This window comes from Aplidium turbinatum, chromosome 7 (assembly GCF_918807975.1).
Source record: "Aplidium turbinatum chromosome 7, kaAplTurb1.1, whole genome shotgun sequence".
NCBI lineage: Eukaryota > Metazoa > Chordata > Ascidiacea > Aplousobranchia > Polyclinidae > Aplidium > Aplidium turbinatum.
Genome location: NC_137478.1, coordinates 6,626,968 through 6,698,870, shown reverse-complemented (window position 1 = coordinate 6,698,870; position 71,903 = coordinate 6,626,968). Strand labels below are relative to the sequence as shown.

General features: G+C 37.6%; 5 protein-coding genes across 5 annotated transcripts; 3 read left to right on the top strand and 2 right to left on the bottom strand.

Annotated features, from left to right (window-relative positions):
* Window positions 1-2,682: 2,682 nt before the first annotated feature.
* Window positions 2,683-9,108, bottom strand: LOC145774317 (MORN repeat-containing protein 5-like). Its single transcript, XM_082585532.1, has 5 exons — window positions 8,981-9,108; window positions 5,583-5,720; window positions 5,204-5,347; window positions 4,899-5,008; window positions 2,683-3,973 (listed from the first exon to the last, which is right to left on the bottom strand). The coding sequence occupies exons 1-5, from the start codon at window positions 9,025-9,027 to the stop codon at window positions 3,888-3,890; spliced, it is 525 nt and encodes a 174-aa protein (XP_082441658.1). The 5' UTR covers window positions 9,028-9,108; the 3' UTR covers window positions 2,683-3,887.
* An 8,631-nt stretch (window positions 9,109-17,739) lies between these two features.
* LOC145774510 (uncharacterized) lies at window positions 17,740-35,437 on the top strand. Its single transcript, XM_082585767.1, has 6 exons — window positions 17,740-18,205; window positions 29,710-29,852; window positions 30,637-31,049; window positions 31,989-32,166; window positions 32,963-33,039; window positions 34,064-35,437. Exons 1-6 carry the CDS (start codon window positions 17,751-17,753, stop codon window positions 34,187-34,189), a joined length of 1,392 nt encoding a protein of 463 aa, XP_082441893.1. The 5' UTR covers window positions 17,740-17,750; the 3' UTR covers window positions 34,190-35,437.
* Window positions 35,438-38,324: 2,887 nt separating this feature from the next.
* LOC145773701 (uncharacterized) lies at window positions 38,325-43,661 on the bottom strand. Its single transcript, XM_082584836.1, has 3 exons — window positions 43,658-43,661; window positions 38,736-38,921; window positions 38,325-38,510 (listed from the first exon to the last, which is right to left on the bottom strand). Exons 1-3 carry the CDS (start codon window positions 43,659-43,661, stop codon window positions 38,398-38,400), a joined length of 303 nt encoding a protein of 100 aa, XP_082440962.1. The 3' UTR covers window positions 38,325-38,397.
* A 3,861-nt stretch (window positions 43,662-47,522) lies between these two features.
* Window positions 47,523-55,795, top strand: LOC145773700 (uncharacterized). Its single transcript, XM_082584834.1, has 7 exons — window positions 47,523-47,530; window positions 48,869-49,261; window positions 50,269-50,411; window positions 51,200-51,603; window positions 53,682-53,859; window positions 54,464-54,540; window positions 55,287-55,795. Exons 1-7 carry the CDS (start codon window positions 47,523-47,525, stop codon window positions 55,416-55,418), a joined length of 1,335 nt encoding a protein of 444 aa, XP_082440960.1. The 3' UTR covers window positions 55,419-55,795.
* A 3,561-nt stretch (window positions 55,796-59,356) lies between these two features.
* Window positions 59,357-70,820, top strand: LOC145774516 (uncharacterized). Its single transcript, XM_082585772.1, has 6 exons — window positions 59,357-59,830; window positions 61,399-61,541; window positions 62,499-62,914; window positions 65,901-66,078; window positions 69,751-69,827; window positions 70,431-70,820. The coding sequence occupies exons 1-6, from the start codon at window positions 59,373-59,375 to the stop codon at window positions 70,554-70,556; spliced, it is 1,398 nt and encodes a 465-aa protein (XP_082441898.1). The 5' UTR covers window positions 59,357-59,372; the 3' UTR covers window positions 70,557-70,820.
* Window positions 70,821-71,903: the final 1,083 nt, after the last annotated feature.

Here is a 71,903-nt window from a genome sequence, read left to right as displayed (position 1 = left end):
CGAAACTTATATCGACTATTTTTAAATTTTAAATCAATGTAAAAGTTGTGTTTGCAGCTCCAGTTTGAAGTATACACGTTTTGAGTGGTAGTCTTTACACCTCTAGAGTCTGTGCTATACGCCACACTCAGAATAGCTGCGCGACCAGCAACGTTTTTGGCCGTTTGTTGAAATCTTTTGTACCACTCATTTGTATCGTGTAAAGGTTGCTGGATTTGTCGGCAACGTTTATATACTTTCAGAACCTTAAAATGAGTCTTTGTTTTTAACCATATTTCTTACTTTTTTAACAAAGAAGGAAAGGTGAAAAATTGTGAATATGCCGACGAACAAAAAAAAAAGTGAAATATTTCAAGAAAAAGTACATTTAAAGTAGAAATTTCTGTTCTGTGATGAATAGGAATTTATTTGAAATTATATGAAACACTCTCTTTGGTCAGTGAGCCATTTTTAGGGGATGAGTGACTAGCATTTTGCTGCAAATGATTTTGCCCCATATCGTTGGGGTAAAACCAAATGGAGTTATGTCCAAAATCATCAAACTGAGATAACCGCAAAAAAAATGGTTTAAATGTTTTTGATATCTCAAATGGATCAAACCAACCAGTGCCACAATACTCACAACCATGTAAGTGCCACAATACTTGCAACCTTGTTTTGCAAACCTGGAGTGCTGGAAAGAACGACGCTCAAAAACCGAGACACTGCAATAAAACTAAAAGTGGACATAACCCAGTTTGGTTTTACCTCAACGATATGGGTTAGTCACTTTGTAAAATATCATTAAAACTTCACTTCATTTCCATGAAAAATGCATTAAAGCTCTCAGTCTTTCTGAATGAGTCAAGAAATACTTGAGCTAAAAGTATAACTGGTCGCAATTGACATGCTTTTTAAAATATGCCTATTTTTTATTCACTACTATCTATTGATTTGTTTCTACTATTGTAGTCACTTCATAATAAAAGTGTATGTACCTCATTCTTATGTGATAACTTTGCAGAATAAAAAGCATACCACTAGAAACAATTAGTTGCCAACCGCAGAGATAACACTTATCGTCTCAACTAATATCTAGACTACTTTTATACATTACTGTATGTGTAATTTGTATCCCAGACAGCAAAATCCGTTATTTTTACAGACGTTGAATCAATGTGAAAAAGCGGATTTTTCTGTCTGGAATACGACATGTTAACTGTTTGAAATAGATAATGTTGTTGGAAATTATTTCCCGAGTTTCAAAGACGTACTACACACAAGGCATTGCGCATGTGCGTGTCCTCAACTTTTCTATCATAAATTCAACTCAACTGTCATCTATCTTTGTCTGCTTTTTGTGTTTGACCTAATATGTTGTCTAGCTCACAGACAGCAAAATTCGTCATTTTTACATGGATTCAACGTTTGCACATGTAGTAGAAAAAACTGATTTGCTGACTGGGTTATTACTGGTGATGCTAGAAGTCTTTGATTGTTTCATAGTTTTAAAGTGAATGAGATCAAATGTAATTATCACCAGTTTCTCAATAGTGGCAAATCCTTATTAAAATTCAACCTGAAAACCTCATAAATGCGAATGTGGTTTGGTTGTTTGTAAATACGTGTCTTGTTTGTGCATTTTATCTACACATTGTGTGTGTAACTGTGCATAAGGCATTTCTACGTTGCTTTTCATTGTACAAAGTTTTTTTGCCGTGACCATTAATTGCAACATGTCAGTTCTTCAAGGAACAAACATGAAATTTGTAATCAAAAATACCTTCAACTTGTCATAAAAAAGTGACGACAATTAACGTTCATTAAATGTTGTTAGTGGTTGAATTGAGAAAAAATAAACGTTTGTTGTTGAACCTGTTTTTGAAGTTTTAGTTGTGGTTTTGTCAAAAGCATTCAAGAAGACCTGTGGTAGCGTGATTGAAGCAGAGTTTAGACCAGTGCTTTATGAACTTCGGCACACCAAAAAATTTCGGAATCCACCGCGGCACATTGATTTCCTACTACATGTTATTTTAATACCAGTAAAAAGTTTACTTTTACTGCAATGTGGGAGGTGTGGCTGCTTTTGTGTACAAATAGTCTTGATTCGGGGCTTGAAATCAGTTGTCTGATGATTAAGCGATTTACGCATTTAATTGTCGGTCTGTTGTTGAATAAAAGCAAATATATTCAGCAACATTCAAATCTCCAGACTTTCACGGCACGCCAGTGTGCAGTGGCACACATTTTAGGAAACTCTGGTTTAGCCGATTTACACATTGATACTAGTCAGCTAACTCTTTAAGCAGATAATTTACCTGAATTAGCTTTTCAGTATCAAGAAAAGTTCCCATCGATTCGTGGTTCTGGGATATTTAAACGCTCGTAAACTGTTATGGATTAATTACTTGCAACTATTGTTGCATTGAGTCTTTTTGCAAGTTTAATGCTGACAGTTTTGCATAGCCTACTTGTAGAGGCTTTGAACCACTGACGCAGGTCCAGCTACCGAGGTTGACAAAGCGAAGTTTCCGATTGTTATTGTCTGAATTACTCCATTCACAAGATGTCGCTGAAAAAACCTGTCCTTGAAATGCGCTGCTCAAGCGCACAACTTGATTCCCTGCCTTGATATTACCGTTTCTTTGTTTACAAAATTTTAACGGACTGCGCTATCATGATTTGAACATTAAAATTTACAACGTACATTGTATAGAAACATGTGTCACAGTGGGTTATTTGCACACTTACAAGTGCCAAACACAATGTTCACCATCTCACAGCAAGTGAAACACTGGGTATACAATATACATGGGTCCGGCATTCTGTCCAAACAGGACAAAGACTTCATTACAATGGAACTGAATGTTGCTCTCACTCAGCATTGAAGAAAGGGGTCAAGTGAATGTACTCGGCTGTGCTGGCAGTGTCTGCTTTTTAAAGCGCTGAAAGAAGGCATGTGTGCGATGAATAGAATCTTTTCTCTTTCCATTTTTCTTTCAAGAAGCCAGGTCTTCATCCCGAAACACCAAGGTCGACCAGTTGATACAATGCAACATAATAACGAGTAGAACGCAGTTTGATCATCGATTGTAATTAATTAATCGTTCAACAAATAGAATATGGATTCTTTGTATTGTAAGAAGCGTGATGTGTTATGCAAGTGAATGCTGGGCGATAACAAGACAGAAGTGAGGATGGTTCGTATGATGTGTGGCAAGACGCTTCTCGACAAAAATAGAAACGATGTTTTTAGAGAGTGGACTGCTGTTCAGGATATTGTAGAGTACCGGTTAACTACTTGCGTGAACATCGTCTGAGATGGGTTGAACATTTTGATCGAATGGATGAGAACAACTTGAGAAAACGACTTTGGAATAAGGTACCACAAGAAAAAAGAAGACCAAAGAAAACATGGGAAGACACTGTGAAGGATGATCGAACAAAAACAAATTTGAAAATTGAAGATGCCAAGGATAGAGAGAAATGGAGGAGTCACTGCAGACAAATGGTCGACTCATGTTTCGGAATGAAGACCAGGCTTCTTTAAAACAAAATGGAGTTCGACATTGTTCGGTTAAATCGTTTTACTCACTAATGTGGAAAAGGATTCCTCATAGAAAGGTGAGACTGCATGCTCGGGTGTAGATAAGTTAATCGTGTTTATAGTTAAATTTCCCCCAGTTTTTTCTTAAGTTTGATGAATTGCAAGTTGTGTGAGTTTGAGTTGACTTCAGAGTTTCAACACTGCTACTGCAAAACTAAAAAAATGCGTTTTACTCAAAACAAAGAAATTTCTTTTGGTGTTCCATTTATAAAATACGAATCAAACGAAGCGACGATGTGAAAAATAAGGGGGGGCAGGCGAACAGCTGAGTCAGTGCATGTGGCAGACACTTGTCGACGTCTCAGGCTTTTAGTTGAGGTATGTATCCAACATTCTCATCCCAACCTTTTCGACAAGTTTTCATAATCCACATATGTTCATCATCATCTGTGAAACATAAAAAGGAAATTTTAACTTATCTATTGCTTACATAGCCTATTTGGCATGTCAGCCTTCTTTTTAACATGTTGTATTGCTGAGAATTAAACTTTTTTTCTTTTCCCAAGTGTTAAGTTAAGGCCTTCTCATAGTAAATGTTTTTGATTACATGAACTCAGGTTTTATAGCAATAACACAGATTGAGGCTGAGCAGGCCTAGTAGTTTGTAGCTTAATATAATAGACATCTGAATATTAGCCAAAATGGGCTTTTTAAAAAAGTGAGTTGGTGTTTATCTTTTCACAAATTCTTAAATCTTGAAGCAATTAAGGGGGACAATTTTTTTTGTAATCCTGAATTTGACATTTCTGTATGCTACATTTTGATTTTGAATCTTAAAATTGTCAGTGATGTACGCGCATACAAAAAATATTGACGCCGTCAGCGTAAACGCAAACGTTCGAAAAAACATACGCCGTATGCGTCAACGCAACTTGTAAAAAAAGTTGACGGCGTCAACGTCAGCGCATACACTAGCGTAAACTAATTTTGTTTGCAAGGTGCCAAACATTCACACGATACAAACCACTCGAAACAAACAAGTTTTATTTTGAATTTCCACGAAGAAACACAAGCATCTGAAAGTGTTCATCTGACATTTTGCTGTGTTTTGGTTCCAACATGTCTTTGCCCATTGAAAACATTCTTTCAACTGCAGCGCTGGAAGGTATTGGCGTGTTGTAGAGAAAAAAAGACATTAAAAAGTATGCGTTGACGCTATGCGCTAAAAAACCGCAAAAACTTTACGGCGTAGCCTCAAGCGCAAGCTATCCAAAAAAATGTGGCAGCAAGCGTTAGCGCAAACAAAAAGTCTACGCCGCAAGTATGCGGCGTAGAATTTGCGGCGTATACGTATATCTCTGAAAATTTTTACCTGCATTCCTTAAAAACTTCATATTGAAATCAGTTACAATTCTGGTCTTTGGATTATAAAATCCATCTCCGCAGTCATAATGTCCCGCTGGAATTTTTCGTGGAGGTATGCTGCAAAAATTTATAAAATGCTTCAATATTTTCCATGGTTGCTGTAAGAATTCAGTTCTGGCTCCAAATATATTTCAAGCAAAATTAATAGACTATTACAATAAAACAATAAACAATTCAACACGTTGCTGAATTGAAATAGAAAACAAAAAACACAAGATGTGATAGAATGAATAAGCTCTGTAAAATACTTACCGATTAGTCAGCTGTGATCTTCCAGCTGGCTTTAAGCCATGGCAAATTTCCGTGTAAAATCTACGATCATAACCATCACAGTATTCCCAATCCCCATCCGAGTACACAAGCCCATCAGCAAAAGTGTACGTTCCTTCTATTGCCCTTGAAACATTTTGCAGCATATTTTCAATTATTTTGATAGCTTAGCATAATTTTCTTTGCCTTACATTCTTAAAATGATATTGTTCACGTTAAAATGCCGAAGAATGCCGAAGAATGCCGAAGAAAATGCGAAGCAAAAGCACCAGAAAATAGATATGTAACCTATAGGAGTCTGCAGTCAAACATATTAGATTTTGAACACAGTAAAGTAAAATGTGCTGCTATAGCATACTACCTTCCTTCACACCACTGAGCTTCATATTTGCTTCCATTTGGAAATAACAATGTTCCTTTTCCATGAAACATACCATCCTTCAGCTCACCTTCATATCGCGTTTCCGTAGGAAAAATATATGTTCCTTTACCCTCCATTCTAAAGTATAGGAAAGGATTACTTTAAATTTTTAGTCAAAATTACTACTTCACACTTGTATTTTTTGCTTTAGTTTTTTCCGGGTACCGGTATTTCATTCTTGCATAAATGTAGGCTATATTTGATGTAGGTGAATGAGTTGTGACAACATGCCCCACTCTGGGGGGGGGGGTGTTGCTTGGGCAACCCATCTCAAGGACTGCTCGCCATTCAGTGGTGCTCAAAGTGGTTGGAATAATTATATATACAGTAATTATGTAACAACACTTTAACAATCAAAAAACTTCATTCTGCTAATTTCGGCATCCACCCTGTGTCAAAAGCCTCTACAAGTATGTGAAACTACCAGCACCAGGTTTAACCTATCAAGGCTTTGTCAGTCCGAGGGTAAAGATTCGAACCAAACCCAACAACCAATGTGGAGTCTACTCTTGCTACATTATTCTAACCGCTAAATGCTATTGATTGGAGTTAGGTAACTAAGTAGGCTATACCATCGGGGGAGAACTATCGTATTGTATAAGAAAATATACTACATGAAGGTTATACTACAGGAGAATCAACCCAATTTGGCATTTTGGCTATCTCGACACTTGATTGGTTGATTGAATCTTTATCCTCGGACTGGTAAAGCTTCTTGCAGAGCTTAATCCTGGCAGTTTCGCATACTTGTAAAGGCTTTGAATCACTGACGCAGGCCGGTCACCGAGATTGGCAGAGTGCAGTTTCCAATTGTTGAAGTCTTGTTGCCTGGGAACTATTCCATCCATTAGATGCCGCTGAATGGAAAGCATAACGTGCATTGCTTAAGCACACACCCCGAGAGTCGAATCAGCGCCACTTGATCTTGAAGCTTCTTCCTTCCAGAAGTGACGCGCTAACCAACTGAGCTATCGAGGCGGACAGACTTTTTTTCTGATCTCAGTAGGATTTCTTGCCTACACTTTTGCAGATAGGCTACCTATCCTAAATAACTCAACTTTTCATCTTACTCGACAATCGACATCATTTTCAACTCACTAATGACATTTTATACAACTAAGTCAATAATATTCCTGATTAAACGTCATTGCACTTTTAAGGTGCTAATGGATTTGAGGAAATTCTTTAAAGTTTCTTTTTTCAACTTTTACGTTTTCAAACTATGTGATTCCAAGTTTTCAATTTAAGCTTCTGATTTGTGAAAAGTCCAATCTACATGAATTGCATTTTTGTTTGAATTTTAATTCTAGTTTTTCACTTTGCACAACAATTTGTTTCTTGTGCTCAGCACTGACCTAATTTGATTAATGCCCATTATTTAATTTAAACAGCTGCTGTTTTCAGACAAGATCTAAGAACTTTGTTAAGTAAACAATAAACATTCCATGACTTCTTTCTAGACATGAGGTGCTAACTTCTAACTAGGATAAATATCTGGTTTTTCTAAATCAGACAATCATGGTAAGGTTTAGGTTATTCTGTGGGATCATAATGATTGATTGATTGATTTTATTTCGTTGTAGGTAAATATAGTACAATAAATACAGCAATAAAAAAGGAATTTCCAGCAACGGGAATCTGCGAAGAGACCATGGGTCTTTGAGTCAAGCAGATACCCCAGATTCTAATAGAAGTTCTAAAATTGCGATAACAGTTAGTTACGAAATTTAAAAGATCACTACGAATAATCGACATAGGATAGAGAACACAATGAATAATTCAATGTAATTTGAAGTAACAAGTTAGTGCAATGCTTTTTTGCAGTTGATCTTTTTTTGACTGCATTTAAATCTTGTCTAACACTAATTTCCCCACCTGTGGATGGTTAGTGTCTGCTTACAAGCAAAAAGATGTAAGATGTGGGTGGAAGGATGCAACCTAGTTTGTACCCTAAGTTTGTACCCTGAAAAGATCGAGAGAAAAAATTAAAAAAAGCCGAAGTCGCTGATTGCAGTTTCCGCAAACATTTTGAAATTTTTCCTTTGAAAAGATCAAGAGAAAAAATAGCACAAAGCCGAAGTCGCTGATCGCAGTTTCCGCAAACAAACAAAAACTCTCAGGATCATTACCAAAAATTTTAAAATGTTTGCGAAAAATCCGATCTCAACCCTAACGCTTTTAAAATGTTTGCGGAAACTGCGATTAGCAACTTCGGCAAACTCTTAGGATCATGATTGGAAATTTTTAAATGTTTGCGGAAACTGCAAAAAAACGAAAACTGCAATCAGCGACTTCGGCTTTGTTCTATTTTTTTTCTATCAATCTTTTCAGATTGTTTGTTTGCGGAAACTCCAAACAGTAACTTTGGCTTTTTTGAATTTTTTCTCTCGATCTTTTCAGGGTACGAACTACATAGGTTGCACCCAGTGGCGTAGCCAGAAAAAAAATTTGGGGGGGGGCCAAATATTTTATGAATTGAAGAGAACAACAAAGTGTTTGATTTAAGACATCGCCACCTGATGTGCAGTGGCGTATCCTGGTGGGTTGAGCAAGGGAAGCAATAAAGCTGGTGGGGGGTTAGAGCGTGCCGAAGGCACGCGTATTGTAGGGGGGTCAGGGGGCATGCTCCCCCGGAAAATTTTTGCAAAATTACACTCAAATATTGGGTTATAACTTTTTCTGGAAACACTTTTAGGGTAATATTTGTATGAAATTTATTAGCAGATAAACAGCTATTAACTTATTAAAGGTAGCTGTTACACACAAACGGGCAAAAATTAGAGAACACAAAAACTCAGCTACACAAAAACCCAACAGAGTAAGCGATTCTGAAATTGCTTCTACAGATTAGTTTAAAAAAGAAAGGTAAATCGCGTAAACTTTGCGCGATTTAGGATTTGCAAAATGTATTAGTGTCTTTCTGTGTGTCTAAAACAAGTCCTGGGCGGTGATAATAGCCAGATGTCTTGGAAAACGATGTAAATTTATACAAATTATACTATATTTTCAGCAAAGGGTTCAACTTCAGAATCCAAACTTTTAAAATTTGGGGGGGCAATGGCCCCTTTCGCCCCCCTGGCTACGCCTATGGTTGCACCCTGGGTGGAAAGTCCATGAAATTGCTTCCCTCAACATTTTGGTTTAGTTGACAGCTTTTTCAATTTCCTTTTCAAGTATCGAGTTAAGTAGATTTTATTGTACTTGTATACCTACTTTTGAATCTGACATAGGACTATGGCTTATCTGTAGGTTGAAGTTATTGCAAATTTTGCTAAGCCTGCAACATTTAACATTTGTGTAAATCTAAGAAAAAAATCTTTAAAGCTTAGTTAGCAAACCTGCCATTCTTTGTTTCACCAATATAATCACTTCCAATGTATTCCATGATCTTTATAATATCTCACTTGTATAATTAAAAGTAAGAGCACTCTATGGAACTCGTACAATACCGTAGGTGACAATACCAACAGCGAAGCTATCAAAAATATACCACATATGAAGCAAACAGATGTTGCTAGGTAACACTATGTTTCCAAAAATATAATCAAAATCTGCATTTTTATTTTCAATTTTATTGGTTTCTTTTTTAATAAATTCGTTTGATTTTTACTTTTTTGCTTTGTGATTGCGAATTTTTACATTTTGTTTTTAGCTCAGTTGGCTAGCGCGTCACTTTGTGAACGAATACGCTTTAAGATTAAGCTGTGCTGGTTCGACTCTCGGGGTGTGCGCTTGAGCAACGCAGGTTAACGACTGCTCTCCATTCAGCAGCATCTAATGGATGGAATATTTCCCCGACAAGTGCTGCAACAACACTTTAACAATTGGAAACGTCACTCCATCAATCTCGGTAACAGGGCCTGCGTCAACGGCCAGCCTCTACAAGTAGGCCTATGCGGGTTATAGGCAGTGACGTGCGGTGAGGTTCCTAGATGGTGAGGCACTAATTTTTTCAAGTCACTTTTACAATAAAATTTTTTAACAACAAAAATGGTATCATACTAATCAAAAAAATTAGCAGCATGCTTTCACATTTATTAAAAATAAAATCCATGCGCCTATCCTTTTGAACTAAAACATTTGTGACTTTGTTGTATAGACCCTTCTTTAGTCCTAACATTATCACTAGATATTGAAAACAAGAGACAGGGAAAGCAGAAAAGGCAATTTTTAAAGCATAGCCACACAGCCACTTCTTTTTTGAGTAGCAATCTCTTTGAAAGTTGCAAGTTATTTTTTTATTTGTTCAGTCGTCTGATGCAAACCTTATAAATTTAGAACGGGTCTTCCTTTATTTATGACTTCATGTCACGATTTCTTTCTATCTCTTACCAGGAAAAAGACTTGGAAAGGTTCAATGACGTAGTTTAATGGGTCAAACCGAAAAGCAGTCAATTAAATGTCGAATAATTCTACTAGCGAAATGATAATCTGACTTCTTGAAGAACTTTAACGAACGGCTTCTCAAATAACTCTAATTTCTGCATCAACTACCAATCCACAACTCATAGCACAACTCTCATAATCAACTCATAATAATAATAATCATAATCCATTACGCAAATTACACCACTATTTATAAAAGGTTTGTTCGGTCTAGTAACTTCGAGAAGGCTACGTAGTGTTGCATCACACGAACTCATCGTCGGTCACGTAGCATTGAGCGGCATAAACAAGCAAGTTTAAAGAAGTCTAAAGAATGTCACGTAGGAGTAGAGGACTGTTACATAATACAGATTTCGTAATCAGAGGTCCATTCGTAAACAACCTTGTGACATCATGACAAACGATATTGGCAATTGTGAAAACAACAGAACGTTCCAGATACAGAATGATCTAGAATTACGTTGCAGAACAACGACTTCACAATTAGAGGTTACTACTGGTCATTGACCGATAATAACATACCGCTCAAGAATTCCATAATGAAAACAGCACATTCTGTCAAGACGCAAAGCAGCCCGACGCGAGGCCTTGCACATTGATTGTGACATACGCCCCCCTTAGAATATTGTTGCAAACAATATAACAACACAATCAATACAAAACATATTACAAAACAATTAATTACTGAATAATCAATTCTCATTAGTCCATCGTTGCACGATCTACCAACGATAGCTTTCTCAAAACAATAGTCACGTTTACTGCGAAAGTTTCCAACGTCCTCAACAACTTCAGTGCATCGGCGAGCGAGATGACCCATCTTCTTACATCGGAAACACTTCCTCTCCGGACAGTCCTTGGCGAGATGACCTTCTTTGTGACAGTTGTAGCAAGCCTTTTCATCAAAAGGGCAGCTCCTGGCTATGTGTCCAATCTCCCCACATCGGTAGCAGTGGTTGTCACGGCAACGTCTGTTTTCCGAATGTCCGCCGTCAGCAATGCACTCCCTGGCGAAGTGTCCGCGTCTACCGCATCTATAGCAAACTCCAAATGGTCGTCGCCTGCCTCTTCTCCTCGGTTCATCGCGCTCGTAATATCCGTCATCGTGAGATCGTTGCTGATTATCTGCAGAACAATCTCGAGCAAAGTGACCATTCTTGCCACAAGAATAACAAGTAACTTCAGAATCTCTCTCAATAACATTTCCGATTATAAGATCAACTAAAGAGTTTTGTAAACATAACGCTTTCACAGTCCCACTACAATACGGAGTTTCGACATATATCTTCGCTAACGGTCCTTGGATCGAAGTGTTATTTATTGACATCACAATTCCAGTTTTTCCCGTTAACTGACTGTCTTTAACCAAATCTCTCCTCACCATTATACCCGTAGAACCAGAATCACGTAAAACTTTTACCTTTTTGTTTCCAACTTTTCCATCCACTACTGGCAGGTAATCTTCAGGTATTATTTTTTCGCAAACATCTTCATCCAGTTTCTCCTCCCCAAGCGTGGGTTCAGGAATCATTAACGCACAACCGCATCGATAAACGTCCTCTGTGTTTTTCTCATTCTTTTCAGACTGATTGGAAAGAGAAAACGACTTGTCCTTGCATTCCTTCGCTTCGTGTCCTTGCCTATTGCAACGATTGCACCACTTCCTCGATTCCTGATGATTTCTGTTAATCTTCCTCCGGCAGTTAACAGATTTATGACCTAAGCCATTACAATTAAAACAACGTACTTCTCTTGGAACCACACCTCCTTTAAAATTATTTGTTTGCTCCTCGTCATTATCACATGACCACGTTTCTTCAGTCGACAACTTCTCATCATGAGCAACTAAGTACTGTTCTGCCACACTGGCTATGTCTTCTAGAGTCTTTGGACTTCTCTCCATTAAATAAACAGACAGATCTTTTGAACATGAATCTGTGAATTGTTCCTTAACTATAAGGTTTTCCAATCCGTCCAATGATTGTTCGGCCCCCGAAAGTTCAAACCATTTTAACAAAAGATTTCTTAAACGTTCGATAAATTGACCTGGGCTTTCGTGTCGTTCAGGCTTTGCCTCACGGAATCTTTGACGGTATTCATGCTCAGTAAAATTGTATCGCTTTAACAGAGCTAACTTCAATCTGTCGTAATTCATGGCCTCTTCTTGTGAAAGTCTTGAATATACATCAAGAGCTTGTCCCGATAATAACATGCTTAGCTGGGTAGCCCACGTCGACTTCTCCAATTTGGCTATTGTAGCATATCTTTCAAATCTTAACAAATAACTATCCAACTCATCTTTTTCTTCAACAAATGATGGCAAATCTGGACGTCTAACTTGCGCCACAATAACATCTCGAGCATTATCATTAGTAGAATTAGATCGCTCACCAATGTCCAGCTTTTGTCTTTCTAATTCAAGTTTTAACTTTTCCAATTCATATTGCGCTCTTCTTTCTTCAGCTTCTGCTTCGCGTTGCGCCCGATTCTCTTCGGCTTCTGTTTCGCGCTGTGCCCGCTTCTCTTCTGCTTCGCGCTGCGCCCGCTTCTCCTCTGCTTCAGCTTCAAATTGTGCTCGCTTTTCTTCAGCTTCAAGTTGTGCTCGCTTTTCTTCAGCTTCAAGTTCTGCTTTCCTTATTTCACGAGCAGCTCTTCTATCTTCTCTTTCGTCAGCTTCTCGCTGAGCTTTCTGGTCCATTATCTTGTGATACTCTTCCATCACAAACTGAGACTGTCAGCCCCATTCATTCAGCCATGCTCCCTAAGTCTTCAATCATCTCATGTTTGACAGTATCCGCCATCTTGACATTAATTTATTATTCTTTCAATAAATCTTCGGTATTCTTCGGTTTTTCGGTTAAATTCCCGGACGAGCCCCCAGAATGTCACGATTTCTTTCTATCTCTTACCAGGAAAAAGACTTGGAAAGGTTCAATGACGTAGTTTAATGGGTCAAACCGAAAAGCAGTCAATTAAATGTCGAATAATTCTACTAGCGAAATGATAATCTGACTTCTTGAAGAACTTTAACGAACGGCTTCTCAAATAACTCTAATTTCTGCATCAACTACCAATCCACAACTCATAGCACAACACTCATAATCAACTCATAATAATAATAATCATAATCCATTACGCAAATTACACCACTATTTATAAAAGGTTTGTTCGGTCTAGTAACTTCGAGAAGGCTACGTAGTGTTGCATCACACGAACTCATCGTCGGTCACGTAGCATTGAGCGGCATAAACAAGCAAGTTTAAAGAAGTCTAAAGAATGTCACGTAGGAGTAGAGGACTGTTACATAATACAGATTTCGTAATCAGAGGTCCATTCGTAAACAACCTTGTGACATCATGACAAACGATATTGGCAATTGTGAAAACAACAGAACGTTCCAGATACAGAATGATCTAGAATTACGTTGCAGAACAACGACTTCACAATTAGAGGTTACTACTGGTCATTGACCGATAATAACATACCGCTCAAGAATTCCATAATGAAAACAGCACATTCTGTCAAGACGCAAAGCAGCCCGACGCGAGGCCTTGCACATTGATTGTGACACTTCAACTTTGGATTGAAAGTTTAGTTTTTAAAAATCTCTCAAATTCAGAACGGGTCTTCCTTTATTTATGACTTCAACTTTGGATTGAATGTTTAGTTTTTAAAAATCTCTCAGATTTGATACTAAATCTTCCTCCATTTTTTAGTTAAATTTTATAAGAAACAATCCTTTACACTGCAAGAAGTCACATACCACGTACCATGCGAGCATTCCAGCTTGACGAAAAAGGTTTCATAGCTGTGACGTCACATTTGAGGCATGCCTCAAATCGTAGCTAAATGGTTCATGATGATTTCTGGGCGACTTTGCGAAAGAAAAAGGCACGCATAATGCAGTGTATGGAAGTTTTCTGATCTGAAGTGAGGCACAGCTTGGCGTTGCCTCTCTTTGCGTATTTCAACGATTTTGACCACGTGAACGCTCGATATGAATATCGCCACAGAAACAGAAAAAATTAAAGCACAGTTTGGGTGTAGAAACGTAAAATTTGCGGGAAAGGGGGCACGACTACAGCAATTCACGCTAATAAAAGCACCTAAAAACGTGCAATATTTATTACTTTTTAACAAATACAATTTATTCTGTGATAACCATATTTTTGATATAAATTTTGCTTTGCCAGATGTTGGCAGGTGAGGCACTGCCTCACCTGCCTCCCCTGACTGCACGTCCCTGGTTATAGGTGAATTGTTCGTAAACAGTTGTTCGTAAAACAATTGTTTGTAAACAGTTGTTCGTAAAATTAATTCTTCGTAAAACAATTCTTCCTAAATCATTTTCTTCGTATACATCAATTGTTCGTATAGTGAATTGTTCGTAAACAGGTGATAGGTCAATTGTTTGTGAGCAATTTTTCAGTTGTTACTCAGGGGCGCCGGAAGCGGGGGGCAGGGGGAGCATCATGGAGGGACAGGGGACAATGGTGCAATTTTAAAGTCCTGTAGGCCTAAGCTACTGCACATTTTGCAGTATAACAATTTCTGCTATTCGCTTTTAGCCTAATTATAACACAGGCCCAGGTTTTTTTTAAGGTTTGGTTTGGGTGACCGCTAAGTAGTTTTAAGAGACCGCAAGTGTTTTATTTACATACCAAAAAATAGCCATAACTACATAGGCTACAATCAACGCAACATAAAATGAATTATTCGACAAGGCACAGCTTAAATGATTGTGACAGCGACCAAACAGCCTGCCCAACACGCAGTGGCGTAGCCAGGAATTTTGAAAGGGGGGGGGCTTGACCACCCAGCGGCGGGGGGTCTGGGGGGCCTCCCCCAGAAAATTTTGAAAAATTACTTTGAATTTGGTGCATTCTGAGAGCATTTTCAACAAAAATGTGGGTACGAATATTCCTGTAAAATGGTGCTGTCTGGTATCATAGCAAAAGGATAAGATCATGTTTTCTTCGGCATTTTTCAGAAATAAAGCTAAGTCTCTGTGTTTTCTTGTTGCTAATTCCTGGCTGAGATGTTTGAATGTTTGGTATTGGCAAAACTCGTATCTTTTAATGCAATTTTGTTTAAAACTAGGCAATTTTTTATTAGACTGAAAGCATCATTCTTAATATCGTGACGTCACACGCGTGCCAAAGGGGGGGTTGTAACCCCCAAAACCCCCCTGGCTACGCCACTGCCAACACGGCTGCCAAACAAGTTTGCTGCACAATCAAACAAAGTGTGCTTGTTGGCTTCTGCTTGTTATGTTTCCACACGTAAAAACTGATCATTATGCGCCATAAATCAGAAATAAACATTGACGAGTATCGAAGGTGCACTTCTTTTGTGAATAACTCGACTTTGATTCAGCTGTTAGCTGTACCTCCACTTCTTTTTTTTTTCCGGACGTGAACTATTGATCGTAGGCTATATTCGTATTATCGACAAGACATAGCGAGAAACAACCATTACTTTTCTACTGTAGTTGCAAGTCCAAATTTTGGAAAACCGCTGGAGAAATTTGGGGGACCGTTTCGGTCACTTGTAACTGTTTTACAAACAATTAGTATTACGGTCAATTGTACGCACGAAGAAATGCTTTACGAAGAATTGTGTTACGAAAAATTAACTTTACGAAGAATTGTTTACGAACAATTGTTTTACGAACAACTATTTATGAAAAAAACGTTGGCCACTCCTATGCGAAATCACCAGGATTAAGCTCTCAAAGAAGCTTTTCCCTTCCGAATATAAAGATTCAATAAATCAACTAGTATATTAACAGTAACAGCACAAAATAATTGCGAAGAGCTGAACCAAGTTTCCTAACCAATTAATCCATCAATGGTTTCTTTTCCTGAAACAGGAACAGTAGGTTACATGGTCGAAATATGCCGGTTGTAGGCTATATATGCCTGTCAAGTCAAGTCAATTTATTTTGTTTCAACATTTTGACAGGGAAACAAAGAACGACCATATACGCCTACAGTCAAATAGTCAATTGCTACCCTAAAGAAATGATCTACCAAAGGTGATATAGACCTCAAGGCCAAGTTTTCTCAAATTACTTTCGAAACAGCATGCTTTTGCAATAGCAGTAACTTTTGGACTGCTACCACGGAGTTGCTGTCCAGAAGTCGCAGGTAGACCAAGGGTTGCAAGAGTTCCCAGACGAGTTGGTTGGTTTTGAATCTTTATCTTCGGACTGACAAAGCCTTGATTGGTTATTCCCGGTAGTTTCGCATACGGTAGGTTTGTTTTTTTTGTTTTTTTTAATAAATGTTTTTATTTTTTTTCCTTTTTATTTTTTTTAGAGCCTCTTAAGTTTTGACGCAGGGCCTGTTACCGATTTACCGAGATTGACAGAGTGAAGTTTTCCGATTGGTGAAGTGTTGTTGCCGGGAAATTATTCCATTCACTAGGTGCCTTTGAATGGAGTCCTGTAGCTCGTTGCTCAAGCGTAGGACGAGAGTCGAACATGCGCGCGTGATCTTGAGCCGAGCGCGTAACCACTGAGCTAACGGGGCGGACGAAAGATCTCAAAGCGAAACTTTTTGGAAATGACTTTGATTAACTTGTTGGTCGAATGTATCGAATTAATGTATACTTTTTTAGTTAAGAATAAACAATTCTTAAAATTGTCACTGTGACTTGTTGAGAGATTGGAAATCTAATTATTTTTCCAAAATAAAATGTTTGGCAACCTTGGTAACTCTTGGACCATGGTAACGACTAAACTACGAGTCACCACCACCAGACCAGTACCAGTTTGTGTGCATTTTTGTTGACAGTGTTACAAGTAACAGGATTGGGTGTTGTAAGTTTTTCTGGTTGTTTTTTTTTTTTCTTTCTAGTAAATCATTTAAGGTTGGATCTTGTAAGTTTTTCTTTGCTCACCTGTTAAAACTAGAATGCAAATGTTGATTTAGAAGAAAAGCTTGCAGGGGTTTTCGTTTTATTTATATAAAAAGGTTTATAACCCCTGATGACAGCAGATACGCTGCTGGCGTAACAAAGCTTCGATGGCGTAGAGATAACGCAGTGAGTATCAAGTTCTTTTATTCGTGAGTTTGAGTTGAATTTAGATTTTGAATTTGAAAAGTTATCTTATTAGTCTGAGTTACTTTTCAGTAATATTATGAGTCTCTGTTAATTTTCAGTAATATTATGAGTCTCTGTTAATTTTCAGTAATATTATGAGTCTCTGTTAAAATTGTTTTGTGCAGAGGTATATAAACCACTTTCAGAAAAAGGAAAAAGCAAGCAGTTACGTAATTTAAAATTGGCAAATTTCAACAATGTTTACGAACTAGGGTGAACTCCTGGTGAGATTTCGTAGCAGAGGTGAACTGCGGATATACTGAATAAGATTGAAAGCAATAAATGTCCATTTTAACAGCCTCACTTGGGAAAGCTGCGGGTGGTAGGTTATTTGAGTAAAAAATGATCCATCAAAATTATCCCGGTGCACAACAAGTGAGTTTTCTTAAGAAACGCAACTAAGTTATTTATCCTCACTGTTGGGTTCATGGGTAGAAAACTATTTATCAAACTATATTTGTGCACAACCAGTAAGTTTTTAAGAAACGTAAATGTTATGTGAGAATTACATTTTGCACAAGGTTGAAAGCAGTAGATATTCATCATGGGTCCCTACAAGCTTCTAGTTGGTACCAATAACCCTTTAACTGATTTTTGCAGAATGTAAAGAAAAGTATGTATAAATTTATTACAGTTGCCTTTGTTCTGACAATTTTTTACACCAATCATGTTCTTAGTGAAATCATCACCAACTTGCCAGGTCTTGATACTCCCATAAACTTCAAGCAATATTCTGGATATATCAATGTTAATCCTGAAAATGACACTCGCTTGTTTTATTGGTTTGTTGAATCTCAATCTGATCCTTCCAATGATCCATTGGTTTTGTGGCTCAATGGAGGTCCCGGATGTTCATCATTAGGAGGTTTCCTTGGAGAGTTGGGCCCATTTTATGTGAAACCCAACATAATGTTAGGAATCAATGAATATAGCTGGAACAAGATTGCAAATATGATTTTCCTTGAAGCTCCTGCTGGTGTTGGATTTTCAAAAACAAACAAACAATTTCAGTATAATGATGAAAGAACAGCAAGGGATTCATTAAAATTTTTGTTGAAATTTTTTGAAAAGTAAGAAAATATCTTTAAAAATGTTGTTTCTTGGAACATTAATGGTTATTTCAGTATAGTTTTTTGCAGGGATATTTAAAGAAGGGGATACAAAAGCTTTTATTACGTCTGACAATAAGCTTCTGTTTATTGTAAATAATCTCTGTTTATTATAAACGGACAATTGGCAACGACAGTAGTTTAATAGTCTTATTATGATAACTTGCATTGCGCTATCAGCATCAGGCCTGGATATGCACTGCATAGGCGCCGGGTTTTGAAAATTGCCGGGGGGGCAAACTTTCTAGCCGACTGATTGCTTACATTCAAAATGCTGATGTTTGTTTGTCAGCATTGATATTTGTTTGCATCTATCTGCCATTGTATATTGCCAAGCTTTATAATGTAGGCTCAGGCCTCGGAATTCACGGCGGATATGTCCGCCGTCACAGCATGTGATGTCCGCGGGAAGTACCATCTAGATCGGTCATATTTGTCCGCCGAGAAATAACACAGCTGAACTAGCGATACAAATCGTCATTGCATAGCACGAACAATTGTTGCGATAATATATTTTCCAGCGCATTCTAGCGCGCATCTAGAAAATGTGAATAGCCTACTGTATCCCTTAGCTTCCATTCAAGGAGAAATTTTGACTCTTACGTTGCTTCAACAATTGATGACATTGAATCAGCGTAACAAAGGTGAATTCTTTGCTCAGAATCGATAAGAGTACAGGTACTTCACTAATCACGCGCAATTTAGTTCACGTTTTACGTCACAATGTCTGGCTTTGATCTCCGAGTAATAATGATACGGCAAGGTTGGTTACTAAATTAGATTATACAAGTAGGCTATTACAGCAAGATGCAACAAAATTTGTTAAATTTTGGTATTACAGTAAGAAAGAAAAGACCCAAGTAAAATTCACTTTCGCTCACATGACACACAAAAATCAACTTAAAGAAAAAAGCCTGTAAAACTTAGCACAGCAGAAAATAGTAGCGTTGGTATAGAAATTTTCCGACTCCTGCCCAGAGCATTGTGATGCAATAATCTACACGACCTCGTTCGGTGGAAGTTAATCAGTTATGTGACGTATTGACCAGCTACACGGCGCTTTGACTCTTCAAGCGCAAGTCGTTGGTCTGATGAAAGCCTTTTACAGTGACTTTACTGATTTTTTAAAAAGCCTTCTAAACCATAGTAGGAGTTATGAAATGGCGAAGAATTATTATCAAGATAAAGTGATTAAGCATGACGATCGACGGCTAAAACTGGTGTGTCCGCCGTGAGACTTAATTTGTCCGCTGAGATAGCTGCTCGCTCAGACTGGACACGTTTGTCCGCCGTCAACAAAAACGAATTTCGAGGCCTGTAGGCTACTACGAATTATATGCTGGTCACTTTGAACTTTAGCTCTTAATACGCGTAGATACTAAACTGAGCAAACAGCAAACTGCACCTCGTTATTGACACTCCCAAGAAAAAACAAAGCGGAAGAAATCAAGAAAAACGTTTTTCAATCATTGTTTGCTTCAACCGCACCATGCTGGCGTTTATCAGCTACCGTACTTCTGTTTCTTTTGTTATCAGGAGCACGGAGCAGCGCTCTTGTTGCAACAAGTAGAATAGTAGATCTTTTAATTGAGATTGATCCGCAATGAAGGTCAAACTAATGCAAAGCTAAACTTAGAAACATTTGATTTAGGATTTTTTTTTAATAATTTGCGGGGGGCAGCCACCCCGAGCTAAATTCAGGGGGGGTGCCCCCCCCAGAGTCGGCGCTTATGATTCACTGCATGTATATAATTGACTGCATGTTACTTGTTTATTCAACAAACCCATATAGGCTAACTTGCTTTATGTCTAGCCTTCTGCAAAAGCTGAAAAACAGCTTACTTGTAACTTTTCAACTGTCTTTCCAAACAAGTATTTTTTAAATATGTTCTACGTAATATTTGCAAACTGTCTTTTGTAGATGACTGTACCAGGTGCACCCCAAATCTTTTAGCAATATTAAAAAGAACCACATGTATGTTTAAGGTGCTACAAACTACCGCCCTGGTAGTGTCTTGAGAATAAGGCAATCGCTGCAAGCCTTTGTATCCCCTTCTTTAGATATCTCTGGTTTTTTGTTTAAGTCTAAACATTTATCAAAAACATTTTACACATTCAATTTGTATCAAGCTGATGCATTGTGACAACATCACTCCTGATGTGTTTTATCAGCCTTTTATAACTTGTTTAAAACACTTGTTACGTTTCACGCAAATATGATGCATTGGGCTTCTTGACATTATCTGTACAAGTATACATAGGCGTTGAAATAGGGTGGGCAAAATATGTTTTGCCCACCCTGTTTTCATGACACTTATAAAGTGTTTGCTACAATTATTTCCATTTTTGTTAAACGCTGAATTATCCAACCAACTACAGCGCAACTTCTTGTTTTACGCTATGTCTCTCGCTAGGTATCCGACAGAACAAAGCAATTCCGCAACAACGCTGCGTTGAAAAAAAGCGTTTGGGTACGATTTGATCTTTTTTCAGAATGGTCTCACTTTCGTTACGTCACAATTAAAGATGTAAAAAAACGTTTTTTTTTTTTGTTTTTTAAAAAAACGAGCTCGTTTTTTTTTGTTTTTGTCGTTTTTTTTGTTTTTTTTTCGTTTTTTTTGTTTTTTTACCTATTTTGACATTAAATGTCACAATGTGCAGCAATTAGGGTAAACTCATTGCAATAGCGTCTCTTTCAACAAAGAAACAGTCTCATAACTCGTATAACTTATTTCAAATCAGACTATGTCTGGTATATTGTTTCATTGCAATTTTGTAGATCTCAAGTCTCAACACATGAGCCATAAAGATTTCTCATTGTCTCAAATAGTAGTAACAGTGTCCTATGGTTGGCACATCTCAAGTATTGTCTGTAATTTGGTCGAGCCAATTGTGCAGTACCACACTCGTGTACAGTTTCGAAGCCACTTGGGATTTTGGTTAATGGGCATGTTAGGAGCAGGTGGTCAGTATCCTGTTTCTTTACTTAACAAAGGTACTTTTGACCAGCACTCCACACCTTCTCCAGTACAACGTCAAGAGGTTGTTCCAGTTGATGAGCATTTGGTGCAAACTTGATGAAAATCACACAAGCGGTTCTTGAGTTATAATAAGTGAAGTAACCTTAGCCACTAGGTGGCTTCATAAATAAGGAGCAATAGAAAAATGGCAATATCTCAAGAACCGCTCAACATATTTAGATAATTTTTAGCTCCACCCCATGTTTTCTGGGGTAAGCTATCTGTTTATGAACATTAAAACAAGTTTTGGCGACTACTTTTTCAGATAAAAAGAAATTAACCTCTTGTTGCTGTGCACCAATAAAACCATGATGCGTAACTTTAAAAAACAATTTTTTTTTAATCGGGTAGAGGAAAGATTGATGAAAAGTTTGGCAAAAGCAGTGTAGTGCTAAAGTCACAACTTTTAGCCCAAATCACATTTAAATGTAGTGAAAGATGGAAACCTTTTGATGTTGTTTATTTTCCCTGAAGAGGTTCAATACTCCTTTGTCGTGCACGGACATTTTGCCGAAAGACATTTTGCCGAAACCCATTTTGCCGAAAGACATTTTGCCGAAACTCATTTTGCAGAATGGACAAATTGCCGAAAGGACTAATTGCCGTGAATGATATTTATGTGTTACTAGGTTACGATAATACATATAATACATTTGTATAATTTCGGCAATTTGTCCAATCGACAAAATGAGTTTCGGCAAAATGTCTTTCGGCAAAATGGGTTTCGGCAAAATGTCCGGGTACCCTCCTTTGTGATGTCATAGTCATGTTTTTTTCCCTAAATCACACCATTGTGCTGTCATAGACATTTTTAAAAGAAGTATGGTTGCACTTAATCCATCCAATTTGAACTAGTTTGTACGATTTTGAGACTTTAGCACTTTTCTGTTTTTGCCAAACTTTTCATCAATCTTACTCTACCCACCAAAAAAAAAATTTAAGTTAGGCTACACATCATGGTTTTATTGGTGCGTAACGACAAGAGGTCAACTCTCACTCCTTTTTACTCCAGCGTAGTTCCCAAATAATATAAGTTTTCATCTTTGATGTTTGTTTTGTATCTTTATCCTGCATTGCGGGAATATGGGTAAAACTTTATTCTTGTCAGGAAAAGTATTATAAAGTTAGGCCTACTAGCAATAGTCAACATGGGTGGTGGGCATTTGAAAGGAACATTAACCTAAACCTTTTCTGACAAATGCACTTACTTTTGACAGCTAAAAATATCAGTGATAAGATCTCTTGCATTATGTCACAAATGACCTGCAGGAAGCATCAATGACAAAGTGTCTAAGACCTTACTACACACAAAAATAATACTTCTGTTTCAACATTTATAAAGCATATAGGCTACATCGTTGTTAAGCTATCAGTTAGAAAACATGTTTAAACAAGCTATTGGCAATAGCTTGCATTAGTAAATTACCTCAAACAAGGTAATGTGTGTTCTGAATACTGCCATCTTGTTTTTGCCAAAAATTTGTCAACCCATTGAGTGTGTACAAGAATAACCAGTACCAGTATACTAACATCGTAGGCTAACTTCCATAGAGGAAAAAGAAATTAACTCATCTACATTATGTCATGTATCAAATTGCATTAATTCAATGTTTGTCAGGTCTACTGCCACAAACATGCCTGAGAATGAAGAAGAAAGCGAAACAACTTAGGACTATGCAAAAAACATATGCTGCTGCCAAGCACAAACACTTAGAAATTTCAGCACACCAATAAAACCATTTTTACTAGTTTAATGTTTTTCAAGAGCACTATAATGAAACTAAGCTGCAAATTGTAAAAAATTGTCAACTTTTCCAGAAAAATATGAAAAAAAAACAATAAAAACCAAAAAACGCGTGTTTTTTTTGGCCCAAGTTTTGAACTAGTTTACGGTTTCGTTTTCGTTTTTTTGGTTCGTTTTTTTTTGCATTTACAACTCTAGTCACCATCAAACTTCAGTTCCGGGTCAGCGTAAGGGATTATGAAAAAGTTGGTCGAATAAACCTTTTTCTGTTCAGGACTACTTTACAACTGAACTCGTGCTGCGTGTTTGAATGACCACATTGTACCAGGCCTCGAAATTCGTTTTTGTTGACGGTGGACAAACGTGTCCGGTCTGAGCAGTTATCTCGACGGACAAATTAAGTCTTACGGCGGACGCACCAGTTTTAGCTTCGATCGTCATACTTAATCACTTTATCTTGATAATTCTTCGCAATTTGAGAACTATAGCCTAACTACAGTTTAGAAGGCTTTTTAGAATTTCAAGAGTTAAAGCGCCGTGTAGCTGTATATTGCGCCGCATAACTGATTAACTTCCACCGAACGAGTTTGTTTGGCATCTTGCGTCACAATGCTCTGGACACGAGTCGGAAAACTTCTACACTAACGTTACTATTTTCTGCTGTGCAAAGTTTCACTGGGCTTTTTTCTTTGGGTTTATTTTTGTGTGTCATGTAAGCGAAAGTGAATTTTCCCTGGGCCTTTTCTTCCTTACTGTAATATCAAAACTTAACAAATTTTGCTGCATCTTGCTGTAGTAGCCTACTCGTATAATCTAATTTTATAACCAACCTTGCCATCAATATTACTCGGAGATCAAAGCCAGACATTGTGACGAAAGACTTGAACTCAGTTGCGCGTGATCAGTGTCGAAGTACCCGTACCCCCATTGCTTTTTAGCAAAGAATTCATCTTTGTTACGCTGATTCAATGTCACCAATCGTTGAAGCAACGTAAAAATCGAAAGTTTTTCTGCTTCAACGGAAGCTAAGAGATACAGTATTTATATTTTCTGGATGCGTGCTACAATGCGCGGGAAATTATATTCTTGCAACAAATGTTCGTGCTATGCAATGACCATTTATATCGCAATTTCTTGGCGGACAAATATGACCGATCACCGATCTAGATGGTACTTCCGGCGGACATCACATGCTGTGACGGCAGACATGTCCGGTTGTCCGCAGTGAATTTCGAGGCCTGTTGTACATAAGCTTGGCGCGGTACGAAACCGCAATATCCGCACAGTCAGCAGTCACCTGTCCGAACATTTTGCAACAAATCCGAAGGCGCCACTTTAAAGATAACAGGTCACGAGTCACGCGCTTTTTAGGTCGCAAAGGAAAACATCAAAGAAGTTTGTTTAGTTTAGCTGCACTCATAAGATCGCAAGGCGCAATAAATCAAACATCAAATCTATTAAAGCTTAATTGCTGCAGCGTCGCTAAACGCAGTCTTCGTTAGAAAGACTAACCATTGCGAATTTGCGAACACACACATTCAATGAAATCTGTTTGAATACTCTCGCCCACCCAGTATTCCTCTCTTCTAAGAAAAAATCGACGCCTATGCAAGTATATACTTAGTACATTTCAACAATTACTCACTGCAACATTGTATAGTGCAGGGTTTCCCAAACTGTGGTCCGCGGACCACTGGTGGTCCGCGACGACTGCACAGGTGGTCCGTAGCGATATGACTAGAAATTAGCAAGTCACACATCTACCGTACGTGGGTCTGCTACTATTCGGCGAGTCCGATTCGGCGAGTCCGATTCGACTAGTCCGATTCGGCGAGTTCCCTATTCGGCTAGAGCCCTTTTCGGCGAGTGCCCTATTCGGCGAGTTTTTGAAATTTTTGAAAGGAAATTATCGGGTACCGTAGCTTAATTATAATTGCCGTTTTTACATCGTTTTAACGTCGCTAAACGTTGAAATCGTGCAGAAAGGAATAAAAAGAAAATGTTTGAACTATTAAATTAAAATTCGTCATGTCAGTTCAGTTGTTTTTATTTCTGACCATCATATGAAAAACAATACACGTCAACATAGCAAAGGTAGAAGCGACAAAACACGAACGTTAAAACATGCTTGAATTCGTCATGTCAGTTCAGTTGTTTTTCTTTCTGATCATGATATCAAAAACAATACACGTCAACATAGCAAAGGTGTAGAAAAAGGTAGAAGCGACAAAACGCGAACGATAAAACGTGCTTGTGACCGAAGTAAGTTACTGAGTTGAAAGAAATTTGGCACGGTCGCAACACTTTCAAAAAAATTTAAGATATGAAGGAAAATAAAACAAAGAAAATGTTCCAAAAAAAAAAAAAAAAAGATTATGTTTATGTCTATAAGTTAGTACTTTTGAATAGTTAAAATGATTAGTTTGGACCAACAAATGTGTGGCCTACAGCTTGGATTGAAAGGAAATTATCGGGTACCGTAGCCTAGTTATCCCGACCAGCAAAAATTTGTTCCAAGAACACAGTTCATTTTTACATTGTAGTAACAGAATGAAAAGGCTAAACAAATGTGTGGCCTATCGTGTTAACGTCGCTAAACGTTGAAATCGTGTAGAAAAGGGAGCTTTTGATGACTAGGATACTTTGAAACTGAGGAACATTCACAGAAGCCCTACGATTTGTTCCAAGAACCCATTTAGCATAACATTTCATTTCTACATTGATTCAACGTCTGAATACATTATCTTAAAAATGCAACGTATCGTAGGGCTTCTGTGAACGTTTCTCAGTTTCAACGTATCCTAGTCAGCAAAAGCACCCTTTTCTACACGATTTCAACGTTTAGCGACGTTAAAACGATAGGCCACACATTTGGTTAGCCTTTTCATTCTGTTACTACAATGTAAAAATGAACTGTTAAGCTAACTGGGTTCTTGGAACAAATTTTTGCTGGTCGGTATAATTAGGCTACGGTAGCCTACCCGATAATTTCCTTTCAATCTAAGCTGTAGGAGTGTAGGTCACACATTTGTTGATCCAAACTAATCATTTTAACCATAGGCGCCTAAGCCGTGGGGGCCAGGCCCCCACGCATATTTCCGCGTGGGAGCAACTTTTTATGCGGCATTGATACATAAAACAATAGATGAACTAGCGATCGGCAGCAGAAAAACATTTTTAAATGCAAACCGCAACAGCTTCGCAGTAAATAATCACTAGAACGAGTAGCGATGCTACAATCCCACCCCAGACAAAAAAATCTGTCATTTTTACGTTGATTTAACGTCTGCAGACGTTGAATCAATGTAAAAATGACTGATTTTGCAGCCTGTGACATAGCAAAAATCTACCATTTTGCGTCGATTCAATGTCATCAGATGTTGAATGCACCCAAAAACAACATAATTTGCTACGTTGACGCAGCGTGCGTTTAACTTAATGCGCTTGCAAACAGCCTCGCTGTCGCTTTCGAAAGTTGAAACCTCTGCAGAGAATTGTCGCGGCAGTGAATCGGTTGCTGTGAAAATGAACTTGAAGTCTCGGCCCGAGGTTACCACTAACCAACGTAACAAGGGCTGGTACAAACTGCACTGCCCACAGTCGCACAAGCGGCATAATCAATACAACAAGGGACTCGCGCAAACTGCATGGCGCACACACGACCGTTGCCATAGAAACCCGATCAAAGGCGGGGAATATGCGCATCTTTTGTTTCATCTGCCACACAAAAACGGGCGTTTTACAGCGAATTGAAACTTGAAAGCTGGTCAGCTATAAGTTGCGATGTGGTGAAAAGGGAGCAATGTCAAGTCGAAAACTTAATCAAACGTCTCTCTGTAACTATTTTTCAAGGGCTGTTTACGGATGTCAGCAACTTTTAAATTTATTAAAGGTGACGTGCTGTTGAATTGATGTAAACATGAATGATTTTGCTTTCAACAGGTATATTTTCAAGCATATGATCAAGTTAGTATTTTCATTCCATTTACAGTATACCTTTTAGTAAACCTTTTCGTCTCTTGTTTCATGCTAATAAATCTAGTTCGTTGCTAAACTTTATGTTGTGCTTAGCTTAAAGAGTCGCAGTCCATCAACCGCTAGCCAACGCAGACGCATAGCATGTGTTTTGGTCGAGCTTTGTTTATAATAATTAACGGTAGGTCGAACGTAGCGATAACTCCGAGTGTGGCAATAAAAGCAATCCTAGTGTGACGACATAATTACGTCATCCATCTGCGTGACATTTCGCCGAAATTACCTTGCTGCTGATGAAACACGCTTTCGCCCCCACGGCCAAAAAAATAGTTAGGCGCCTATGATTTTAACTATTCAAAAGTACTAACTTATAGACATAAAACATTATTTTTTTTGTAACATTTTCTTCGTTTTATTTTTCTTTCATATCTTAAATTTTTCTGAAGGTGATGCAACCTTGCCAAATTTCTTTCAACTCAGTAACTTACTTCGGTCACAAGCACGTTTTAACGTTCGCGTTTTGTCGCTTCTACCTTTTTCTACACCTTTGCTATGTTGACGTGAATTGTTTTTGATATCATGATCAGAAATAAAAACAACTGAACTGACATGACGAATGCAAGCACGCTTTAACGTTCGCGTTTTGTCGCTTCTACCTCTGCTATGTTGACGTGTATTGTTTTTGATATGATGGTCAAAAATAAAAATAACTGAACTGACATAACGAATTCAAGCACGTTTTAACGCTCGCGTTTTGTCGCTTCTACCTTTGCTATGTTGACGTGTATCGTTTTTGATATGATGGTCAAAAATAAAAACAACTGAAATGACATGACGAATTTTAATTTAATAGTTCAAACATTTTCTTTTTATTCCTTTCTGCACGATTTCAACGTTTAGCGACGTTAAAACGATGTAAAAACGGCAATTGTAATTAGGCTACGGTACCCGATAATTTCCTTTTAAAAATTTCAAAAACTCGCCGAATAGGGCACTCGCCGAAAAAGGCTCTCGCCGAATAGGGAACTCGCCGAATCGGACTCGCCGAAACGGGCCATTCCGACCGTACGTTGTACGGTACATACCCTGTCAAAGATAATTGCCGCAGTTCTTTACAACTTAAATGATTTCGAAAGTTTTTGCTGTCCAGGATCGTAAATTTTACTTGTTGCACCTTCGTTGCAGTTAAAAAGTTGTTTACGAAAAATTCTTGTATTCAACATTCTCATTTAACTTGTTGGAGTGAGGTGGTATGGGCATGTTTTGAGAAGGGATGAAGATGATGTTTTGAGAAGAGCGCTGGAGTTGCAAGTGGAGAGTCGTAGAAAACATGAAAGATCCAAGAAAACGCGGAAAAGGCAAGTTGAGGAGGAAAGCAGCAAGGTGGGCTTGACATGAAAGGGCACATTAGACAGATTGATGTGGAGGCAGGGTGTAAAGGCGATTGCGGCTCTTGGAGGTGAATCCACCACCCTTGGTAACGGGGACATCACCGGACTGGACTACTTGTAGAACGCGTATTTGAACTGTGAGAGGAGCTTTTAGCTTTCCTGCAAGCGCACAATGCTGACTTGGCTTCACTAGTAGCCGATAAAATTTGGCTTCGGAAACTTGTATAGCTTACCTGGCAGGCATTTTTCACCTTCTAAACCAATTGAACTTGTCACTTCAGGGAAGAGATGCGAACATTCTACTTACTCAAAACAAAATAACAGCATTCATAAAGAAACTCAACATACAAGGACAAATGATAACGTTGTGGATAGGCTATGTTTCCTGTTCTGTGTGACTACATTACCAACAAATTCTTAATTAATACAGAGTTGATTTTCTTTGATGTTACACAACATTTGGAATTGCTTTCTGCACATTTCAAGAAATACTTTTTAAAAGAGACATATGAGAATTTTGACTGGATTTTAAACCCTTTTGTTGATACAAAGATTGATCTGTCAGGACGCGAAGAAGAAGAATTAGCCGAATTATTGTCTGATCGAACTTGAATGCTTAGTTTCAATCAAACAGCTATTGCATCTTTCTGGTTGAGTGTTGCGGAGGAATACCCATTGCTATTGCAAAAGGCAACTAAAATTTTACTGCATTTTTCAACGACCTACATGTGTGAGACAGCATTTTCAGCTCTTACCAACATGAAGACAAAATACAGGTCCCGACTTTTCGTGGACCCTGACTTACGAGTTTGCCTTTCACAAATAACTCCGAGAATTGATAACTTATGCAATAAGAAGCAATCCCATCCGTCCCATTGATGTCAGTTTTTTAAATAAACAAAATTCGGTTTTATTCATTTTTACCTTTGTATTGGGGGTCCGCGAATAAACAGATTCCCAAATAGTGGTCCGTGGCCCAAAAAAGTTTGGGAAACCCTGGTATAGTGTATACCGGTGTTTATTTTTCCACTTGTCATATTTGCAAAAGTACAGTATATAATATATAGTATTTTGTAAATTTCTATGTAGAAAAGACTAATTTTCACATCTAAGGTGACATTCTGTTATCTCATGGATAATAACTTTTAGTAAGTTAAGCATTCATCCATTCATGGCTTGTCACGCCAGTGTCGGAGCCAGATAAGAGCAATTCAGTTTATTTATTTTTTCTGTTGGGAGCTCACACAGCATTGCTAGTAATGTAAATGTGAATATTGCAACTGGGTTTTTGTCCGCAATGTTTTGTAATGTAAGAAAAAACATTTGCTTTGACAGATATCCCCATTTGAAAACCAACGATTTTTGGATGACTGGGGAATCCTATGCTGGACATTACATTCCAACCTTAGCTGCAAAAATTGTTGAACACAACACGATTGCATCAAATGATGTAGTTAATTTAAAGGGGCTAATGATAGGTAGGTTGCTGCTTTGTAAATTTTATAAAGGAGAACAATAGCAGAAAATTATGATTACCTTGTAAAGTTTTTTTTTGTCTATTCCATAACTTTCATATTAATTTTTATTGACCATTTATTATAGAAATGCAAACGTAGTAAAAACTTACAGGTCATTTCATATTATATAAATCACAAAAAATATGACTTTTTAAACACCACCCTCACCGATTTTCTTTGATTAGTTTGTAGGTATTTGTGCAAAAAAGTTGATGTTTCAAATTATATTGAAATCGCACTCCCAATTTTCAAGATATTGGCCTTCCAAATTTTAGATTTGGGACAAAATTAGGGACCCCACCCAACTTCAAACTTTTACATCTCAGCTACCACTGGACAGATTTTGATAAAATTAGTATCATGTCAAACGTATTTAGCTAAGAATTTCATTTTTACAGTTGCTTTTCAAAAGTAAATACATTTTGGATTAATAACATTTTGACCTTGTGGATAATGCCATACAAAAATTAGTGATATTCAAAAGTCATCTCTAACAATTACTTTTGCAGGCCCATATCTTAATAAGTTTTTCTTATAAATTTGATAAAATTTGATATTCATCCGTGTTTTTGCACAACTTACACACTAAACTAAATTTGACATAAATCAATAAGGGTGGTGTTAATTGCACTGGGTAATATGATGTGAATAACCTTTAGAGATGAACCATTATATGAGCCATCACCAGCATGGTGTGAAAGTTTACAGTATATTGTAAAGTATATACAATTATTTTATATTTCAGGTAATCCTTTAACGAGTGCAACCATCGACTTTGGAGCTACCTATGATTATATTTTTTCTCATGAACTAATATCAAACAGTACATACAGATCCATTGTTGAATATTGCAATCTCACATTCTATTCCCCTCCACCTAACCGACATCTAGACCCCGCCAAATGCGAGGTTCATCAGAAAGCAGCAACAAATGAAATGGGACCAATTAATCCTTACAGCATTTATTCCGATGTTTGTTTAAATGAACGTAGGTACAGCCATAGCAACTCCAGAGCACTTCTGAATTTTCTGGCCTATTCAAAACTAGAAAGGTCTGGTTATGCAAAAGGCATTTTGAAACAAAAAACTTTAAGATCCCCGTACTACCCTTGTCAAGACAATTACGCACAGGTTTACTTGAATGATCCTGCTGTGCAGGTTAGTTATTGTGGAATCATATTTGTGCTTAATTTGGTTGGTGTTCTATTTTTAGACAAGACTTTAAAGGAAATTTATTCTGTTAATCATTTTAAAATCCATTATTTGTGATTAAAATTTTGTAGGTAACTTTCATAAATACTGTATCATATGTATACCAGAATAGCTTAAAATCAACGAAAGGTAGTTATAAATAATTTAAACTTAACCAACTCCACCTGGAGTTGCGGTTGAATATTTCCACAAAACAGTTTTTGCATAAAATTTAAGCCCATGCACACCAGGCAAATGTTTTATACAGAAAATAGCCCCAGCATTTTGCAATGAATTTGCAACCATTGCTAAAGTGCAGTCCCTGAGTGAAATTTACAAAGTCTGATGCTTACGCAGTTGCAAAAGGCAAACCTTATGTGTTTGTTGCTTCATTTCCTTTTCTGTGCGTATGAGATTTTTAAACTTGTAGCTACCGAACAGAGTACACTATTGGTTTTTATTGGGTGTGGGGAATTAGTGAAGTATATACATACATCATTGTTGAATTCTAGTTGTATTGTCACTCGAGTGTTTCTAGTTACTAAACGTATGCATTCACATAACATACACAAAAATGCCCAGAACAGCTGTTTTGTTCAAGTCATTTGCTGTTTGAAGGGGAAGACCGCTCTACTCCGTCGTTTTCAAATGCATCTATCTATAGGTAACCTATTGGAAATTCACTTAATGTGGTCCTCTGAATGTTGCCCAGGCTACCCTTATCAACCATAAGCAATTTAAGTTAATTGACATGGCATTGGCGATTGTGGCATTTTCCTTAATGTAAGCTAAATTGTGTTTGCCCCGAAATAGCCAAAAGCAACAGAGTCCCAGTGCTATCTAACCTGAATTGTTTGCTACTTATTTAATTGTATGTCGCGTTCAATGACGAATTAATCCTTGCAGAAAGCCATTCATGCACAACCAACAAAATGGGTAGATTGCAATCTAAAGATCAACGTTAATTACTCACAAAGTGACGTATCATCTTCCATTTTGCCATTTTATTCAAAAATCTTGTTTGGAAAAGGTTTGAAGATTCTCATCTACTCTGGTGATGTTGACACAGTCGTTAGTGCAACTGGTGAGTGGGGGAAATTTGTACCTTGGATAGGCCTACATACGGTAGCGTCGATAAGATAGCGTCGATAAGATAGCTGCTGCGATGCTGACTTCTCTACATTCCCAGTTCGACACCCAGCAAAGCTAAATGCTGAAACGCTTTTCTCGTCACTTTCCATCGGCCAGTGTGTAATAAATTGTGTCGAGCTACTATATATGTCCATTTGCATCGTCCGAACCAGGCCTCGATGGCTTCATAGCAACACGACGTATTTGAGCCATAACTTGGCTAGTAAAGGCTAAATACTGTTTTTAAAGTTTTTGCAATGACCCGACCTGGAATCGAACCCTGACCTACCAGCTCTAGTACCGAAGGCATTGTTTAATCGTCGACTAAGCGAATCTGTGCATTCGCACAGCACGACAAAAAACACCTCTCACGCCTACCCAGGGCGACAGTCTTTCGTAGTCTCTCATTGGATGCACACTGGGTGTATAGAATTCGCTAACCATATCACCAAGTGTGAAAACAGAAACGAAAATACATTCAGCTGCAATCTTTTTCGCGTGAACGTTGTACTTGTTACAGGAAGATACTAATACATCGTGGGACATAGCACCAACAGTCATTGATTAATGTCTTTCTCTCGTATTCTGCTTTCATGTTTGTGTATGAAATTTAGCGACTCTTAACAGTTGCATGATTTAGTATGAGTTGGCACAATGCTCACTGCTTCTATGGTGAGTGCTCAGCGTTGTACTGACGCCAAGTAGATCGCTTCTTCTACACTGTCGCTAAAAATGTCATTGCTTGCTAGGTACTCGCCGTTGGATAAATAAACTTGGTCTCCACTTAAAAGCTCCATGGGTTCCATGGATGGATTCGAACAATCAGGTAAACTATTGTATTTTGTTCTAACTCATGCTAGCTCCATGACTAGCGGGTGGAAGTTACACCTTTTCAAAAAGCCGCCTACGTTCAGAGGCGGGTAATTACTACGCAATGCACTCAATCACATACCTCTGGATTCTGATTATTATCTTTCCTGTGTCCATAAGTCAGTCTTGTGATGTCATAGATGACGTTACTTCACTAGTAAATCAATTCTGGGAAGGGTTTCAGAAAGATACAGGCGCTGATCGGAGTCATATTTAATTGAAAATCGGGCACAAAAAACTACTAAAGTGCCAATACGAGAACTTGCTCGCCAGCTCCAAGTTCTCTCACATACCTCTGGGGGTACGCGTATCCCAGTTTTAGAACTTACTGTCTAGAGTCTAGACCTGGGGTGGGGAACCTTTTTAGTATTGCGGGCCACATAAAATGAGAAATAACACAGACGGGCCACTAAAAATTTCGAAATTTTATTTCCAGATAAAAAATGCAGCGAAGTAGACAATGATTTATTTCACTTTCACAGCTAGTGGGATGCCTGAAAGTTTTTATTTTTGGTGAGTCGTGTGATGTCTGCTGACACGGAAGATGTTGCAACTCTTAACTGCATCTCCGTGTTTTTATCAGTCAGTCTGGAGCGAAGCCGACTTTTTGTTAGATTCAATTTGGAAAAAAAATGCTCGCAACGGTAGGTGCTTTGTTTCCGCATGATTATGATGGATTAACTAGTCATAGAAGACCATTCGCAGTATACTGAGAATGCAGAGCCTACTCTTTTTTGAGCTGTTGTTTCAATATGTTTTGGGTAAAGAAATTTTGACGCGGCCACATGGAACAGTCACGCGGGCTGCATTTGGCCCGTGGGCCGCAGGTTTCCCACCCCTGGTCTAGACATTGGGTTCTGTGGAGCCTCAGTTTTTCTACGTCAATCAAAGGCAACACTGACCGAGCGAGAAATCACCATTCCGAAATTAAATGAAAAAGATTTCTCTTCCGTGTCAATTTTCGAACTATGTTATTCCAGGTCGGAGGTTACGTGGAAGTTTATGATCAGCTCACGTACGCCACCGTACGGAATGCTGGACACGAAGTACCATCGTTTCAACCCAGAAGAGCATACGACATGTTTTCAAGGTTTTTAAAAGGATGACTTATCTCATCGCATTGATGTTTTATTCTTCATGATTTTGTCATATTCAACACAAGCAGTGAGATCATTATCAGTGACGTGGCCGTGGGGGAGGAGCAAGCACGCAACGTTTTAATGACATTGTATTACATGTTGAATGACATTTTATAAATGTTTGTCTGTATTCAGTAGTTACATTTTCAAACATTTCATTTCAAATATTAAAATGGTTACCCGAAGAGTTACTTTTACCCCCTAAAAATTTCTGTCTTGCTGCGTCACTGATCATCGTCATTTAAAAATGTAATTCCTGACAGTTTTGTTACGATACGAATCACAGAGTCGTGAGCTTATATTATTACGATTTTTCCATTCTGTTACACAGAAATATTCATTATATATTGATGTAGCTGCTTGAGTGCTTGTTCATTGACATGTTCTAGGCTTCATGTTTTTTACAAACATCTTTGAAATCATATTTCATGCTATTTGTGTTTCAGCTGTCTTAAAAGTATATAAAGTATATTGTGTCTTAAAGAAAGCCTACCGGTACATGTTAATTTTGTCTCAAATTATTCTGGCCTGACTCAATTATTTCTTTACTCACCTCAAAAATATTGTGGGTTTTACATCTTGCTTCGTTTCTTCGCAGCAACTTTACGAATAGAGTCATGAAATGATAGAAACCGAAATCAAAACACAACAGAATTCGCTTTTTGTTACCACTTTAGTAACAGGCAATTTTAATATCTCTTATAACTAACAGCATGTGTTGATATCGAAGATGTGCTAAGCACAGGAGAGTAGCTATGAATGTAAAACACTTTTATTTTTCCTAGATATTTATATAACCGAGTCAAGTGTTTTCCACTAAGTATACCATTTCTGTGAAGTAACCTTGAAAAGGTAATTTTTTGTGCATCTTTATATTCCTCTCATGTGTAAAATCGAACCAAGTTAATTTTACATTGACAAACGTATTTTGTCGTTGTGTAGATTTCATTCTTTTACAAGTGTCCAACCTATCTATCTCGTATCGCTGAAATTACAATCGTTTTTAAGTTTCACACAACCTACTTACAATTGAGTCGATATTTATCAGAAATACTATGTGAAGCGGTAGGCCTATTGTAATTATCGTTTCTATCGTGGATAATTCTAACCTATGGAAAAAACGAAATCGTGTAGCCTATCTACCATAACAAAAAACAATTCGTATGAATGATTATGTAATTATTGACAGCGCTGAGGCTACAGATTCGGTGTAGGTCTAATGGCATCAAATTACAAATTTATAAATTAATGACTTCCTGTGTTCAGTTACACGGAGTAGCGTTGGTAGGGGTAGCTTACTTTTAGAGCTGGTCCCTGGGTGATTTTAAGGGTTAGAAACCTTTCTAAGGGAGTCAGAATCTGAAAACAGCGTTGTGCATTTTTTAGATATAGCATAATGCGTTTACATCTAATCTGTTTGTTTTCAAGGGACTGCCTTTTATGGAAAAATCACTAAAAACACCTCTTTGGTGGACAATTTTACTTCTATATGTGCCATTTAGGTTTACTTATTTTTTTTTAAACGCCGTCTTGTTTTCAGCTGTCCGATTTATGGTCCGAGATTTCAATGGTACCTGTTCAAAGCCTTGGTTTAAGCTCACGATCGAGCAGGGTTGGTTCAGCTCTCGGAGTGTGCGCTTGAACAACGTATTTCAGAACAGAACAGTCAATTTCGGTAACCGGGCTGGCGTCAATGCTACAAGGCTTCTACAAGTACCCTATGCGAAACTACCAGGAATAAGCTATCAGATGCTTTCTCAGGCCTTGCATAAAGATTCAAAACCAAACCTTTCAACGGCCTTGCTTACACAAGTGAAATTTCCTGCATTAACAAGCTGAAAGCAATGGCGGACGTTTTCTCTTCTGTTTTACTCCAAAATTTACAGCAAAATTGTGGCTAGCCAGATAAGTTACTTTTCCATCTTTGTATGGATTGGACCTGTTTCAGTTTGTAAAAGAAAACCGCTTATAGCAATTGCTATAGCGTAACACGCCAAACGACAGTGGGCTATAACATGGGAGAAGTTTGGCGTTTTGTTGATACAGCCTACTAACAGAGATGTGTATACGCCGTATACTTTTTGTTTGCGCTTAGGCTACGGCCACATTTTTTTGGATAGTTGTCGCTTGAGGCTACGCCGCAAAGTTTTCGCGTTTTTTTAGCGCATAGCGTCAACGCATACTTTTTAATGTTTTTTTTTCGCTACAACACGCCAATACCTTCCAGCGCTGTAGTTGAAAGAATGTTTTCAATGGGCAAAGACATATTGAAACCAAAACGCAGCAAAATGTCAGATGAACACTTTCAGTGGAAATTCAAAATAAAACTTGTTTGTTTCGAGTGGTTTGTATCGTGTGAATGTTTGGCACCTAGCAAACAAAATAAGTTTACGCTAGTGTATGCGCTGACGCCGCCAATTTTTTTTACAAGTTACGTTGACGCATACGGCGTATAGTTTTTCGAACGTTTGCGTTTACGCTGACGGCGTCAATATTTTTTGTATGCGCGTACATCACTGCCTACTAAACATCTGCAGAGTAATTTTTAAGAGTAATTTTTGTCAAAATCCTCGTAGAAGCATTGTAAATCAGGAACTGCGACGCAATTAAGCCATATTAACCCATAAAAGCAGGAAATATGTCACAATACCCACTTGGATAACTTTTATCGCAAATTGTCCACTGTTTATTCGTTGTTACGTATTTAATTATTCTTATAAAACACTTCCTCTTCACAAACGTGGTCCTTTTGAAGATCAACAGTTTGGATTTTGGGAATTAGCCTACTGACATTCTGTAATAGGCTACAAAAATGCCTAAGCCAGCTGAATCGTCTTCAGCAAAAGTTAGAAAGATTTGTTGAGATTTTTCTGATGAATTTAATGCAACTTCCGAGGGTGATTTAACCCAGTAAACAGTGATTGTTGGGGCAACATTGGCAAGAAGGTGGCCGCAACATTGGCAAGATGCAGACGCCAACGTTGGCAAGATGTTTTTTGCACCATTTGGATGCATCTGGCCAGCGTTGGCGTCTGCATCTTGCCACCGTTGGCTTCTGCATTTTGCCAACATTGGATTATGCATCTTGCCAACGCTGGCTACTGCATCTTGCCAACGTTGCCTTCTGCATCTTGCCAACGTTGGCAAAATGTTTTATGCAGCATTTGGATGCATCTGGCCAGCGTTGGCGTCTGCATCTTGCCAACCTTGGCTTCTGCATCTTGCCAACATTGGTTTCTGCATCTTGCCAACGTTGGCAAAATGTTTTATGCACCATTTGGATGCATCTGGCCAGCGTTGGCGTCTGCATCTTGCCACCGTTGGCGTCTGCATTTAGCCAACGTCGACTTCTGCATCTAGCCAACGTTGGCTTCTGTATCTTGCCAACGTTGGCAAAATGTTTTATGCACCATTTTGCTTCATCTTGCCAACGTTGACATCTGTATCTGGCCAACGTTGGCAATATGGCTTGTGCACCATTTTGCTTCATCTGGCGCCTAAATTCTGGTTGACTTTTATGCACCATGACGCTGCTTCATCTGACCTATTGACTATTGTGATGCCCGCGCTTTGACCAAGGTTGGCCATGCGAAGCAAGCTGGTGCATAAAACATCTGAACAGCATTGGCATTTACATTTGCCAAACGTCTCTGTACCTAAACTTCGCTCATCACCAAAAGTTTATTGTTGAACCTAGCTAATCCTTGGGCGATAGAACAGCAGCAACTTGGATTTATAAGCAACACTACTCCCTTTGTGACAAAGCAAAGTAACAGACGAGCTGCTTATATTTTCACATTTATTAGAAACAAGCCACATCAAATCGTATTGACAGATGGATATTCATTGCACATCAGCAGCTTTTTCTTGCATATCTTTATCATTCTGAATTCCTGCGAATGAATAAAAATATTTAATTCAAGAGGGCTGTTTGGCAACAGTGTAGGATTTTGATCAGTTGTCGTCCAGGATAATACGAAGTTAATTGACAATCTGCAATATCAATGTATCCCTCTCTCCAACGTGCGTGACAAAAAACTTATCATTCGATTCTGCGCCACGCAGAACGATAATCAAGTTCCAATACATTCTAATTGCGTGTACAGATAGTTATTCAACAACTAAAGCAACACATTCGCAGTTGTCTTTCAAACATACAACAAGCTCACCAAAAGTTAGTTTTTGCCGTTTTCGGCCACCTTGCCTGTCCTTCCAATTTCGAAATCACTCTGAAACTCTTCATCAATTTGCTGCACGGCAGCAGCTTTGTCGTGCGCCATCACCATGTCTAATCATGAAAGTAAAAAAAGAAGTGTTAAATCAGTATATAAATGCCGACATAGCCTACTAACCACCATGTTCGTTGTTCACATCAATGCGAGTACACCACTAAAACATTTTCATACATTACTCAATACTCTTCACAATTATATCATACATTAATCAAAAGAGCAAAATGGCATAGTTATGACTTAATCATTTAGTTGTAGTAGAAACATTTATCCGTACTCACCAAGAACAACCTTTTTCAGATTCTTTTTTAAACAATCAAACGAGTGCTTAGACTTCACGATGTTTTTTTTTCTTTCTTTGTTCTCGACATGACTTGAACTGTGTTGTGTTCGATAATAATAGTTGGAATAAGTCCACTGATACAATCGCTTGCATTTTTGCCAACAACTTGACTTAAATTTGCCACCTGCAAAATGTACATCGAATGTAATGACAGGGGTTTCATCCATCATATTAAAAAGCTTCAGCACTTGTTACAGAAATTTTCGACTGTTACAAATGACAGCCAACGTTTAAAGTTTTATTTGGGATTCCAGTCGTCTGTTGTGTTGCGTATGTAGGTCGCAGTGTAGGCTACTGTAGGCTATGTTGTTGCAATGGGCGCAAAATAAAACATGTTATTATTATTATTCAGTTGACGGCAATGAAAGCTACATTTGCAAATACTCTACAACCATCACAGACCTATCCACACGACATAAAAATACAAACACATTCAAGCAGTCAGGCAAACACTGCCGGAGCAGCAGAATCAAAGATTGAGCAAAACCCTACACATGTTGTGGGACATCACAAGCTCTGCTACTTTGCTGATATCTTCTTAGCACTCATCTAGGAGCACTGGCACTAAATTTGTCACGAGAATATTTCATATGAAAGTTTTCCATTGGTCATTGAGTTTTATAACTTTCTCTAAATTGAGTTTTATAACTTTCTTTAAATTGTGTAAACGTAGCCTAGTGACAAAAACGACTTTACACAATTATTTCAGGTTCAATGAATAAAAGACATTCACTTACCAGGTTTTCATAAACATTGTCGTAAGTCATTCTTATAGTTTCATTTTGATCATTTCTAAAACTTCTTTTGGCTCATTTCTAATTGATCATTTCTAAAACTAATATCTCAATTGAATTCGATTTTTTATATTTTTGATGCAAGAAGCGAAAATTCCTCTTAGCGCTGTTCACATAAGCATTGTGCTTTCGGCTCTCCACGTAATTGTGTATTGCGCACAACCGCCATGCTTGAACAGTCGAAGTGAATCGAGTGACGTCATAATCCCTTTAGCAAAGGATTAAGTCATGGCGTTTGTCTTCCTTCGTCAAAACAAACCAAGTTCTTCTGCTAAATTGCATCTCCTCACGTTGATATAACACATCGCCGCATTCTAAAGCTTTGTTGCCTATTTCACTTCAACGCGACATATTGACCAGTCAAAGTTTAAGTAGTGACGTCATAATGGAGTTTTCACAACAATTATTGTGCCTGTAGTGTTGTTCTATGCACCGCGGGAGGAGAAAAAACGATTCGCCGGATCGTTGAAAGTAAAAGTAGCGATCGTTTTGTGAAATCTCGCTTCAAGAAATTGAGGAGAGATTTCGACGCAACATGACTGCTCCTGAAGCTGGGAATTGCCCACCAGTAGCGGTGTCAGGGGAGTTCAGGGAGTACTTTTGAACTCGGGCCCTGGATAATGTTAGGAGCTCGTAACTTCTTCAAGGTGTCAGGAAAAACAAACAAACTACCGCGTATGTTTAGATGTAGTGCGTTATTCTTAAAACTGTTTAGAGGCCCAAAGATCTCATCGGTACAGGGCCCAAATTATCTTCTCACTGGCCTGGTCTGTAGCAAATGATGGTGTACATTTGCATAAATTAAAAGAAAACTTTAGAATAGTTGTTCAATTGGCACAACGTTGGCAACATTTCTAACCGATGTTTGCTCACACAAACATATTTTTAAACAAAACCGCATAAAAAAGGTTTGTAGGCTATTGATATTTTTAAAAATGGAAATAAGTAATAAAAGCATTGGCTACTCTTCTGACCAACGCTGGTCTTAAATATTCATAGTATACTTGTACGGTATCAGAAAATAATAACAGCATTGATAGCCTATTATTAAAATTTAAAATTGTAGCAAAATGATGACATAGCCTACATTTGCTTAATTTGAAAGAAAACACCGAAATTGTTATGAATTGGTACAACGTTGGCAATGCTTCTGACCGATGTTAGCCAATCACACAACTGTGTTTTGAAGCAATACCACATGAAAAGAGGTTTGTGTTAGTATTTTTCAAGTTTGAAACAAATAAACCTGAAATAAAATCTTTGAGACCTTTTTGAACGCTTAATAAGAAGTATTGAAATTGTTGGCAATGTTGGACGAAACTGCCGACCTTGTGCCCTCACATCCAGCATATAGCCAACGTTGCAATTGTTTATTTTGTGGAAACGTGTAGGCTAATGGAAACTTTAAACTGTTTCGGTATCAAGCACGTTATCGCGTTCGCGTTTTGTTGCTCCTATCTTTTTTTAGACCTCTGCTCATTTTGGCATAAACAAACTGAAATGAAACTACTTTGTTGGCAAAGCAGTGGATACTCTTCTGACCAACGCTGGTCTTAAATATTCATAATATACTTGTACGGTATCAGAAAATAATAACAGCATTGATAGCCTATTATTAAATTTTAAATTGTAGCAAAATGATGGCATACATTTGCATAATTTGAAAGAAAACACCGAAATTATTATGAATTGGCACAACGTTGGCAATGCTTCTGACCGATGTTAGCCAATCACACAACTGTGTTTAGAAGCAATACCACATGAAAAGAAGTTTGTGTTAGTATTTTTCAAGTTTAAAACAAATAAACCTGAAATAAAATCTTTGAGACCTTTTTGAACGCTTAATAAGAAGTATTGAAATTGTTGGCAATGTTGGACGAAATTGCCGACCTTGTGCCAACATACCCAGCATATAGCCAATGCTGGCCCAGCAATCAATGATTGCTGGGAAGGTGCAATTTTTGCAAGTTTACAGTGAAGTGCGATAAAAAGTATTTTGTTGAAAGCCACAGGAAAAGTAAACGCCATCAAGCTGGATTGGAGCGACAACAAGCATCGCAATCAAGGCAAACTTTTATTGAACAAGCCCCTTTTATTGATCACGTTTGGGTCTGAAATCGACATATAAGCCTATTATGTGTGGGTAATTGGTATCAATTCATGGAAGAACTGTGACCTCTACAAATAAGCAATTTCCTTAGGTCAAAGTAAAGTCAAAATTTGATAAAAATAAAGTCAAAATTTTTGTTTCTTTATGTCAAAATAAAAATTGCCCTCAGCATTACACATACCGTACTTAGAAAGAACAAGAAAATTCAGTTGCTTTAAGCCAGAAAGAAGTAAATGAACAGAGTTGCGAAACGAAATCTACTTAAAAGGAAACTGTAGCCTACTCAACTTTAGCCCCAGCCAGTTAAAAATATAAAAGTACGACGATTCCCATCGTACCAAAACATATTCCCTATCAGGTTTCGTTAAGAAGCAATTGCCGAATCACTTTTATCAAAATTGGAAAGGACTACTTTGATGACATAGGGTTAGGGTTACACTCTCAAGTCAGCTTCCTGGGTGTACGAGTCATTAATGGTAAAAGCTGTGAGAATCGCAAAGTAGTTGCGTTGGCAGACAGGTCTCGTTCCAAAGAAATGATGTAGGCACCTAGTGATGCCACCCTATGTTTCTATAGCATAAACCAGGGGTCACCAACCTTTTTTTGCATTCGGGCCACTTTGGCACTAAGGAGAGCTGTGGCGGGCCGCACTAATAAAATTTTAGGAAGGTTGACTCTTATGCCAGAAAAAAACGCAATTCGTACCCAGTGATGGGCATTATCGGCAATAAATTTTTATCGCTTACGTTATCGCTTAATTATTTTTTCAGTTATCGTTATCGCCAAAGGCAATATTTGATTATCGCCGATAATTAATCGCCGATAAATTTTATTTCGGATCAACACACAAGTGGAAAGAACATAAAAACTAATATTTTTACTAGCCACCTAGTTCATGAAACTAAAGTTAAAACCAGTTCTTCTTCAGTGCCTGAAGTGTGTGTGCACAGGTCGTTGTCATGGGAGGGGCACGCCCCCTGCAGCGACGGCCCTGACAACACAATAATTTTTAGAGTTGCAAATTGCAATGCAATGAAATGCAACATGTCTCTTGTTGTTTTGCTGCAATCTGCAATCGCGAGTGAATTTTACAATTAAAATGTAAGCGCACAGGCGGTACAGATTCCTTTGAAGCGAAGCGAAAGAAATTGGCAAGTGGTAGATGAAAGTGTCGCAAAACGAGGCCGCTTTTACATCGGAAACATGGTCTTTCGCGCCACCATCACTGAAACAAGTCATTGCAGAATATGATATTGCTTGAAGCATTTGACATGCAGACGACATCACACTTTTTGCATCTTGTAGTAGTTTTTGCATGACAATAGGCGCATCGAGTTGCGTGGTAAAATTATGCTAAATACAGTATAACTTTTCTCATTTACCTATGCTGCATAGCCGAGTGGTGAGAGCGCTGGAACGGCAATCGAAAGGGCGCCGGTTCGACATCGCTCATGAGTATACAGTTGCGTATCGAGTTGCGTGGTAAAATTATGCTAAATAGCCTACAGTAGCCTATAACCTTTCTCATTTACCTATGCTGCATAGCCGAGTGGTGAGAGCGCTGGAACGGTAATCGAAAGGACAGGACACTGTCTTTCGCAGGACACTTAAAGGCATGCCTGAAAGTGGACATGAAGATTGGCTTCCTTGCCTTCCCATCCACTTAATCTAAATCTTCAACCACCGGGCGTAAGCCTGGATACGACGACGATTTACCTATGTGACATAGCCAACGCTAAATCAAATATTTTTATTCCCACTAATAATACAGTGCCTATATTGTAATTCTTTTCTCAACAACTCAGCGTTCTGCCATTGCTTTAATGATGGTGTTCACAAAGAAAACAGAAAAATTTGTCTGAAATTATCAGTAGGGGAAGGTGGGGCAAGATGGGACGTGGGGCAGGACGGGACACCGTAGATATTTTTAAAAGTATTAGCTTTAGCGTTCTCTACCCATTTAGATGTTAAAGGACACCATGATTCTCGATGACTTGCAAAAAAAAGAGATGTTCAGAGAAAAAACGTGGTCGTGGCAACAAGATAACTGATTAGAGGCTAGTTGCTATAAGAAATCTTATCAAAACTTTTCACATTTTAGCATGATTTCAGAAAAATTTGGAAGATGATACCTGGTCTGGAGATACAGTAATAAAAGTGCTTTTTGGTGTATCTGACTTTTTAGATGTGAGTTGCATATATAATAAACAAACAGAAAATTTCAAAATGTCAGTCATTGGGGCAAAACGGGACAGAGCTGCTTGGGGCAGGATGGGACATCTGTTCTGCTTATAATGGGCGTGGCAATTTTGTATGTGATTTTTATAGAAAAGAGTAGTCTGTCATTTTGCCCTGATGTAATTACGTGTGCTGTAAATGCAAGTCATTTTTGAAATTACAAGATATTATCAGTAGATTTGTGGTTTTACAGATGATTCCTCATATGAACAATACGCGTCCCGTCCTGCCCCAGGTGTGGGGCAAGATGGGACAAATTAATTTTTTTTGTTTTTGTTAATTATAAGGTCATGCGATACTAACTGAGTCTTTGTATCTTGCTGGTTGGTAGTGGTGTGCGATAGAAATAACATGATACCAAAGTTACCGATATTGATAAAAAGGAATTCTGCAAAACATCGATTAAAGTTAAGTGTCCCGTCCTGCCCCACCTTCCCCTAAGTTACGGTACGATAGGCTAATTATGTTATTGTTCTTGAACAAACACGACTAATTTGACAAGCTTGGTGGATTTCACAGTATGCACATTTTTACTACCGTACCAATAACGCTTAAGATTACTGATAAATTTTCAAGCATTTTGCGTTTGTTGGAATTTTTTCAATTATTGCTGACTTTGCTGTAAACAGCCCGTAGAAAGCAAAATACAAAGTTTGGAGTTTTTTATGGTATTTTCATTTGATATAATTATCTTTTCCTACTGCACGTAAGCGGCAGTGTAACTCAATTGATAAAAGCATCCAACTGGTATCTGAAGGTATAATTATAAGCACGGCGGTTACCTCAGTGGTTTGATTCTGGATCAAGAGGTTGAAGATTCGATACCTACTGCCGCTGTTGCGATTCTATTCATGCATAACTTACAAAAAGTTTTGTCCCTTTACAGTACATTATGTTCGATTTTTCGTCATGTTGATGAAGACAGTTCGTGCTGCATGGGGTGGGGCAGCGCTAAACAAGGAAAAAAAATTATCGTTATCGGACATTATCGGCGATAATTTATCGTTTATCGTTATTGCTTAACTTTTTTTTGATTTATCGTTTATCGTTATCGCTTTAGGCATTTTTCGTTTATCGTTATCGCTTAACTGAAAAATGAGTTATTGCGCCCAACACTGGATTCGTACCCAGTATCCAACGTTACATGTTGTTTAATATTTATCTTGGAAAATCGCAGCAACAAAATTAGTCGAACAACGCTATTGCCAGGCTAAGCTCGTTTCAGGGATATCTAGAGAAGGGGATACGAAGGCTCACAGCGATTGCCTTATTCTGATGACACTATCAGGGCGGTAGTTTGCAGCGCGTGAAACATGCGGTTCTTTTCAAAATTGCAGAAAGTTTTGTAGTTCAACTGGTACAGTCAGCTACAGAAGACAATTAGTAAATGTTACATAGAGCATATTTAAAAAATACTTGTTTCGAAAGACAGTTGAAAAGTTAGCAGTAAGCTGTTTTTCTGAACAAAGCCTTTGCGGTAGGCTAGATGTAAAGCAAGTATACGGGTAATTGAATTAACAAGTAACCATGAGCATGCAGTGAGTATCCAGGCCTGATGCTAACAGCGCAATGCAGGTTATCATAACAAGATTTATTAAACTACTATCGGTGCCAATTGTCATTTTACGATAAACAGAGATTATTTACGATAAACAATAGCCCTTCTATTGTCAGACGTAAGAAAAGCCTTCGTATCCCCTTCTTTAGATATCCCTGACTCGTTTAACAACACTTTTGACCTCTAACGAGGCCACTTGTTTTGCGCACTTATAGCGAGGCGAGCGGTTTCATATGAATATTCATCGCCAAGGGTGGTGTCGTCGCTTCGCTTCACAAAAGATATCTTGCAATTACCAGTTTCAGTAAACAAGGAAATGTTTGACACATGGCAATACAGGCAACGATAGTGACCTGCAAACATATCAGCGAAAAATAGGCTCCAATAACAGGAAGAAAGAAACCAGGCACCATGAAACAAACGCTTGTGAACATCACCGAAAAAACGTTTCTATCGTAACTCATGAACAGTGTTCCCTCTCAAAAAGTAATGAGTTTTTTTTTGTTAAAGTCTATACTCAGTCTATAAAACCGTCTTTCTTTGATTATTAGACAACTGTCACTCGCGGTGCTTATCAGCATGGCAAGAATTGTTGATTAACAACATTTTGCAGTAGGCCTACTAACGTAAATGTACAACCAAAAAAGTCTTTAAATTTATATGTAATAATTTGCCAATTATAAATTGAGTTGGCACACCGACCTATTTTGCCAAAAAAAAACTTGCATAAAGGGAACACTGCTCGTGAAACACAACACAATAACGGTGAAACGCGCACTAGTGTTTACATGACATTTACAAACTTAAAATAAGCAACCCTGTGCTCACAGACAACTTCGAAATTCGAGAACAGACATTTTAATGAACCACTGGGCTCATTGGAATAACTTTAAGCGACTCCCACCTAGAACTACAATCTGATTGGTCGGTCGGTGGAATCGTATGCAAAGCGAAAATATGCTTCCCGGAAAGTATTTGTTGCCATCATGCTCTTTAACTGTTCAAGAAAAGTATTTTTGGTTATACTTTTACGCCTATACCTTCCGCGGGCCGCACATAACAGCGTGGCGCCGGTTGGTGACCCCTGGCATAAACAATAAACATATATAAATAACTGCAATGAAATACAATGAATTCCGTACGTTCGGTAGCGCTGATAGATTGCAGAAGTGAAGTGTTTCATAAGAATGCAGAAAAACCACAGATTTGCTGTTTTAACATAAAACTAGGATCAAACTTAAACAAAAATTAGATCTTAAAAATTGCCCACCTAGTTTCAAACTAGGGGGCAAAGAAAGGGCTAGGGGGGCAAGCGAAGGAACTAAGTGGGCATTGCCCACCTAGTTTATATATAAAAAGATGCTATGAATAGTAGTTAATTGATTGTAAAAACCTTTATCGTCGGAATAGGAAAATTTGTTTGAGAACTTAATCCTGGCAGCTATGCAACTTTGGAGAGGCTTTGAACCACTGACGCAGACTTGGTCACCGAATTTGACAAAGCGAAGTTTCCGATGGTTGTTGAAGCGTTGTTGTCTGTGAGTTATTTCATCCACAAGTAGTCGCTGAATGGAGAGCTGCCCTTAAAATGAGTCTTCAAGCGCACACCCCAAGAGTAGAACCAGCGCTGCTTGATCTTGTGGTTGGTTTGTTTGTAGGCCTATTGTAAAGTCAGGCGCTTGACAAACCAAGTTATTCTGGGGAATAGTTAAAAATAAAGAGCCTAAAATGTAGATAGGTTACTTTACTAAATTCATGTTCAAAAACGTTTCGAAAACTAAATTGTTTTCATTTTTTAAGCATTGCTTTTGAATGATAGCAATCCCTGGTGCCGCTAAGTTTTAAGTTAAACTGCAGCTGTTTTGAAGCCTAACAAACAGTGTTTCCTCGAGAAAATGGGATTGATAATCACTTGCTGAGAATAAAAATGTTAGGTAGGCTGCAGAAGGAATGAGCTAAATCCTAAATCCATCATGTCACCAGAAAAGCAGTGTCTCTACTTTAGTGTGCTGTGAGTCAGTGATCATGATCAGGTAAGTTGGTTAGTTGGTTTGAATCTTTATCCTCGGACTGACAAAGCTTTGATAGGTTACCGTATTCCTGATAGTTTTCGCATACTTGTGGAGGCTCTTGACGCAAGGCCGGTTACCGAGATTGGCAGAGTGAAGTCTATACTGTGCTAAAAGCAACTGCGTAGAACCCAGTCACAGGACGACTTTATTTTTCGTCGCACTTTGATCAGGATAAGGAAATTAAGTTAGTTTCCTAGTTTTTATATATTAATTCCTCCCAAAGCGTTTAATGCAGGCGTTTGCTGTAAAGGTTGTTAAACATGCCGAAGCCGAAGAGGTGGCAAGTCATAAATGTTTGGCCATAGATTCGATGGTGAATCATTGCCACGTCAGACAAACTATTCTTCATTGTCGATATTTTGACTTATATACGAGGCTAGTGACCAAACTGCTATGCTTGCAATTTAATATGTAGCCAACTTAATCTAATTGTAGCCTAAAGTTTTGACTTTAATTTATTGGTAAGTTATGTGTACATACGTTTTGTGAAACAAAACATGTGGGAGTTACAAAAAGAGCGTAGGAAAGTCCGTGTTACGTCTTGTAGAGTAGGGTTAAATGGATTTAGTTGTAGCATTAAAGACTAACATAAAGCAGACTACCTTTCGCGCATTTGAGAAGAGGACAAAATGCCTCATATTGGATCTAAGGTTTTCCTAAAGAAAAGCTTTTCAAGTTTTTTGAAAGTAGTAGAGTGGTATAGTTTGCACATTTCACATGCAGTCACTTTGACGCTTCAACCATTACTTAAAAATGATGCTACATAGGCTGCGTGTATTTAAAAGTAATAGAATATTACCATGTTACAATAGGCTACGTTTTACAAAAATTGAAAGTAGGCAAGCCACTGTGTGCTCGTTTGTCACAAAAGTGACTTCACAATTTACGTTGTTGAAACACACAAACATGCTGGCAATCTTGCACATGCATTGAGATTTATATCTTCAGGTCCTATCAAGTGTCTAGCCTTTTGTAATATTAATATTACAGTTCACATTTAAGAAAAAATATTTTTTCGAGTCAAAATAGAATGCATTTTTAAACGACTTAGGATTAAAATAACTTTTCTATGAACTAAAAGAAATATTGTGTAGAAGATAAACTTGCTGTGATGAGTGAAATGATTTCACCAAAAAGTAAATAGAAAGAGATGTCATCTATTTTTTTGTCCTGATAAACATAAAACTCATATGATTTTTATTAATTTTTGCAAGGTAAAAACAAAAATATGTATAAAGTAAACACATGTCTAGTTTTTTTAGTTGTGACAGCTGTTGCTGTACCAAATTATGTCTGCAGTGAACTGATCACTAACTTGCCAGGTCTTGATACTCCCATAAACTTCAAGCAATATTCTGGATATATCGATGTTGATCCTAACAATGACACTCGCTTGTTTTATTGGTTTGTTGAATCTCAATCTGATCCTTCCAATGATCCATTGGTTTTGTGGCTCAATGGAGGTCCCGGATGTTCATCACTGATTGGGTTCATTGAAGAACTGGGTCCATTTTATGTGAAACCCAACATTACATTAGGCATCAATGAATATAGCTGGAACAAGATTGCAAATATGATTTTCCTTGAAGCTCCTGCTGGTGTTGGATTTTCAAAAACAAATGAAAAGTTTCAATACAATGATGAAAGAACAGCGAGCGATTCGTTGACGTTTTTGTTGAAGTTCTTTGAAAAGTAAGAAAAAAGTTTGAAAAATCATTTCACTGGAAAGCTTTTATCTCAAACAATTAAAAAGTGGTCCATGCAAAGGCCGACCATTTGCAATAGGCTACACCAGAAGGGCAAAATAGTTCATTCATGAGTTTTCGTAAAATGGCAAGACATATTAAGTGCATTAAATGACTAGATTAATTTAACAATTCGTAATAGCAATAAATCCTTTGAATTGAAGACTTTGATTGACGATTGCTTGTTCAAGTAAAAGCGTTTTTTTGCTGTGATGATCAGTTTATGCATAGCACATTTGGAGGTCAGTTTTGAGCTTTCAGGCGATTGAAGCAGTACTCCAATTGTTCGCGAACGCTTCTAAACACGACATCTAAACTACCTTATGAATAAGGTATTCCATGTTGGTCTGGGGCTGTGGTTAATTATATAAAGATTTGTAAATACGAAATTTAATTGTAATTTCTTTTTCTTCGTTGTGTGAGCCTTTGGAGGCGAGGGTCTTTCCTTTTATCACCCAGATTTATGATATTCTCCAGCCTACACTGGAGGGCTACTGGAGAGCAGCCAGTCTTTGGTGTCATCATCAAAAAACGCGCAGACCTTTCACTCCTTTGGGTGGTTGAAGGTGGTACAGTCGTTGATGACGTAGCCTAGTCTGTTCCTCGGCACCACATCCACAGGAGGAGGAAGAAACCATTCCCCATTGGTGCATAATTGAGCGGACGCCCCTGTCGAAGTCCGACGCCCCTGCAAAGAGGGTTGAAGAGCACTATTGCCTGTTTTTGTAGTGTCAGGCCGATAGGGCTTGTGTTAGCGTCGGAGATGAAAAAAATGGAGTCTGGTGGTACTTAACTTCCGGTTTCACTTTCATAAGCATCGTCGAAAAATTAACCAATAAGCAAAAAAGTTCAAATTAGATAGTATTTCTGCGTGCATTTTAAGGTTTAATTTTTGGATAAAAGTTGAAGCTTTGTCAGTAATATATATTAGTTGAAGTAAATTTGCTTTGACAGGTATCCTCATTTGAAAACCAATGACTTTTGGATGGCTGGGGAATCCTATGCTGGACATTACATTCCAACTTTAGCTGCTAAAATTATTGAACACAATAAAGTTTCATCAAATGAAGCAATTAACCTGCATGGAATAATGTTAGGTTGGTATTAAACTTATGTTTTATGAAACAAGTTAAAGAAATCTGTGTTTGTACTTGTGATATTGTGCTATCGTTTCACCTAGATTTTTTTAAAACAAGTTGTATGTGCATAAAATCCTGGTGTTCTTCGTCTACTGATAGTCTATTGCTTTCGCAGGCTTTTAAGCATTAATACAAAGTAAGATAGGCTAGTGTATATTGACGTAATGTATTCTGATAGATTGAATCTTTATCCTCGTAGGCCTACTTAGAGAGCTTCTTTGAAAGATTAATCCTGGCAGTTTTGCACACTTGTAGAGGCTTTAAATCACTGACGCAGGCCCGGTCACCGAGATTGACAGAGTAAAGTTTCCTACTGTCAAAGTGTTTTTGTCTGTGAATTATTTCATCCACAAGGTGTCGCTGAATGGAGAGCAGTCCTTGAAATGCGTTGTTCAAGCACATACCCCGAGAGTCGAACCAGCGCTGTTTGATTATTACCAATACCAACACAGGCCTACATTATCACCAACTACTGTATTTCTACGTCTTTTGTTAATACTTCTTTTGTTACGTCCTCGCGATTACAATTTTATTCAAAAACACCGATTGCTCATCTTACATCATTACACACTTTACTCCAGTCTCTTTTATTTATTTTGTTATATTTGTATATTTAAGACATTAGTCACACTAAAAAACAAGCTTATAAATTGGCCATTACAATTTAGCCAACATAATCAACACTGCTTTGATGTCAATAAGGTTGTTTTTTGCAGGGTTTTCGTGAAATATGTTTTACGTTTCAGGTAATCCACTGACTGTTGGAACAATTGACTTTGCTGCTAGGTATGAGTATATGTTTACTCATGACTTAATATCTACCAGTACATACAAGTCTATTGTAGAATACTGCTATCTTTCCTTTAGTTATCTTCCACCCAATCGAAATGTAAACCCAGCCAAGTGCCACCATCACCTGGAAGCAGCACACAGTGAAATGGGACCTATTAATCCTTACAGCATTTATTCTGATGTTTGCCTGGGTCAAGGAAGGTACAGCCATAGTGATGCTAGAGCACTTCTGAATTTGCTGGCCAATTTAAAACAACTAAAAATATCCGACAATGCAAAACACAAACAACTTAAATCTCCATATTACCCTTGTCAAAACAATTACGCCACAAGTTATTTGAACAATCCCGCTGTGCAGGTTAGTATAGGCTACTATTTATATAGACTTATAGATTTTATAAGCAAATGCTGCAACTTGCCAAAGCAATCTAAACGTGCATTTGAATAAAATGCGAAGCTAAAAGAGCCTATCGTCAATTGCGAAGTGACGCCCCTTCGATTATAGGTATAGCCTTGATTTCTCTCATGATTTTGAACGGTGCACTATCTAGAGAAAAATGCCTATGGCTCTTCTTAGAGCTATGCTAGGGCTATGGTCTGCTGAACTGAACTGGTAGGCCTACAGCCCATTGTGCAGAGATTGACTCTAATTTTACAAATTTGTTGAAAACTATAGACCTGTATCACACTACTGCATCAACACCATCAAACGGTAGTTTTAGCCATGGGATGTATAATTCGAGTAACAATGCAAGAAAAGCTCTCCATTCAGCGACACTTTATAGATGAAATAATTCACAGTCAACAACATTTCAACAAGCGAAAAATTTCACACTGTCAATCTCTAAGAACTGGCCTGCGTTACTGATGGTTCAAAGAAAGTGAGAGTGAAAAGGAAAGTGAGAGAAAGAGCAAGGGAGAAAACTTTTATTTCGTTTGTTGCGAGAATAGTACGGTACAATTATAAACAATACGAATAAAATAGCACCATAACGAACTAAATTCCAAGCCTTTACAAGTAGGTTATGTGCAGAGATGGGCAAGATCACCAGTATTGGTGATCTTGAAGATCAAGATCAAGATCACCAAGAATAGGTGATCTTGAAGATCAAGATCAAGATCACCAAACTATATGATCTTGAAGATCAAGATCAAGATCGTGATCTTGAAGATCAAAATCATTTTCAAGATCACTTTTTGTGTAAGTTACTTGAAAAAAAATGAAGTTTTTGATCAATGATGTTGCAAAAAATAATTACCGTACTATAAGCAACCTGGGTAAAGGTATATAGTTGGTATTGCTATCTTTTACTTTTAACTACTCGATCACTGGCCTAAGAATTGTAATAAGTTAGTGACTGTTGCTATTAGGTCTATCAATTGCTGACGTAGTTTGCGTAGAACCGCAACGTCACACCCAAGGCCAAAGTTAATTACAATAGTACTGAAAAAGTCGCAAAATTTGCAATTAGTTTTATACTTTTTATTTATAATAAATAAATGAAAATAAAATTTAAACTGCATCATTTTTTACCAAATTTTTGTCTGGTTTATGTGGGAGTTTTTATTCGTGTTACTAAGTAGTTTTAACTTTCACTGTGTTATGTCAATGTTTATTGCACACCATTTACCCATCTGGCAACCTTGATACTGTTGTCTGCTATCAAAAAAGTTCAGAGGTTTGCGGTCAGACAAACCGCTCCATACTCAGACATTAAACAAGTCTTGGTCTCGTTGATTTGCTGCAATAAACCACTTTACATGACCAAAGCCGGCTAGAGTCCAGATTTTTTAACACCACCATCCTAGACTTTTGAAACCTCTAAAATTGAGTCAAAGAAAGCAAATATTTCTTTAAAATTCACACATAGAAATTGTGAACAAAGTTAAATCATTTGTTACTATACGTCAACATAAAGTACACGGAAGTTGACTTCTTTATTATGACCAACACAGAAAACTTTTTCAATTTTGAAACGGCAACACTGACCAGATTAGATGGAGACTTTAAATTGTCTTTTGTTGGATACATATCATATTAACAGTGGCTTAATGTTAGTAGTTGCCACTAACTACTTTGTACAGTACGAGTTCTAAAAAAATTCCTCTGTTTAGTAAGTAGGCTAAACTTCAATTTTAAAGTGATCTTGATCTTATTGTTCTTCAAGATCAAGATCACACAAAAAAAAGTGATCTTAGATCAAGATCAAGATCACCAAAAAAAAAGTGATCTTCAAGATCAAGATCACGCCCATCTCTGGTTATGTGGAAGTGCAAAATTAAGCTTTCAAAGAAACTTACTCAATCAGAGGATAGTTTCCAAAATCAAAATTTTCCAAGTGCCTCTTTGGATCAGCTGCTGTTTGATTTACTAATTTACATAATCTGTTGTAACAACTTAACATTGTGCATACGCTGACTACAAATTCTTTGCAGAAAGCCATTCATGCCGAAACACCACAATGGATGGAATGCTATGACAAGATCAATTCCAACTATTCGAAAATTGATGTATTTTCTTCCCTTTTACCAGTTTATTCCAAAGTCCTGTTTGGAAAAGGTTTAAAAATTCTCATCTTCTCCGGTGACGTCGACACTGTAGTTTCTACAACTGGTGAGTGTGGGCAATGTGTATCGGTTGATAACACGCTTGAAACTACACTACACAAACTAGTAGTGTTGACAGGAAGTCCAAGGGATACTTTTAAACCCGGATGCGAGATCATCTCAGGAGTATGACACTTTTTAGGAGGTCAGAGACCGTAAAACATTTTCTACTGGTTGGTTTTCAATCTTCATCCTCGGACTGACAAAGCCTTGATAGGCTATTCTTTGTTTCGCATATTTGTAGAGGCTCTTGACGCAGGGCCGGTTACTGAGATCGGCAGAGTGAAGTTTTCCGATTGTTGAAGTGTTCTGGCTAGAGAATTATTCCATTCACTAGGTGCCGCTGAATGGAGAGCAGTCCTTAAATGTGTTGCTCAAGCGCACATCACGAGAGTCGAACTTGCGCCGCGTGATCTTGAGCCGAGCGCGTAACCACTGAGCTAACGGGGCGGATACTTATTGTTTTCTTTAGAGGTTTCTCGTTTGAACAGCTCCAATTAGTTATCAATTTTCCATGATTGTTTGTGGAATTTAGCGACCTATCTAGCTCGACCTAGAAATTGCGTGAATTATTATGATTGTGCCTTTAAGAACAGACACTGATTTGCTAGGTACTCGCCGTTGGATCAGTAAACTCGACCTTCACTTGAAAGATTCTTGGGCTCCATGGACGGACTCAAACAATCAGGTAAACTATGATTTATCTTATTGGGTATATATTCTATGATATATTATCATATATTGTAACACTTTGCTCAAACGCATGTTAGCTACACGACTAGTATGGCGAGAGTTGTACCACCTTTTCAAAAATCTTCCTACACTCTAAAGTCTAACGTAAGATAATTGCAAGGTCATGCAATCCATTACGATTACAGTTTTTTCTCCCTACTGTTCATTCTGATTTCCGATCTTTCTCATTCTTGTATTACAAGTATAGTTACCAAATATGCCAGATAATCAATTAAGATTAACGATTATGAACTTGTTCACTCTGCACTTAGGATTACTAGCAGTGCTGTATTCGTAAAAAAAGCACAGGGTATAGGCTACTGTCTCAGATTTGATAAAATGATAAATACACAACTTGCAAAATACTAATCTTTATTCTACCATAACATGAATTATCAATAGGCTAAGTGACTCCAAAACCGTTACAAATTTCATGCAGTGGAGTTTGAATGTCTAAATAACACATGTAGCAGTATTAAGAATAAAAGTATTCGCAAAGAGTAAGGGCTAGTATTAAATTAATAACATTTCCATGAAATATTATTGTAAAGTGCAAATGCATACTAATCGATAATATGTTAATCCTGTAAAAACTTTTATGTAGGTTTAACCCACCGAAAATAATCCAACTATGAGAAACAATCGTTTGAAAAATGTAAAAAAAAACATTAAATTGTGATTTTTATAACGTAAATATTCCAGGTTGGAGGTTACATGGAGGTGTATGATCAGCTCACATTCGCCACCGTGCGGAACGCTGGACACAAAGTTCCTTCGTTTCAACCCAGACGAGCATACGACATGTTTTCAAGATTTTTGCAAGGACAATTTTAGACCATGTTGATAATAGTCGTCTTTATTTGAATATTCAAAAAAGTTTATTTTAGAAAAGCTATACAAAAGATGTAAGGTCATAGTGTACCCTATCAGATGTAAAGTCATTTTCAGCTCTTTCAGCATTTTCAATCAATCAAAGCTCTCTTTCAAACCTAAGTTTAAAAAAACATTTGCTTTAAAATTCTATAACTTTTTTAGCACACGCAAAGTCATGCATTATATATGAATTTTGGTGCTAATCCATTTTTTGCATTGTATTCAGATTTGTTGTATTTGATGACAAAATAAAAAAAGATTCTCGCTTTACAGTTATATAGGCTAGATTACTTTTACTCCAAACTTGTATCTGTATGGCGATATGGCCTAACAGCCATGCGTGGGGTAGCCTACGTGGTACGCTGGAGATCGTGACCTGAAATAACTTGAGCTATTGTACAAAAAAACAATAAAGAAAGAAACCACCTGAAGTCAAATGTAAAAGTTGTTCGTTGGTCAGAGATCAATGCAACTAACTTTGATCAGGACGAGGAAATCAGTTCCAATTTCCTATTTGTCTTCCTTCAGCTTTTTTTAGGATATCACATGAAGGCGATAACTGAGTAGAGTATCAATAAAAAATCAAAAGCATTAAAAAAGAATAATATATGTAAAAAATTATAAAGTACAAGGTAACACTTCAAACGTTACCTTTTGAAGTGTTACCTTGTACTTTATAATTTTTTACATATTCTTTTTTAATACTTTTTATTTGTGCTTTTATAGAGTACTGATGAAGCCGCCTTTACGGCGGCGAAAGCTCTACCAATAAATTTTTGTAGTTACCAAACCTGGTTGATTTTTTATTGATTTTTATACGTTTGGTTGAATCCTCTCACATGGATCCTACAATTATTTATGATTAGCAATTCCCATAACACCGAGAAGCCAAAACTGAGGTTAAGAGTCTGCAGAAACTTTTCATTACTGTGAGTTGAGTATGTTTGACAACGTTGGACAATTATCGACTCAAGCAATGGCAGGTTATGGAAACTTTACTGGATTTGGTAAACTTACCAGGATGTAGGCCTACGAGGACGTAGATTATTTATTCACAGCCGTAAAAATTTGAATTGTATTTTACTGCTTCCTTACATTATCTGGTCCCCGATTAAACAAAAACGAAAGACACCATACTCGGGTTTCACCCTTATTTGAGATCATCAGTGGTGCATATCCATGTGTCTTCAATGAGAGTCGAACTTTCAACTTAAATGTGAATTGTGGACGTCTCCGAATTGAGTGGGAATCGAACCTCCTTCGAGATTGTACTATAACAGTGTCCAGTATGCCGTTCTTAACTACTCTGCCACGTCTCAAGACGGATTTCAGGACTGCTCTCCATTCAGCGGCATCAAGTGGATGGCACAATTTACAAACAATAACACTGTAACCACAGTAAGAGAAAACTTCACTCCAGCAATCTCGGTTACCGACTTTACGCTGGTAGTTTAAAACTTCTAACCTACTACACGTATGTGAAACTGCCAAGAATAACCTATCAAAGGCTTTGTGAGTCCGAGGATAAGATTCAAATCAACCAACCAAACAAGCTTTTCAATGTTTGTTAACTTTGTAGGCCTATACTTCAATAAAAAGTCACGCTACCTTATGCCATTCAAACAATTTATGACTCTTTTCTAGTTTTTTTCATATTTTTCTGCATTCTCTAGCCATATGTCTTCTTTTCTCAATACCGTATGTGTTTTCCTGATAACAATAGCCTAAATCCGTCACGAGAAACAGATTTTACGAATTTCAAAAACATTACAATTGTCGTCAAGGTTTTCCGAAAGTAGGCTACTTGGCAACCCTGAGACCAGATTGACAATATTTAACCACGCCCGGGACTGTATTGTGATAGTATTTTCTAGACTTTGCATTATGACTAAGCGTTTCCTCCTGGTAGTGTCAGGTATGAAATAATAGAAAAATCACAGAGGATTCTGATAAAAAATACTATGGAAATTTTTAAGTTCAGATCAACAACATTTTAGTTTTAACAACAGACAGTGAGGTAGCTAGAAAGAAATTTTTACCGGGGCAAAAAATTGTTGGAGGGGAAATATTTTAATGTTTGAGATAAAGAATTTATTTTAAAATATAGCTACTGAATGCAGCAATACATTTATGAAACGTCATTCAACATGTAATACAATGTCATAAAACGTTGTAGGCTAATAGTATTAAACATATTTTTTGGGAAAGGCAAGATAAACGTTTTTTTTTGGGGGGGGGGGATTGCTCCCCTAAGCCCTGACCCCGTGGCTACGTCCCTGACAATAGGCGCTGCACCAAGCGAAAGCTAAACTTGGCATAACGATAGTAGAGTTCTAAGTAGCCTATACAGATCGCTATGGTTTTAGAAAAGTACGCGGCACAGCTCAAACCTTGAGACGCGCTAGACCGAAATAATATACAAGCAAAAGAATTCAGGTTCATACTTCACAAAATCATCCAAATGGTTAAAGCAAAACAATGGAAACAAGTTGACCGAATAAATAAAAAGCCATACACCGTTGTTTTGTCGGTACCCGGACATTTTGCGGAAAGACATTTTTCCGAAAGACATTTTGCCGAAACCCATTTTGCCGAAACCCATTTTGCCGAAAGACATTTTGCCGAATCGACATTTTGCCGAAACTCATTTTGCCGAAACTCATTTTGCCGAAAGGACTAATTGCCGAAAGGACTAAATGCCGAATGGACAAATTGCCGAAATTATACAAATGCATTATAATGTATCATCATAACTTAATAACACATAAATGTCATTCACAAACAGATTTCACTCACAAATTATGTGCGACAGCGCGTAAGTATCCGACAGAAGTGTTATATAAGCAAACGTCTAATACTGATCTCCAAAACCTGTGGAGACTGCATAGCCTATACTTATAGATGAGACTTGGTGTCACTTAAACTAATACTGATTTCCAAAACTGTGGAGACTGCATATAAAGCAATTTTTAGGCAAACAACAGTAGCAAAGTAATTAGCCTACTACTTCAAAGCCACTGCTTGCATGGTAACGAGACTTGGTGTCACTTCAAAATAATTACCAGTTCAAAGGCACTGCTTGCATAGCAATGAGACTTGCGACTTGGTGTCACTTCAAAATAATTACCAGTTCAAAGGCACTGCTTGCATAGTAACGAGACTTGGTGTTGCTTCAAAGTAATTTTTAGGCAAACAACTGTAGCAAAGTAATTCTAATTCAAAAGCACTGCTTGCATAGTAACGAGACTTTGTGTCACTTCAAAGTAATTTTTTTCCAAATTGTTTCGGCAATTTGTCCATTCGGCATTAGTCCTTTCGGCAATTAGTCCGTTCGGCAATTAGTCCTTTCGGCAATTTGTCCATTCGGCAAAATGTCCTTCGGCATAATGTCCTTTCGGCAAAATGTCTTTCGGCAAAATGGGTTCCGGCAAAATGTCTTTCGGCAAAATGTCCGCGCACGGTTTTTGTCAGTAGGCCATGGCAACCTACTTCGGCAAGAGTATTGATGATCATAATGGAAATACAACTTTAGGCATTTAGCTCATCACGAAGAGCAAGTGATAGGCTAATAATGATATAATTCAGCACTGATATAATCAATGATAATAATCCTGACTGATTTGTGTGCTTATTGTGACAGCATGCAGTAAGGCAAAGCAGACCCACCAGAGAGATAGACTACATTTCAAGTGTTTGGACTGATAGTAACAATTTTAAACATGCAAAGAAAAATGTTTGCAGATAACTCTAAATAACTTTAGACCTACTCTGATATGAGAAACCACTCCATTAAAAGAAAAAAGTCAACAAAAAGATATGTCACGGGAAATTTTGTTTTTTTAATTAGACTTTCTTGTAGCAAAAACTTTATTAGGTTTAAATTATTGTTTTGCAGGTCTTGAGCAGCAGTAGCCAATGTATAAATTCAATATAGCTTTCTTTGTTCTGGCTGCTATTTTCGCACAAAACCATGTTTTCAGCGAAGTTATCACCAACTTGCCAGGTCTTGATACTCCAATAAACTTCAAGCAATATTCTGGATATATCAATGTTGATCTTGAAAATGACACTCGCTTGTTTTATTGGTTTGTTGAATCTCAATCTGATCCTTCCAATGACCCATTGGTTTTGTGGCTCAATGGAGGTCCCGGATGTTCATCATTAGGAGGTTTCCTTGGAGAGTTGGGTCCATTTTATGTGAAACCCAACATGACATTGGGCATCAATGAATATAGCTGGAACAAGATTGCAAATATGATTTTCCTTGAAGCTCCTGCTGGTGTTGGGTTTTCAAAAACAAACGAAAAGTTTCAATACAATGATGAAAGAACAGCAAGCGATTCGTTGAAATTTTTGTTGAAGTTTTTTGAAATGTAAGAAAGCAGTGTAAAAATTAGGTTATACAGGTTACATAAATCAGAAACTTTCCCGATCATTTAGCATGATTTTTTTAGGTAGACTAATGAAAGTACGTAAAGAAACCACTCGACTAATTTAACGGAAGATTTCCTCAGCCATGGCCACCTGGAGATGCGACCTGATTTGTCACATTTTGCAGATTTTGATTACGGCTACTGCTAGTGCTTGACTGACATTTCTGGAGATGTTTTTACTTTTTGCGGTTTCCTAATGACAAAAAACTTTTTTGTTGCCTTGGGGAAGCAGTAGCAAATGAGAAAAAGTAAGTTGAAAAACGCAAAATCAGACTGTTATTGAAAATTAACAGTCTGACTAAAATCTTCGAAATCAAATTTTCTTTGTTTTTCAACATGTGAGGATGTTAAAACCTATTGTGTCATCTGGGTAAAAGAATATAGAAAGCGCAAAAATCTAATTTTTAGAAAAATTTATTTAAACGTTTGCCCAAAGTTAGAAAAACCTGGAAATTTCTGCAAAATGTGACAAATCAGGCCGTATCTTTAGGTGGCCATGCCTCAGCCTATCCTTAAAATTCGCTGTTACTGCAAACGGTAGGTTACTCCGACGGTAAATCGAACAAATCAAGCTACAGTTTGTTAAAAAATGGGTCATTGAGCAACAACGGAACGACAGGGAGATTTGGGATAGTCCATTTGAATTTGGACAATTAGAAGACTTGCAGGATGTCCTTCAGACCTCCAATGGTTCGAAATCTTCATTCATTAATTTTTCAAAACTTGAATTAATTTGTAATATTCCTATTAACAAAAATCCAATCTCAATCATCAAAATTTCAATCCCTAAAATCTTAATCTAAAAAACTTAACCCCCAAAACCTAATCCTAAAACCTAAAACCACAACATCTCAATTAGTTATCCAATATCCCAATCTCCCACTTCCTCTTGTAGTTACGTGACTTGTTATCCGATTAAATGTCGACGCTTTTCATTTCCAAATAGCACGTTTGGTATGGGACTTGAGGAGCCACTTACTTTTCATGTTACTTCTGTTGTCACAATACACAGTTTGAAATCAGTTCCTAGATTTACCCACCGCAGTGCAAAGGAATACGGCAGCACGACTCCAGCACCTGCGCATGGACGATTAGTTTATCCACAAACAGTGGTAGCCTACTCTCTGCTATCTATGAGCTTTGTTTGAAAAAATAGATTACAGATCATATCATCAACTCATCATTTCATCACTCCTGAAACGAAGGTCTTGGCCTGTGTAGTTTTTATGATGAAAGAACACAACGAATGTAATGTAATGTAACTGTAATGTAATGTAACTGTAATGATATTTCACCCAGGCCACTGTCACTAACTTTAACGTGGTGGAAGCCTTCCTCCATGCTGGAACTAGCAAAGAACGTTAAAAAAGACAATTTCATTGGCCTCTACGGTTATTAGTTTTAAGATGAAGTTGCCGCATAAATATAATTAGTCACATTTACTTTGCATACAGTGTTTGAAGCATCTTCAAATGGATTTAAGTGAAGAGTGAATATCACTTTTACAGGTTTCCCCATCTGCAATCACACGATTTTTGGATGACTGGGGAATCCTATGCTGGACATTACATTCCAAATTTAGCTGCAAAAATTATTGAACACAACAAAGGTCCATCAAATGATGCAATTAATCTGAAAGGACTTATGATAGGTTAGTTTCAGTGAAATTAATCTGAAAGGACTTATGATAGGTTAGTTTCAGTGAAATTAATCTGAAAGGACTTATGATAGGTTAGTTTCTGATATGCCTTTTGTATCGTATATCGAATCATAGAAAAATTGTAGACTGGTCTGTGCACTTTTGCGGCATAGGTTGTTTGTTATTTTAACCAGATTTTTTTGAAATATTTTAACATGCGCTGACAATCTACTGTAATTCAACTGTTAGTTTCAATGTAGACTATGTGTGTGTTTTAGTTTGTAGGCCTACTTGTGATATTGTTAAGTTCAGTCTCGCCGTAATACCAATCAGCGCTCTTCAGTTCATCTAGCCTACTTAGCGTATGAGTAAACAACCGGTTATTTTAACTAATTCATTTTGTGTAGGGGTTTTCTTTGCCTATACCTTGCTTTACGTGATGAGCTAACGCATCAAGAGTGTTCCCCTTAAAACCATCAACACTTTTGATAACCCACCAAGGTCGATCAACATAGCAACTGTCTTTTTGTTTTTCCTTTTACATATTTTTTTTTTTACTTATAAATTGTTAAAAAAAAAAAGATTATTAGCCTTTTTCTCTTTTTTTTCTTCTAAATCTATAAAATAAAAAGTTTATTAAGGTGTTGGGACCGTGCCTTATTTCAAACTGATTGTCCTGCTTTGGTATCATGCACGCTATAACGTCCGCGTTTTGTCGCTTCTACCTTTTTCTACACCTCTGTTATGTTTGTCATATATTGTTTTTTCGTTGTGATGGTCAGAAATAAAAACAAACTGAACTGAACTGTGTAAGGCTTTGATATTCATCGTATGCACATCTTAAACTACAGTATCATCGTTTTGCCACGTTTTTCTTTTGTTGTTTTATTTCCTTTTAAATATAAAAAATTCAAAACTAAAATTAAAATGAATTATATTACCACCTGTGAAGTATATTCTATATTTCAGGTAATCCTTTAACAATAGGAACCATCGACTTCGGAGCTACATATGATTATATTTTTTCTCATGAACTAATATCAAACAGTACGTACAGATCGATTGTTGAATATTGCAATCTCACATTCTATGACCCTCCACCCAACCGACATCTAGACCCCGCCAAATGTGAGGTTCATCAAGAAGCAGCAACAAATGAAATGGGACCAATTAATCCTTACAGCATTTATTCTGACGTTTGCCTTAATGAACGAAGGTACAGCCATAGCAACTCCAGAGCACTTCTGAATTTTCTGGCCAATTCAAAACTAGAAAGGTCTGGTTATGCTAAAGGTATTTTGAAAAACAAGCAACATTTGAGATCCCCGTACTACCCTTGTCAAGACAATTACGCGCAGGATTATTTGAATGATCCTGCTGTACAGGTTAGTATTTACTGCAGTGTATAAGCTTGAATTTTATTGCAAAGACATTTTTAGATGATTTTTTTGCCACGGTAGCCTATAATGTATATAGGCCTACAGTAGTATTCTCGTCTGGAGTAGTTAAGTTATTATTAAATGGCCTGTGGTAGTAGTAACGTAGCTTAATCTATCGGTTTTTAGTTAAAAGGACTATTTTATTTCTCTCTACTTTAAAAAAAATAGCAGGGTTGAAATCATAGCATTAGCCTACTACGTTGTTGCGAGTTGCGACACAATAACTAAGGCGACTGATTCTTAACTAATTCATCAACTTAGTTTAAAGTATCAGGTTTGGTGGCCGTGCTTGACTATATTTATTGATGCATATACCGCAATATTAGATCCTTTCACGCACGTCTTAAACCATTAAGGTTTTGCCACCTTTTCCTTTTGTTAGTTTTGTTACTGTATTTCTTTTTCTCAATATCATTTCTTTTGCATTCTGACAAAGAAAAATAAATTGAATTGAATTGAATTGAACTAATTAAGCTAACAAAACAACTTTATCACAAGTCGCCTGCTAAGTCGTCACAGACACCGCCATGCGCATAATGTACGAGTAAACATTGAATTGGTACAATAAGTTGTAACCTAAAAACAAACACTGGCAGCAGCCTTCACTAAGCACATAAGAGTTGCATTGTCACGGCTTTGTGAAATGTAAAGATAATGATGGAAATGCATTTGCCGCTCATTGAGGTTGCAACGAAAGGTCCAAGTACATTTGTAATTAATTTTACTCATGTGGCAGGAACCACTATCTGACCTTATTATTTGTGACACAGACTTCATCGTTTGTTGGCCTACACTGCTGTTGAGAGATGACGATACGCTTACATATTGGCGTTATAGGCCTAAAGGGCCGTGTAAACCGCCCCCCGTACCCCTCGGCTGATTAGGGGCCTACTCATTCTAATCTGTCTAATGTTTTTTGACTGCATAAAAAATAAAAAAGCACTACAGAAGCTCGATATTCAATAGCTAATTAAATCATACAAGGCCGTATTTACTGTTTTCCAAACCCCCGACTGGGGACCTATCTGTAACTAGGGGCCCACTCATATTTAGTTTGTGCAGCGTTTTTTGGCTTGTAATATAACATTTTCCCCCCATTTTTGCAAAAACTTTTGCTCGCTCAACCACATTTCGTTTATCTCGGTGATATTGAGCAAGCATAGTTGGAGAATAAGGGAGTGAAAATTGTTTTGTGTCTAAAAAAAACTAACAAAATGATGCAATATTTCGGAGTAGGCCTATACACTGCTCCCTCAAATAACCTAGTTAAATAATAATTATTAAATTGATAAATTTCAATGTGAATCGAGATAAGTTATGAAGTAAAAATGTTATCTGTAAAGATGGGGACACCTTAGGTAAAATTTTGTAAGTTGTAGCCTGCTGAAAGGCTTCAACACACTAGGCCAGTGGTTCTTAACCTTTTTTCTATCAAGCCCCCCTTCAATAATGTTCATGTGCCTCGTGCCCCCCTAGATTTTAAATAAGTATCATACTAAAGAAAATGCATTTTTGTCTGTTTATTGTTACACATCAGTGAAATACTTGACACTGCTTCTTAGCGACTAGATTTTTAATGCGAGGTTTAACTACAGAGAGTGAACAATGTAAGTCTCCTTCAACTCTCAGCCTGTTTCTGTACTTGGTCTTGATAGCAACGAGAGCAGAAAATGCAGCTTCCCGAAGATACGTGGATCCAAACATTATTAGAATTCGAAGGCTGGGATAGGCCACTGAGCTAAGCACTCATGTGACCTGATAAGGTGACCGAGCATTAAATAAAAGTGTAAAAAAGCAATCTAGCATTAAGTAAATAAAACAGGCCGTTAGTACCGGTAATATTAAGTAAGGTGATCGAGCATTAAGTAAATAAAACTGTAAAAAAGCAATTTGAACAAAAAAGTAAAAATGAAGCAGCGTCGAGAAAATTTGATAGGCCTATATCTGAAGGAGTTCAGCGCAAAATAAATTTGCAAAGTTCTGGTCTAACTAATAAAGCAAGAATTACTGAATTACAATATAAAATAAAATAAAATACAAAATATGACGAACAGCATAGGTCCTAGGACATTAAATTAATTAAAAAAAATTGAAATTGTTGCAGAGCTCGCGCCCCCCTGAGATATGCTTCACGCCCCCCTGGGGGGGGGGCGCGCCCCCCCGATTAAGAACCACTGCACTAGGCTATAGGCTACAAACTTTCAAGAAATAAATTGTTGAAATCCTTCTGTGGTTGTGAATAAAAAAAATTGAAATTGTAGGCTAACTTAAATTTTGAACAAAACTTCTACAGTCTACACCAATCCAATTTTGATTTGATTACATACAAAGTGTGCATCTTGACAAAAAAATATTGCTCCTAAAAATACCTTAAAAGTAACCAAAACAAGATTATAATGTTATTGTCAAAGGCAGGCTCTTCACACCCCCTTTCCATTTCATTTAGGCCTATTTGGACATTAAGTTTTGCATTGCATTGTTCATTTATGTTAGGCTATACATTTTACTTTGCCAAAACTCTGGTTCTTATCCAACCTTTTTCTAGATCCCCTTCTGCATTGTCAGCATAGCCTATTAACTATTATTTACTGTAAAATCTTAAAAGTTGTTTTCTCTTTACTAAAATGATGAATGTAGGCTAGCCTATATTTTTCCCTACATTGAAAAAGTTTGTGGCCCTAAACGCTTTCTGATCCCATTTTTAAGAGCAATCGCTAAGCATAGGGGCCCACTAATGGATTTCGCGGGAGTGCCCAAGATGGTGCTCACACGGCCCTGGGCCTAACTTTATAGTAATTTCCATTTGTCAAAAAAGCAATTCTCCAGTTCTGTTTAGGAGGGTTGTAGGCCTATATAAGCACGCTATTAAATATATAAAACTTTGTTGTTGGGACCTGTTTCTAGCGTAGGAATGATAATTTGTGTCTTTCAGAAAGCCATTCATGCTGAACCAACAAAATGGGTGGATTGCAGCGACAATATCAACTTGAATTACTCACAAAGTGACGTATCATCTTCCATTTTGCCATTTTATTCGAACATCTTGTTTGGAAAAGGTTTGAAGATTCTCATCTACTCTGGTGATGTTGACACAGTCGTTTGTGCAACTGGTGAGTATGAGAAATCCTAGTAATTCCTTAGGTACCGGTAGCAAAAATATATGGAATTGAGTTACTAACATAGAGAATAGGGGTGATGTGGGACCAATGGATACAGCGGGACCAATGGAACATCGGATTATTTAGTTTCCTATAAAATGTAAAGACTTTTTTCAATTGGAAAACACCAATTCTATAACTATTTCAAATCAAAACCAAAATAGTGGAGATTGCTTTCTTTTTTGACAGTGAATGGCATTTGTGTGATTTCATAGGTGGAAACAAGCTTTTTTGCTCTTCGTATTGGAGGAATTTTCTTCAGTCCGAGTAAACCATTACTCGTAAGCTGTGGCGCATTGACAATTAAAAGTATTCACCTTGTGAAGGTGAATATAGGTTTAGTCTAACGAAGCTGAGCTTACACAAGTTAAAAAGTCGTTGTTTATTTATTGACTACATGGGAACAATCAAACAGACTATTCCAAAGCGTTTTAGTGGACCCTCGTCTTTTAGGTTAGGCCTAGGCTATATGCTTACTTATAAGCCAAATAAATCAAAAAAGGTATGTTTTCTAAACAACAACTGTAGCTAACTATAACTGATGTTTTCTCAAATACAATGAGCCTAAGTCTGCATTATGCGTTTGTTTATTTCTTTTTGCATTTTATTTATTTATCTATTTTGTATTTATTTTTATTTGAAAGACTCAAAAATAAGACTTGGTATGTCGCTTTCTTGTTGTGTTTTATTCGCTAAACAGGTTTTGCAAATGATGCAAAAATTTAAAATGTCAGATTGCGTGTTTTACAACTGTGTTTATATACCGTACTCTTCCAGGGGTTCCATTGGGTGTTTTATTGGTGACACATGGATGGGATTTTTGGAACAATTGACAACTCTTTTTAATTTTTATGCAATAGCCTATGCTAGCAAAAAAAAAATTGAAAATTAATTTTAGTTGTGGAGGTACGTTAGTCCCACAACAATGAAGAAAAAAAAATTAGAAATTTTTAAGTTAATTTGTAGGCATGGTGGCCTATTAACAAAACCGTTCCATTGGTCCCAAACTTCCCCTAGTCACAGAGAAATTGGGGAGATGAGCAATGAAAGTACATCAACTTAAAGCGCGCTGCAGAAAAGCATTGACTGAAATAAGGTCTACACTACTGTAAACCTAATCCATGAATTTCTTGTAATGATGCCTAGGCTACTTTTGAATGAAGAGGATTTTCTCCGTCTCTCAATAAGTTATAGGAATACGATGCCTCTACGCTGACTGGAACAGCACGCATGAAGACAGCATCAAACATTCAGCTGAGAAGCTATTGTTTACTTTGCTGTAGGCTGCAATAAATGCAAAATGCGTTGCTGTACCGTATCGTAAAGCACCGAGCAATAAATATTACCGCAAGTTTACACGGCTGTGCGCGCGTCTCTGTTATACAGGGGTTCTTAACCGGGGGTAAATTTATCCCCTGGGGGTAAATTTCACCTACCGAGGGGGTAAATTTACTGAATAATAAATTAAAGTAAACTTCATTTTTTCAGTTATTAAAAAATTGGTAGTGTTGCACTCAATTTTGATTCAAATTTATGCTAAATGTAAGTTTTCGTCTTTCTCTTTTATCTCCACGCAAGTAGACTACCAGTTTCATTTCAGCAGCGTATAGCCTATGTGTGCTACATTTTTGGAAAAAATGGATACTGGAAAAAATGGACAATTTCTTTCAACAAAATAATATATCCTGGAATCGTGTGAGTTTACTTTGCACAGAAGGTGCCCCTTCTATGCTCGGTGCTAAGTCTGGCTTTACAATTCTGGTGGAACAAACGCGCACCGAACATCATTTCTATACTCACTGTGCCCTTCATCGACATGCACTGGCATGTACTTGTAGGCCTAAAACCCTTCCAGAATATTTGAAAGCAGTATTGAAGCATGTGGTTGAATGTGTGAATTTTATCAGGGCACATGCTCTTGGTTTGGTTTGGTTGGTTTTTGAATCTTTATCCTCGGACTGACAAAGCCTTGATAGGTTATTCCTGGTACTTGTTCGCATACTTGTAGAGGCTCTTGACGCAGGGCCGGTTACCGAGATTGGCAGAGTGAAGTTTTCCGATTGTTGAAGTGTTGTTGCCGAGAAATTATTCCATTCACTAGGTGCCGCTGAATGGAGAGCAGTCCTGAAATGCGTTGCTCAAGCGCACACCCCGAGAGTCGAACCAGCGCCGCGTGATCTTGAGCCCGACGCGTAACCACTGAGTCTTTTCAAAGTGGTTTGTGATCAAATGGGATCAGAACACTCTGTTCTCCTTTATCACACCAAAGTTCGGTGGCTTTCTATAGGGGTCTTGTTTTGTCTCGAGTTTTCGAACTAGGCTACATGGTGAAATCGAGACTTTTCTTCGAGAACGCAAATCTCCGTTGAGTAAGCACTTTGGCGACAACAAATTTATTGGTGCATTGGCTTACTTGACAGACATTTTTTCAAGTTTGAACCAGCTTAATATGCAAATGCAAGGAAAAGTGTTACCATTATAGATGTACTTGATAAAATTCAGGGCTTTCAGACAAAATTAGATCTGTAGAGTAGAAGAGTTCAAAAAGGAAATTTTGCGACTCATATTTACGCAAATTTTCCAACATTTGATGATTGGAAAGTCAGTAGAAGTAGCAACGAGATTTCTGACCTCGAAGTCGAAATATGCCAGCATCTTGCCGCCTTAAAAAAGAACTTTGACGGTTACTTCGAAGGTGAAAGTTTTAACAGTACCGGTACTGCTCTTTGGATAACTCCTCCCTTTGAAGCCAAGTTAGAAAGTATTACTGACGATGATCTTTGCAAAGATGAATTGATTGATCTTCAATGTTTAACAACGCTTTGTTCCAAATTCTTATCGTGCAATCGTGACTTTTCCAAGTTATGGTGTGGATTAGTTGAAGAGTTTCCTACGCTGACTAAGCGTGCATTTGAAGTTATTATACCTTTTCCAACTACTTAGCTGTGCGAAGCAGGGTTCTCTTCGTTGTTGACTATTAAAACAAAACATCGATCTCGCTTAGTTCCCGAAGACGACATGCGAGCAGCTCTTTCAACGACTGTTCCAAGAATCTCCAAAATTGTTCTTGGAAAGCAAGCACAAAAGTCATTTGAGTAGACATTATTTTTCACAGGACCCCGTCAAGAACAATCGTGTCTTCGGCAAAAGACAGCTTGTTTTTGATATTTGCCAAAGTAAATCCAGACAAAAAAGGATGTTTTGCATTTCTTCGCATGGTTGACTGGACACGATGACATTACAAGGGGCCACCAAAACGATGGGGGTAAATTTTACTTTTTTTATTTGGTAAGGGGTAAACGAGACAAAAAAGGTTAAGAACCCCTGTGTTATAGGGAGTAGTAAGTAGGCTACTGCTACATTGGAACAACGAAGATATTTTGGAAGTCCTTCAAGACTAACGCAAAAGCTAAAAGAGGAGGTGAGAAGGCAGCAAAAAAAGAGATTCAACCAGAACGAACCACTGTTTTGCAAGTTTTTTTTGCAAAGCAGCATCAATGCAAGCGGTTAGTTCTCATTTGTTTGCGTACTTTTATGAAGGTTGTTGGAATTAACGACGCTACTTCAAAAGCAGCCGATCATACGATCTATTAATATGTCGCTAAAAATGTCATTGCTTGCTAGGTACTCGCCGTTGGATAAATAAACTCGGTCTCCACTTGAAAGCTCCTTGGGTTCCATGGATGGATTTGAACAATCAGGTAGCTCTAACTAAATCTTTAATTCTCTTATTTCATTATGATCACTGTCTGCAGTTATGAACGCTCTCGGCTTACGCCGATTGAGCACTTTACCGGAAGTACTTTGCTGTTGCATTTAAGCATAGTTCACTGCTTGCAGTTAGAGCACTTTGGCGAAAGTAGGCTACTATTTTGTGGCTTTTCACGCACCACAAACGGAAAATCGCCACACGGTATTTATATCATCGCATTTAGGCTTACAAGCATTTAAGAGATGTGCAAGCTAAAAGTGGTTGGTAGGTGGTTAGGCTACACATTTTCCACGCCATTCTGTAGCCTTTTGTGATGTTTAGGTAGACTATGTGAAAATGTTTGAAGTAAAAAATTAGCTTACTCCCATGATACTGTAAAGTGTAGTTTATAGTCTATAGGCTACGTAGCCTACCATAGTTTAACTTCGGTTTCGAGCTTTACTGACAGCAATTTATATTTGAATGTTTTTATGAAAAATATCTTTATCAATATCATCAAATACTGTATAGGTTAGTAACCCTTTGAAGAACCATGACGACAGAATTGTGGGAAACGCATAAAATCGTCATTCTCACAACATAAACATTGCAGGTCGGAGGTTACATGGAGATTTATGATCAGCTCACATACGCTACCGTGCGGAACGCTGGACACGAAGTCCCATCGTTTCAACCTGGAAGAGCATACGTCATGTTTTCAAGATTTCTGCAAGGATAATTTTAGACTATGTTAACACTGTATGTAATTTTTCTTATTTAATTAGCCAGGGGTTTTCAACCTGGAGATCGCGATCCCCACGCGGTTTTTCGAAGAGTCACGAGACGCCTGAAAATCCAATGTATCGTTTAAAATTCTTTTGCCAGAAGATTAAAAACTGTGTTTTTTTGCAATCAACCGTTTCTCAAACTGGGGTTATACTGTTGTTTAAGCTTTGAGACGTTGAAAATGAAAAAGGCTTTAACAATAAAAAAGCATTCGATATTTTTCATCTAGTTCTTGGGCATTGCTTTGTGAACCAGTAGGCGACCAGGCAATTGCAAGCAGCAAGGTTATTTAGAATCCTACTATGTCAAATATTTGTCAGTATCGTTGCCAATAGCATTGAAAAATTGCAGTGTGTAAGCTGTTTTGCTTGTAAGTTCTTGCAGCAACAGTTTCACGCATTGACAAGCTTGGTAAAAAAATGCGGCACTATTCATCTCAACTCAATAATTCAATAAATCCATAAAACTTTGCAATATATTCAACGGTAAAAATGCAAAATATGTAGCTTATATTCATTTCTTTTTCTCCTATAAGCTAGCCAAGCTTGATAGGAAATGGAAATAATATTTGGAGGAAATGTAATAAAAGCCGTAATAACATCGCGAAAAGACCTTTTTGGTTTCAGAAGTTTGCATTAGAACAGCGAAACGAGACATAACTTAGACTGGATGACGTCGTGAACCAAATTTGGTTATATTTCGCATTAAATATGCTTTTATAGATGTTCTCAAGGCTATGTTACTTGCTTTGAGGGAGTCGCGGTAAAAAAAAGTTGAAAACCCCTGAATGAGACAAAGGGCAATCTCATTTCATTTCATAAAAGCTGCAAAAAATTGATTAATAACCGCATTTTGAAATGTGCTAACCATTGACGCCCCAAATGAAAAATAATTTTATAGACACCTTCGTACAGTAGGCTAGTTGGTAAAGCAGTTGACAACAATTAGATTTGATATTTTTTGCTGCTGCTGATTAAATCACAGCGCAGGAAAAAAATGAAATGTGGTGAGGCCTTGCGCTAGTAAATATAACATTCAGCAACGCAAGTTAGGCCATTTGCCCCGCAAGTCAACACGTTTGCCCAATGCCCACTCATAAGACAGGAAAGAACGTGAAGAAAACTAAATTATGAACTCAAAAGTTCTAAATTGTCAGTTTAAAAACATTGCACAATCGAAAACAAATTTTCCAGAACACTATTCAAAAAAAGATTTTTACGTTGTTGACCCTTTAAAAGTAGCCTACATGGATAGTTATGGCTGATCACTGTAAACGTCACCAGCTTATTGGCCAAGTGGT

Excerpts from the sequence above, each read along its gene's own strand:
- LOC145774317 (XM_082585532.1), bottom strand. The coding sequence starts at position 9,027 with ATGGAATACATTGGAAGTGATTATATTGGTGAAACAAAGAATGGCAG. Across the intron at positions 5,348-5,582 it reads GCTCAGTGGTGTGAAGGAAG|GGCAATAGAAGGAACGTACA; the intron begins GTAGTATGCTAT and ends AAATGTTTCAAG. Across the intron at positions 5,009-5,203 it reads AGATCACAGCTGACTAATCG|CATACCTCCACGAAAAATTC; the intron begins GTAAGTATTTTA and ends AAATTTTTGCAG.
- LOC145774510 (XM_082585767.1), top strand. The coding sequence starts at position 17,751 with ATGTATAAATTTATTACAGTTGCCTTTGTTCTGACAATTTTTTACACC. Across the intron at positions 18,206-29,709 it reads TTGTTGAAATTTTTTGAAAA|ATATCCCCATTTGAAAACCA; the intron begins GTAAGAAAATAT and ends TTGCTTTGACAG. Across the intron at positions 31,050-31,988 it reads TGAATGATCCTGCTGTGCAG|AAAGCCATTCATGCACAACC; the intron begins GTTAGTTATTGT and ends TAATCCTTGCAG.
- LOC145773701 (XM_082584836.1), bottom strand. Across the intron at positions 38,511-38,735 it reads TCTGAAAAAGGTTGTTCTTG|ACATGGTGATGGCGCACGAC; the intron begins GTGAGTACGGAT and ends TTTCATGATTAG.
- LOC145773700 (XM_082584834.1), top strand. Across the intron at positions 49,262-50,268 it reads TTGTTGAAGTTCTTTGAAAA|GTATCCTCATTTGAAAACCA; the intron begins GTAAGAAAAAAG and ends TTGCTTTGACAG. Across the intron at positions 53,860-54,463 it reads CACTGTAGTTTCTACAACTG|GTACTCGCCGTTGGATCAGT; the intron begins GTGAGTGTGGGC and ends CTGATTTGCTAG.
- LOC145774516 (XM_082585772.1), top strand. The coding sequence starts at position 59,373 with ATGTATAAATTCAATATAGCTTTCTTTGTTCTGGCTGCTATTTTCGCA. Across the intron at positions 59,831-61,398 it reads TTGTTGAAGTTTTTTGAAAT|GTTTCCCCATCTGCAATCAC; the intron begins GTAAGAAAGCAG and ends TCACTTTTACAG. Across the intron at positions 62,915-65,900 it reads TGAATGATCCTGCTGTACAG|AAAGCCATTCATGCTGAACC; the intron begins GTTAGTATTTAC and ends TGTGTCTTTCAG.